General features: G+C 38.3%; 1 long non-coding RNA gene across 2 annotated transcripts; it reads right to left on the bottom strand.

Moving 5' to 3' along the window:
* Positions 1 to 33,044: 33,044 nt before the first annotated feature.
* LOC120885522 (uncharacterized) lies at positions 33,045 to 60,256 on the bottom strand. Of its 2 annotated transcripts, XR_013425276.1 has the most exons (4): positions 60,174 to 60,256; positions 37,620 to 37,710; positions 34,558 to 34,622; positions 33,045 to 33,367 (listed from the first exon to the last, which is right to left on the bottom strand). It is a non-coding gene; the product is annotated as an uncharacterized LOC120885522 (long non-coding RNA). The 2 variants fall into 2 exon arrangements; XR_013425275.1 differs by lacking the exon at positions 60,174 to 60,256 and having other exon boundaries at positions 37,620 to 38,082.
* Between the last annotated feature and the right edge of the window lie 11,833 nt (positions 60,257 to 72,089).

Here is a 72,089-nt window from a genome sequence, read left to right as displayed (position 1 = left end):
TTGAAGTCTCTGGCCTCCAGTTCCAGTGTTCTGTGGGCTCTGACCAAGTTTTTGCAGGTGCAACCTGACAGCATCTTATTTCTCATGCTGCCACTATGTGTCTCTTGCCTCATTTCCCATCACCATGGAGCCAAGGCTTGCAATATTGCAGACCTGCTCAGTGCCCACTCTCAAAATATTTACAAAAGCAGTGTTGACCAAGGTAAGGCAAGAGTGCAAAGGTAAATTCTCCCATTTCCTCCCCTTATGGACTGGTCTGAGATTTTGATGGTTCAATCCCTGTGGCTCCATGGGATTGAACCATCAGTCCCTCTGGATATCAAACAAGGGTCAAACTTCTCCTACTGACTCTCCTTCTTTTCCATCTTCACTCCTCCTTCCCTTTATTCCCATTTGCCTGATAAAATAGTTCTACTTAAACCGGGCAGAGTGGTGCACACCTGAGATCCCAGCAGCTTAGGAAGCTGAGGCAGGAGGATGACAAGTTCAAAGTCAGCTTCAACAACTTAGCAAGGCTCTAAGCAACTTAGAAAGACCTGACTCTAAATAAAATGTATATATTTAAAAACAAAACAATCAAGTTTGGTGGTGCATGCCTGTAATACCAGCAGCTGGGGAGGCTGAGGCAGGAGGATCACAAGTTCAAAGCCAGCCTCTGCAATGGTGAGGCATTAAACAAATCCATGAGACCCTGTCCCTAATTAAATATAAAATAGGGCTGGGGATGTGGTTCAGGGGTAAAGCAACCTTGGGTTCAATCCCTGGTACCAAAAACAAAACAAAAAAAAAAAAAAGAAAAGAAAAGAAATAAAAAACTAGTAGTACATAAGCTTTTGCATCCATCTCTACTTTCTGGGGTGTAGAAGCTAAAATAATAATCATATGAATGCAAGCCAAATATTGTATGCTTTCTTGTCAGTCACATTATAATAATAACAATGATGATCACAAGCATGCATAGTGTTCATTAGAAACTAGACTAATATAAATACTGTACAGATTTGACTCATTTAATCTTCCCAACACATGTAAGAGAGAATAACTTGTATGATCATCAATTATAGCTGAGGAAACTAAGGCACCGAGAACTTAAGTAACCTGTCCAAGGTCACAGAGCAGGTAAGCAATGAGCCTGGATGTGGACCAGGAGAAGTCCCAGAGTCTATGCTGTAGTCATTTGTTTAGCTACATTTCCACTGACAAATGTTTTAAACAAAGCATGAGAATTTCTATTTGTTTCTCTGAAATTTAATCTTGTGGAGTTCAGTTCACTTAAGCCACCCAGTGATTTGGGGTGCTTATTTATCACAATCTCTTTTAAATATCCTTCTCGTTTCTTAGCCCATTGGAACTTAACTGACCTTCCCTTAATATAATTTGCTAAGTCATTAATAAAATGATGAATCAGGGAAGCAGGAATGATAGCAGAATCCTACAGCAAATTACCAAAGACTTATTTCCAAGATCATCATTCTTGATCAACCAGTAGCAAATTCCACATGATTATAACACAGTCTCTATTTATTTATCTCATCTATAAGGAGAGCAAGAAAGACATCTTTAATCACCTTTAACATCCTGACATACTCTGTCAAAGCTCTCTCTGAATCTATTGCTCTAATGACTCTACCAAGAAAAGAATTTGTTTTAGTGGAATATAGTTCACTTTTGGTGAATCCATATCAACTCTAAATGATTATCTTATTTCTTGAATCATCTGTTGCTATTTTATTACAGAATTTTGCTTTCCTGGCATTTCAAACTCACCCAAAGAAGTTAATCTGTTTCTTTCTTTCCAGTCTTTTCATGTCTTCCAGCCCAGAGGTTTCCTTAAAGGTACAGAAAATGCTCTTTGGCAACTCTCTGTATGCCCTGCAGGGTCATTACTCCTGACCAGGAGACTTGAATTTATTTAGGGTGAAAAAATGTTTCATAAGTCATTCCTGTCTACATGTTCAACTTTCTTTTACTGAATGAGTCCTGGCCTTTGAGTCATTCTTCAGAAAGAGGGATCAAGTAGAACTTGTAATTTTGTTTCATCTTCAGACCAATGATGTCATGTTTTAACTAATTTTAATCTTCTAATTTTGATTCTCTTAATGTTTTTACATCTCATTAAGAAACGTGACTATTAGTAAGATTCTTATTCAACTGCAACCACCCACAGGATTGCAGTCTGAGAAATACCGTCTTCTTCCTTCCTTTTGGGGATTAGAGGCTATCCATTTCTATTCTACTTGTAGAAATTTTTTCTTTCATATTTTAATACTTTGAACTGTCTTCTGCTTTATTTATAATTTGTCAATAATTCAAATTCTATTTAAAAAATATCTTTTTTATGCTTAATACCCAAGTATAGATTTTCAAATAGATTCTCAGCCTAAACTGTCATCCAAATGGAAATCTCCTTTTACCTTCAGGCAGCAGACTCAAAATCAGTGCCAATGTGAGGCAGACAGAATAAGAATTATTACCCCGAGGGTGTTAGGATTCTGTGATTCACTCCCACTTCCATTCCTAGGGACAGCAAGAGCCAGAGGTCAGACACATATTCTAATGCAGTCACTCTTGCCTCCCATTGATTTCCTATTGAATTTGTTCATGTTGCATTTTCTATGCAAAGGAATGATTGCTTTTGGGGGTTGTTGTTGTTATTGTTGTTGGGAGAATGAGCAAATGATGTACAGGTTATGCCCTGAAAAGATCCCTTTTGGAAACCTTCACCACTATACCAGAGAGCACAGCAAACTATGTGCAGGAAAATTAAAGACCAGGCTAATTCTAGAAGGGCAAGACCAAGGTCATTTCTTTCTATTGGTTCAGACTGCTTCAAACTGCATCCATGTGCCCCTTGGAGGCATTGACAGTGAAAATGAGAGATTAAAAAAAAAAAAAAAAACAACCTTGACCATTAAAAAATATTCCTCCCTCTTGTGGAAAGCTGTTTTAGCAATGACTAAGTACTCAATAAATATTAGAAATTATTTTTATTATCCTCATTTCCTACTGACAGGAATTTTTTCTTTTTTTAAACATTTGGTGCCAATATTAGATAAGGTCATCAATTGTTTATTTTTAATATCTGTTAGCACTTACTTTTTTTTCACATTTTCACCCCACTTCTAGCCCCCTTCTTATGGAGGTGATCCATAAGTCTCAAATTCCCAATTATATGCAAGCTAGAAAGACATTTGGGTTCTGCAGTAATGAATTCAGGAAAATATTTGGCCTTGGCTCATGTTAGCCTATCTAGGATTTGCGAGAAGGAAGGTGTTGAGGGTCTCTACTTTTGATCACCTTTCTGCCTTCGTGAGAGGCAAGACAAAACCTACCCAGTCATCAGAGTACCTAACATTGAGAGAAGAGGGTCCTCTGTTTCAGTGAAATGTGCTCCATGATTTATCTTGACCAGCAACATTCTTGGGCCCAACTTTCAATCTCTGAGATTTCCTAGGGGAAAAAAATCTAGAAATCTGATTTTTTAAATTATTGCATTTTAATTTTACACAATAGTGGGATTCATTATGCCATAATCATATATGGACATAATATAATTTGATCAATCTCATGCCTCAGTACTTTCCTTTCCCCTTTTCTCCTCCTTCCTTCAATCTTCTAGCTCTACTCTACTGATCTCTCTTCTGTTATTGTTGTTGTTATCTTATTATCGTTTTAATTGGTGCATATATATAGTAATATATATGCAGGATTCCTTGTGGTATATAGTTTTATATAGACACAGCATAATCTTCACTTTAAGTGATTTTATCAGGCAAGTTGGTAAAATCTGTATTAAAGGACACTGTTTTTACTTTTGGTAGTCATTCTACAGAAAATAGGTGCCACACAGGTAGGGTATCAGAACTAGTAAATGGAGGGCTGGAATCTGAGCCAAAAGTCATGCTGCCTCTGTGCTGAGAGGTGGCCTTAGTCTACTATTCCCTGACTTTTCCATCTCCCTTGGTTGTCTGCCTTTAGGAAAACAAAAGCATAAGCATTGAAATAGAAGTTCCCTTCCCATATGAAATTTTGTTCTTTCTGAAGGTGGGATACTACTCAGTATGGTGTAACTCAGTGACACAGCTCTGACTCAGAGTCACAGTGGAGAAAACGAGGAAGAACACCCAGGAAACTCACTTACAAGCAATGGCAAGTTTAGCTGACATTTTAAAGTCATCAATCCCAGATGATATATTTTGGGTAGATAATACATTTACCCAGAACAAACCAATCCATTTCATCTCCTCTGTGATGTGAGAGGCGGTAGAGGAGAGCAGACGGAACACAAGAGGCTCCACAGTCAGTAGACCTGGATTCAAGTCTTGGCTTCACGACTTATTATATTTCTACTCCCATCCTCAGTTTCCTTATCTATAAAATAAAGGTCATAGCACATAGCTATTTTATCGAGTTACTGTGTGCTCAGCACGCAGTACATATTCAGCTGCTTCCTCTGTACCAGTTTAGAGAAGAGATGGGGAAGAAATGTACCGTGGAGCCTGGTGACACACAGGGTCATGGAAAGTTGAGACCACTCAGGTAGAAAGCATCATAACAATGAAGCCATCATATTCCTGCTGTAGATCCTCATTGTGAAAGCATTTTGGGGTGTCTGACTGTTGCCTGAGCAGGGAGCTACCTGGCCAGAACACACAGCTCTTCAGTACCATTTTCCTGTTTCTTGCTTGCAGAGACAGATAATTAAGGAGCTAATGACAGTGTCTGAGAACTGGCTCACAGACCTCAGGCCAAGAGCTCTAAGGATAAAGCCCCTAGATTTGACAACAGGGCTATGAACCCCAAGCTTAAGATTATTCTCCCCCACCACACACACACCATTGCCCATTAGGGGGCAATACAGAAGCAGATTCCTCACTTACGTAGAGTTACCTGACAAACAGCTCACATTTAATCTGATGGTTAGGATATTGGAATTGGGACAAGCTAGGAGAAGGAAACTAACATTTACTGGTGAATGGTACGCTACAGTACTGTTACTATTATTTTTTCTTTTCAAATCACTTTTTGCTTTGAAATAACTACATGCCTGTGGGGGTCGCAAAAATAATAGAAAGAGTCCTATGTACCTACCCTTCACCCAACTTCCCTCCATGCAGAAGGCCAGAGAATGGCAAAAGTAGATGCAAATAGTCGTTACTGTCCTAGTTCTCCATGTGGATGATGGGCTCATAGGTATCCATTGTATCATCATTTCAGTTATCTACTGATGTATAACAAATCACCATAAAACACAATGACTTATGACATGTTATTATTTCTGTTAAAATATTTAGTGGAGAGGCAATTAGATTGGGATAGCTCTAATGTCCATGTACCTACCTAAGCAAACCAAAGCTCAACTCATTGTAAAGAGTCTTAGCCAATCAGACACTAATATACCCAATTAAGGCTACTCCTGCACTTTGACCATCCAAATATTTTCTCTGTCTTGCTTTCAAGTTCAACTTATAAAAGACTTTCCCTCCCACCCATTTTGGCAGAGCCCTGAACTGGCAAGTGTTATAGAGCAATGTGATTCTTCTATTGCTCAAATAAATTCTTTGAAATGTTACTATTCCAATGATTGTTTTATAATATTTCTCACAATTCTGTGGGTTTAGTGGGGCTCATCTGGACAGTTCTTCTGATGGTCACCCTTGGATATAAGGTGCAGGTGGAACTGGAATATGCACAATGGGATCATGATAGGAACGGACAGAAGGACGGGTTCGGCTGCAATGCTGGAGTGCTGGGCCTTTCTCTCCACCAGTCTCAAGGTCTCTGGTCCTTCTCCACTGACTTCTCCACATGGTCTTTCCAGTAGAGTCAGTGGACTTCTCACATTTACCTTCAGTAAATGGTAGCTGCTATATAAGCGCTCTCTCTTTCTCTCTCTCTCTCTCTCTCTCTCTCTCTCTCTCTCTCTCTCTCTCTCTCTCTCTTTCCATAGAGGATTTTTTTTCTCACCAAAAACAAAAGTTATGGGTCCTTCTTAATACTGACACAGCAAACCTTTTATTAGTGCATAGTGGCCAGATGTGGATGCCAGTAGTTCACTGACAGGCTATCACAGTTGAAACACAATGAAGTATAGCCTGCAAGGACCAAGTTGACAAAAAATGTACTATATCACATATATGTAATTACATACAAATAAAATCTGGAAGGATAGATACCATGCTGTTAACACTGGTTATTTCTGCAGTTGTAACTGAAGAACACTTGTACTAAGTTACAGATTTTTCTGATGTTGTACTTTTAAAGTGATAAATTTATTTTTAAAGTTGCCTTTAGTTGGGTGTCCATCTTCAGAGAACCCAGACTTCATGCCCTTCAGCCTGGCATGGCAGTTACTGGTTGCTGAGGCTTGGAGGCCTACACTGAGCATGTACCATTGGAATGTATAAGGTATCATTAAAAGAGGAGTTGTAGAAGGCAAAAATTCACTGTTTGTGAACCCATAAAACTTCATTTAGTTATTCAATGACTAATGTGGTATAGAGGCAGGGAGTTAGTATTGAGGGCTACTCAGTTCTGGATGAAAAGATAAAAGAGGAAATATTCTGGTTGTTTTCTGAGAAAAAAATCCTCTAAGGAAAAAAAAGAGAGAGAAATATATACCTTAAATAATAATAGCAGCTGTCATTTACTGGTTAATTATGGCCAGATAGGACACTAACTATTGCACTTGAATCATGTCACCTAATTTGTTATGGTTAGAATGTGTTCCCCCAAAGATCAGGTATTGGAGACTTAATCTCCAAATTCATATGTTAATGGTATTTAGAGCCTGGGCCATTAGGATGTGATTAGGATTAGATGAGGTCATGCTGGTAGGACACCTATAATGGCATTAGTGACTTTAGAAGAACAGTAAGAAAAACCCAAGCTGGCACACTTTCTCTTTGTCCTGTGATGCTGTCCACCATGTTCTGATGCAGCAAGAAGGCCCTCACCAGGGCCAAGCTAGTGCTCCTGGACTTCTCAACCTTCAGAACTGTGAGCCAAGAAGACTAACATTCTTTATAATCACCAACTCTGGTATTCAGTTAGGACAACAGAAAACAGATGGAGATATCATTCTCATGTTAACCCCGTGAGGGTCATATCAACTTTCCACTTTATAGCTGGGGGAAACAGGGCCTATTAAGGGTAAATAATTTGGCGAAGGTCATACAACTTGTGAGGTCCTGCCAACTTCCAGCTCTGCAACCTCTCAAACATGCAACTCCTCTGCAGTATATGACCCAGATAAGAAAAAGAACTCAAGAGACCTGGGGGACTAGTCTAAGGTGGCACCCCTACTCTTAATATTGACTGTCTAGAAACATACATCACTCCTTAGGGATGCCCACTTTGCCGTCCTCCAATGCTGGGACCCCCACACACGGTATCACTGATACCCTCCAGCTGCAGCAATATGTGAATTACTAGAATTCGTGTGCAGATTTCCTGAGGTAAGAAACCTGTGTTTGGGCAGATATTGTAATTAAATACTGTGTAAGCTGTTCTTCCTTAAAGGTTTAAGAATAAAGATACTGAGTAGCATCATTTTCTGGGAAATTAAAAATTCTAATTTAGTTTTATCAACAGGACCTCATTGCAGATCATGCATACAAACTACTCTTGCCCCACAACCTCTCACAATGTCCCCAAATCTTACCACTATGATATTCCCAATGGCTTCCTCTCTAGGCTAAGAAAATCTCTTATCAGTGACAAGTGGGAATATCAAGGATGAAGAGTTCAATCGTCTCATTCAAAGCCCCAGCCTTAGAAAGAGGGAATAGAGCTAATAAGACAGGTGGGCATCAAGTTACTGTTCAAGTGCAGTAGGCCCCTGGCCCCCGACTGCCTGAAGCAGGAATAAAGTCCTCTTGGCACAGTCCTTGGAAAGGCCAAGTCTGACCTCTCTAGTTCCTAGGGCAGATTGCTCCAGCAGAGAATCAACTCCGGTTTGAGCCGAGCCCTGAGAAGTGATTTATACTACTTTCCATCCTCTGTTTACCAGAATCTCAGTCTTGTCACTGATGGGTAGAGTTAGCCTCTGAATAGAGGGAGACATCAAGCTGGTTTCACAGTAGAACTTTTCTGCATGCAAAAGCAAACTTCATAACCACCCACAGACCACATCACCCAACGTCTGAGATTGCCTATTATATGTTTAATTTTAGGTGCTTTATAAATATCCACTCACTTTCACTCCCACTGGCTTTATAATATAATGAATTTATGACAATATGCAAGTACTATTTTTACTTCCATTTTCAAATGAGGATACCAGGCAAGATGATACAGTGAGAGAAGGAACTTCACCAGACCCAGTTGTTTTGTTTTTCCATATTTTTTTTATTGGTGCATTATAGTTGTACATAATGGTGGGATTTGTTGTTACATGTTCGTACATGCACACAATATAACAATATAATTTGGCCAATATTATACTCCAGTAGTTCCATTTTCCCTCTCCTCCTCCTTCCCCCTTTCCTCTACTCTACTGATCTCCCTTCAATTTTCATGAGATTTGCTTCCCCACACTTTCTTTTCCTTTTTCATTTTTAGCTTTCACACATGAGAGAAAACATATTACCCTTGACTTCCTAAGTTTGGCATATTTCACTTAACATAATGTTCTTAAGATCCATTCATATTCCTAAAAATGGCATAATTTTATTCTTCATGGCTGAGTAAAACTCCATTGTGTATATATATCACATTTTCTTTATCCATTTATCCATTGATGGACAACTAGACTAGTTCCATAGTTTACCTATTGTGAATTGTGCAGCTAAAAACATGGGTATGCATGTATCACTATAGTATACCTGGGCCATGTGGTGGTTCTATGCCACATCCATTCTAGCATTTATTATCATTTGTATTCTTGATGGCTATTGTTTTAATTGGAGTGAGAAAAAATCTTAGTGTGTTTTGATTTGCATTTCCCTAATGACTAATGATGTTGAACATTTGTATTTCTTCTTTTGAGAAGCGTCTGTTTAATTCATTTGCCCATTTATTAAATGTTATCTGGAAGTTTTGGGTATTAAGTGTTTTAAGTTCTTTGTATATGTTGGGTATTAATATCTGTCAGAAATGTAACTAGAAAATATTCTCTCCAATTCTGTAGGTTCTTTCTTCATACTCTTAATTGTTCCCTTTTCTGTGCAGAAGTTTTTAAATTCTATGTCATTCCTTTTAGTAACTCTTGACATTTTGTCCTGCTGTAGGGGTCCTACTGAGAAAGTCGTTCAGGTCCAGATCTTCCGTTTCCAGTTTACTGCTCTTTTTAATAAGATTGTGCTGATTCTTTCCCCTTGAACACCATGACATCTTATTGTTTACCTGCCATATGGGTAAAGATCAAAAAATTGAGCAGAGGAGGAAAAGGGAGGGAGAAACAGACCTTCTCAGATATTGCTGGGAAGGATTCAGCATGTTATAAGATTTTGAAAGAGTAATTTAGAAAAGATATATCAAAGTTAACAACATATAGAACATTCAATGGAACTATTGCACTTCAGGATGTTCTAGAACAATGATCTTCAACTTTGTGATTCCTGGACCAGTACCATCAGCATCATTGGATACTTTTCAAGGAAATCACTTCTTGGGTTGCACCTCAAACCTATTAAACCAAAAACTTGAGGGACAGGATCCAGTTATCTGTGTTTTTATAAGCCATCCAGGTGATTCTACACATAGTAAAGTTTGAGAACCACTATTCTAGACACACACACACACACACACACACACACACACACATTTTTCAGTGTTGTTTATAATTGAAAAATAAAAGGAAAATGGAAACAGCCTAAATGCCCATCAAAAAGGGTGGATTAAAGTGATTAAGGTACTTCTCTACTGTGGAATACTTAAAAAGAACAAAGCAGCTTTGCGTGTTCTGATGTTAAGAGATCTCTAGAATATACAGTTAAATGAAAAAAAAATAAAATTGCTGAACAATGTTATAATGCCCTACTATTTGTGTTAAAATTTTTATAATTGTGCAGATATGTGTGTGCATAGAAAATCCCTGGAAATATGAGTAAGGTACAAGTATAAACAAAAATAAATCAAGTATGGTCCCTGGGGAGGGAAACTATTGTAGGGACTGAAACAGAATGAATCACTTTAATTTTGTACCATTTGTGTTGTTTAATATCTATATTTTACACTAGGGATTAAGAACTATTGATTGGATTCCTCTAACAAGTTCTGGAGGTCAAGTAAGGTAGGTTCTGAGATCCACACAGGAAGCGGGAAGAAAATGAGATGACCATCATTCAAACGTTTTCATATTGGTTTTTAAATTGTTAATGCTGTGTGTCTGGCACTTCTCCTTGGCTCCCTGCAGCAAAACAGGAAGGCAAGAAGATGCAGCAATATTTTTAGAAGCTCAGATGAGAAGAACCAGAGACCTTCAATTTCAATAAGAGACAAGGTTAATATGTTTGTGACACACACACATTCACACACATCCCTATAAATCCTCCTTCTGTGCATGTATGAAAATGGCACAATGAATACTATGTTATATAAAATGCACCAGTAAAAATAAATTTTAAAAATATTAAGAATTTTTAAATAAATAAAAGAAAAGAAAATCTCCTATCATCTTCTACTCCTCTAATTACAGAATTGGAAATGTTTAGTTGGAGAAAAGGAGACTTAAGGGAACATGACAGTTGGCTTTAAGAATCTGAAAAGAAAATGGATTAGGTAGATCTACATTTAGATTCAGAGATCAGAACAGACAGGAATCGTAGGTTTTTTAAAGTTAGAAGAATGCAAATTTCTCATTTAAAAAGCATTTTTAACTATGAGAAATGAATTTTAAATAATAAACCTGGGTATGAAACCAACCTAAGTATTCATCAACAGATAAATGGATAAAGAAAATGTAGCACATATATACAAAGGAACAATATTCAGTCTTAAAAATTTTTTAAAAAAAGGAAATTCTGTCATTTGTGAAAACATGGATGAGCCCACAGGACATTATGATAAGTGAAATAAGCCAGACACAAAAAATGCATGATCTCACTTATGTGTGCAATTTAAAAATGTCAAACTCAGAGAAGCAAAGAGTACAATGGTGATTACCAAACTCTGCAGTGGTTGGGGTCAGCGGTAGAGAAAGACTGGGGAGATTTTGGTCAAGGAGATAAAAATAAAATGTACACAGGAGGAATAAGTTCTATTATAAGATCTATTATTCAACATGGCAACCATAGTTAATAAAAATGTAATAATGTCCATTTTGTCCCACCATCTTTCCTGCCCCCATGCAACCTCCTTCCCCTCCCTCCCCTGAGTTGGACATCATTACTCCAGGTACATGTATGACTGCACATATGGTGGGACGCTATATCATGTACAACTATAGAAATGTAAAGTTGTGCTGCAATTGTGTACAATGAGTCAAATGCATTCTGCTGTCATATATACCTAATTAAAATAAATAAATAAATAAATATTTTTTAAAAGTACTATCTGTGTACAGATTTTACATTTTCTCATCACTAAAAAATAAGTATGTAAGGTAATGCATGCTAATTAGCTTTGCTTAGCCATTCCATGGTGTATACATGTTTCAAAATATTATTATGTGCACATAAATATACACAATTTTTAACTGTCAATTTAAAAACAAAGAACAACAAAAATAAAAAGTATATATATATATATATCTGGGTACTCCCATCAAGTACTCAATTATCTATTACCAGACATATTCAAGTAAAATCTGCTGAGGTTGTTCCAAAAAGAATTTTTAAAGTATTTGGATGATAATTAGATTACAAAAGCTTTGAGTTTCTATCATTTCTAAGATACTCAAGGTCATGCCTGTGGCCACAAAATCACTTGTGTAAGTAGTCAAATATAAAACATTGCTAACCAGAATGAAAACATTTTGTTTGTACTTATTTTGGACAAATTCTTGCTTTCTTCTATTCTGATGGCATCAGAAGTGCATCATCAATGATTCATAAACCTTGTGGCCACACAATTACTTTGATGCTTATCTTCCTGAAGCACTTGGGAAATGTGGATCTCCACTAAGCCATGACCCTGAGAAATTAATATTCAGTTTATAAATTAGAATTGCTTCTATGATGAGCGTGAAAGCTCCATGGAAGCAAGATTTTGTTCTTTTGTTATTTATGATGAGGAATAATAAGAAGACCATATGAAAATGTCAGCTTTGAGATTATGGGAGACATAAACAAGGTCTTAAGAATATTTAAAGGACCATCATTTATAAGTGAACTCCTGTGTCTCCTGGGCCATGCTGAGGCCCAAAGTGAATGTGATGAGAAGATAAATGACCCACACCAATGCCCCATGATGGACAGCTCCCAAAATTCATTTTATAAATACAATTACTACTCTTTTCCTATTCAGAAAGCAGTTAAGGTTAACTAAACTTTATTATGGTAATAGCATTTATTTTTAATTGAAGATATTCAAATGCAGTTGTGTTGATTTTCTATTAATATATAACAAATCACTACCAAGTTAGTAGCTTAAAATAACCATTTATACTTACTTGGGTCAGAAGTCTGGACACAATGTGGGTGTGTTCTCCTGGTGTGTGAGTATTAATGAGAGTCGAAAATCTGATAAATTGTGCATTTCAACACTCAGGGTATCACAGGGCAAACACTGAGGTGTCTTGGCCAGGTTGCTTATCTTATTTAGAGCTCAGTTCCTCTTCCAAGCTCACTTACAGTTGTAAGACTGAGGCCCCTGTTTTCTTGATCATTCTTGGCTCAGAACTATTCTCAGATCCTAAAGACTCCTGCATTACTTGATATATGGTCCCCTTCAACAATGAGAATTTAACAATGAATTTCACCATTATGTATAAATGTAATGCACCAATAAAAATATGGTAAAAATCTAGTATTAAGATAAATAAATAAATACATATTTTTTTAAAAAGAGAATTGTTCTAGCCAGATAGATATTCCTCTTGCTTTAAATATCTGACTTCCCTTGCCTCAACCTCTAGATCCAGATTTTAAAGGCTCATGTGAATTGGTTAGGCCCACCAAAGAAATCTGCCTTTCTTAAAGTCAGCTGTGCCACAGAATATAACCTAATCATGAAAGTAAAATCCATCAAATTCATAGTCCCAGGGACTATAAAAGATGTTCATACTAGGGGGCGGGGATTTGGGCCCATCTTAGAATTGTGTCTACTATCCACATTTTTATTTTAAATTTAAAATACTATAGAAATAACTAAAGATCTATTCAACCACTAGCCATAATTACCAGAGATATGTGCTTTATAAATTTGGCATGAAACTTGAATATTTTACTATGGAGATACCCACACACACGTGTGTGTGTGTGTGTGTGTGTGTGTGTGTGTCCATTCATATGTGTAAAACATGAGATATACTTTTTCAACAACATTATCATATTGTTTTATAGTTATTATAGTTTTATAGCTTTCCAATTTCACTTGACAATATATCTTAAGGATATTTTTGTATCCATACAAAGAGGTCTACTTCAACTTGATTGAATGGAAAGAAGACTAGTAAACACCGAGGATGAAGAGACTTCTAGGTGGAATGTTTCCAGTTTGCATGTGGGACTGTAAACTCAAGGGGGAAAGCCCCCCCAAATGTGTTCAGTACTGTACAAATAGGCTGGTGGCCCAGATGGAACAAAAAGCAGAAGAAGGAGGAAGTCACATGGTGTAAGCTTGATTCTTCAGGAACAGGTGCATCGATTGGTAATACCATTGCCCATAGACATTTCCTTCCCTCTTCCAGCATGGACTCTCACTGGAAATTCTCCAGGGAGTTTTAGGACCTTTGGCCTCAGACTGGTGCTACATATTGGTTCTTCTTGTACTGAGGCTCCACCTTCCTGGACTGAGCAGCTACTCGTTTTTTCAGCTCTCCAAACAGCCATTTTGAGACTATTCAGTTTGTGATCATGTAAATCAACTTAATAAATTCCCTTTTATAATCACACATACCCACATCCTGTTGGTTCTGTTCCTCTAAAGAACTCTAATAACTGAAACCAGTCCTCTACGGATGGACATTTCAATTGATTGCCATTCTTGACTACTATGAACAATGTTGCAGATGGCATCTTAGTAGGTACTTCACAGTGTCTGAGTATGAACAAAAAATAAAATATATGCATCCTGAATTATGTACATTTTAAATTACAGTAGTTACTGCATAATTGAGAGGCTGTATTTCAAAATAAAAGTCCTGCGTAAAAGGATAAACTTGTCTTTTTTATTAAAACAACTCATAAAGGCTCTTTTGATTCTTATCTAATATCTATTCTACTAGAAACTGGGAAAACATGAAGTATGCAAGTCATAGGGATTGCTGTCTGCTTAAATTGCAAAAGATTCTGCAAGTGCTACCAAGAAGCATAAAGCATAACCAAATGCCTGGACAGTAACATCACACTTCACTTATGATTTTATTGAAATGTGTGTGAACTTGATATAGGAAGTCACAGACATCCTCTAAGAAATGGGAGGCTCACTTTCCCTCTAGAGTTGGGTGGAGCATAAGGTACCACAACCTTTGCATATGGCTCCTCCCAGCTGGGAATGTCTCTGGGTGCCAGATACCAACTCTTGGAAGAGGTAGCTTTGGGCAATGGCTCTCACAACCAACACATGTTTAGTTGTGGAGTGAATAACAGGTTAATCATGTTCTAACCATGGCCTGGCCAATCACTTGCCAGAATTCAATTCAAAATTACTATACAACAAATTGCATAAAATTTGCTTTGCGATGATAAGCCTCTTTTCACCTTAAAATTGAACAATAAAGTAAGCTTGCTAAGTGTCATGCAGAAGTTGCTCAGTATTATTCATCATACTTTCCCCCAAATAAGCAGAAATAGGCTTATAACGTGCAGAGATTTAGGTAAGATACAAAAGAGTTCTCTGAAGAGGAATGACAAGACCATTGAGCCAGTTACAGGTAGAAAATGTAATATTCCCAGGGGCATTAAGAAGCCAACAAACACCCATTATTGTATGAGGCAAAGCCGAGGAAGGGGAAGTAATTAAAAGCCTTTAGAATGACCTCATTAGACCACACCCAATTTCATACTCAGCCAAAGCTGCACAATATACAATTTGAATAATATACAATGTACAGAACTATATACAACAATATACAGAACCTTCAGATTAAATACGGTCACAAATATCAACACAGAGCTCAACTTGAAATGCGAAGAAATTGATGCCTATGTCCTTTTAGATGATTCACTTCTCCTTCTCAACACCAGTCTCTGTGTCCATGCATGTATCAAAGCTCCAATGACTTTGAAATTCCCTTGGTACAGGTATAAATTCCTTTAGACATTAAAAATATACCTATTTGCATGGTGAATTTTATATTCCAATAGCAGTGCTGAAACTTCAGCACTTTTAATTATTCATAATCTGTCATTTTAATATTTTCATGAAGAGAATATAGTGAAGTGAAGCCAAAAGAGTCTCAGCTTCAAAACTTATTAGGGACAATGTTCAAAGGCTGTGGGCATCTGCTCATTATAAACATTTCCAGAAGAAATGTAATGTATTACTTAAAAAATAAAGTCAGAAAAACTAATAACTTGCTCATGTGCTGTCAAAAAAAATTCCTGTCTTATATGTAAATTTTGAGAGAATTTAAGAAGTTGTATGTTCTTCCCCCTTTCCTACAGAGACTTCAGTAGTAAGAGGAAACAAATGACAAATTATGTCAGTAAACCAGAAATGTATTCTCCTTTGGTGAAACACTCAAATAAGAAGTGGTTGAATTTTTCTAAATTACTCTGGCTTTGTCAAGAGATAAACATTAACATTTTTTTAATCATTGGAAAATTTGGCTTTATTACCAATATGCAGAATTTCTTTGTGACAGGTATTCACCTTTCGGTTGCAGGGACAGTCACATGTTTGTGGGAATTACATGTAAAAAGCAGAAATGCTGGGCTGGGGATATAGCTCAGTTGGTAGAGTGCTTGCCTCACATGCACAACACCCTGGGTTCAAGCCCCAGCACCACACACACTCAAACACACACACATGCCACACACAAAGCAGAAATGTAAAATAAGACATTGAAATTTTCCCAATAATTCACATACTATTTTAGATTCAATCAAATGAATACTTTAAAACAACAACATCTCTGAACACCCTCAAATTCTCCTTATATGTTCCTGTATTCTCTGTTGTAATAATCCAACTGTCTTTTTTGATGTTTTAGGGATCACCCATTTTAACATATCTTTTAATTTCCCCAACATTTTGGGATATTGTTCTCTGTAAGATTGATGGTGATAATTTGCAAGGGTAGCAGCTGACAATGTTTGATCTTGGTCAGAAATTAGATGGATGTCAGTAAAACAATGCCACCCAACATTTATAACAAGACTTACAGTTACTGGGCTGTATTCTGGCTGAGGGTATTATAAACAGAGCCTGTTATCAAGACTAAAGATGGGCATTCTCCAAGCTCTCATTCTGTTTTGGAGCCCACTTCATTCTGAAAAAAAAAAATGTCAAAAGAAAGGGCAAGTGGGGAACAGTAGAGAGAGGTAGGTAAATCAGTAGCTAAGAGTCAGGGTGTCTGAAGCAGGGCAAATGCCGTCACAAATGACAACATTCTGTTCCTTTTATGACAAAATAGTATTCCATGTGTATATGTACCACATGTTCTTTATCCATTTGTCCGTTGATGGATACATGGGTTGTTCTATTTCTTGGTTGTTGTGACTACTGCTGCAATGAACAGGAAGACCCAATGTCTATTTCATATACTGATTTCATTTCCTTTGGACATATAACTAATAGTGGGATTGCTGGTTCATATGGGAGTTCTATTTTCAATTTTTTGAGGAATTTCTACATTGATTTCCATAGTGGCTAGACTACATTCCCACTACCAGGGCACAGGGGTTCCCTTGTCTCTGCATGCTTGCCAGCTCTTGTTAACTTTATTTTTTAGATGATAGTCATTCTAATTGGTGTGAAGTGACATCTTATTGTGGTTTTGATTTGCATCTCCCTGATGCTTAGTGATGTTGAGCATTTTTTTAATGTACCTGTTGGCTACTTTCATATCTCCTCTTGAGAAATGTCTATTTAGATATATTGCCCATTTTTTAATCAAGTCCATGTTTCTTGAGAGGCACTGTTTCAGTACTAGAGGATAATCCAAACCCAGGTTTGTCTCAGATACACTGTTGGTGTGTTGTTCAGAAAGAACCAGGAGAGTGAGAACTAGAAAGAGTAGTGTGTCCCCATAAGCCTCTCCCTGGGGCTGGGACAGGCCCAGGTGCCTCATCCACAGTTATGAGTTTGTGTTCAGGCACTGTGCAACTCTCCCTGCATCCGAACCAAGTCACTGTGGATAAACCAGGCCCAGGATCTTATGTTGTGTCTGTGGTCGCCATCTCAGCAAGCTGTGGTTCATTCCAAACCCACAGTCTGCCAAGACCAGCAGGACCCTGGGGTAGGATCAAAGTCCACACTACCATGGGCTGCCTATTGCTGAGGTAGACTCATGGCTCAAGACTGCTGCAAAGTCAAGGTGATGCTGGTCCATCAAATTGGGTCTGCATGTCTTTCCCTGACACTCAAGCTGTTCCAGAGGTTCACATCCATAAGAAGCCCTGGGAGCCATTATGATCTACCCAGTGTTCATTTTTACCTGCCTGGTACCAGATTCCAAGGCAAAGTCTTATGACTACTACCCTTAGTGAATGGCACCTTGTACCACACTGTGCTGTCCAATATTGGGATAGTATTGGTGAAAGCAAGCCCTTGGTCACTTAGGCTGATGCTCAGCTGGGTGCCACCTGAGTCTTACAGCCACAAGAACCTGCAGTCTCAAGGGTGCAAAGAGGCCTGTGCCCCATCTGGCAGTGATGCAGGCAGAAACATACATCTGTCCCACTGGACCCAGGTCTCTGCTTGGTGCCTGGGCAGTTCTAGGGCCCCATCTGTGAGCACTGGCCTGGTGACAGCTGTGGTGCCCAAGGTGGGGGACTCCTTTGGCTACAAAGGCTGAGGTTAAACTTGTTGCACGTGAGTTTCACCACCACAGGTGCCTGCACAGTCTTGGGAGAAGGGTGAGTGTGCCCTGGGTCCACTCCAAGACTGGCAGTGGTGCAAGCAGAAACTCAAATCTGCCCCACTAGTGCACACAGGTCTCCACTTGATGCTAGGCTAGTCTAGAGGTCCATCTGTGAGTTGTGGCCTGATAAGGACCTTTCGGGCCCTTATCAGTCACCACACAGTCATGCCACTGGGCTCTGAGACAAAGCTCTGTGCTAGTTCTCATGTCCTGCTTCTTGGCAGGTGAAGTCCTGCTCCCCACTCTGCTGACCAAGGTTGGAGAGGGATTATGGAGGCTGTCAGGTATCTGGTCTAATGTGATTCTAGCATCTTGATTCATTGGTTTGACCTGGCAGCCAATACTCATGAGCCCAACCCTGTGTTGCACTGTAGCAGTCCTGGTACTGGATTTCAAGTTTAGAGACTGGACTTAATTCTTTCTCCTTTTCCCCAAGGGAGGTCTTTTTCTCTGCCCCAGGCTGCGTGAGGTCTGGGAGAGGTGTTGCAGCCAACTCTTTACTTCCTGCCTTAATAGTCTTTTGTTTTATTGTACTAAAAGCAGGCACTATGGTTTCACCTGATTTTCTTAGCTCTTCTTAGGGTAGTTTTGTGTCTGAATAGGTGTTCAACTTCATGTGTCTTAGGGGAGCTGATCACCAGATGATCTTAGCCATCATCTTGCTCCCTACCTGTTGCCTTTAAATAGCTTTCCACAAGGTTAGGACATAGCCAGCCCTCAGATTTGCTATGGCTTGACTGAGACACAGAGAACTTAGTCCCAGCCTTGTGCCCAAGGCTGTATGCTCTTGGTATGATCTTACTCTCTCTGGATCTCATTTTTTCCCATCTTTTAAAAAAATTATGTATTTATTCTAATTCATTATACATGATGGCAGAATGCAATTCTTTCATATTACACATATAGAGCACAATTATTCAAGTCACTGATTGTACACAAAGTATTTTCACACCATTCATGTCTTCATACATGTTCTTAGGGTAATGATGTCTAAGTCATTCCACCATCATTCCCACCCCTTTGCCCCCTCCTTTCCCCTCCCTCCCCTTTGACCTATCTAAAGTTCCTCCATTCCTCCCATGCTCCCCTCCCCCCCCATTGCCATTATGAGTCAGCATCCTCATATCAAGTAAAACATTTGGCCTTTGATTTTTTTGCTTCAATTAGCATTATATTCTCCAACTTTATCCATTTACCTGCAAATGCCATCATTTTATTCTCTTTTAATGCTGAGTAATGTTCCATTGTGTATATATACCAAAGTTTCCCTATCCATTCATCTACTGAAGAGCATCTAGGTTGGTTCCACAGTTTAGCTATTGTGAATTGTGCTGCTATAAACATTGATATGGCTGTGTCCCTGTAGTGTGCTGTTTTTAAGTCCTTTGGATATAAACCGAGGAGGGGGATAGCTGGGTAGAATGGTGATTCCATTCTAAGTTTTCCAAGGAATCTCCATCAGTGCTGGGGAGGATGTGGGGGAAAGGCACACTCATACATTGCTGGTGGGACTGGAAATTGGTGCAGCCAATCTGGAAAGCAGTATTGTGATTCATGTTTCCCACCTTTAAAATAAGAAAAGTTACCATCTTGCCCTTTATGATCCCTTCGAACGTGACTTTTCATCAAGCTAACACAGTCAATAATCAAGATTCTAAGGAAATGGATTTGGGAGCTTTAAAAAGCAATGCATTAAGTTGTTTAATGAACACATTTTCAGTGGCAGAAGGAAGTAATGAAAAAGAGATCATTAGCAGAGTAGTGAAGATTGATTCATCTGCACTTTTATTTTTAAAAAATTCAGTTTAACTCTGTGATGAAAACTTCAGAGGAACACTGCCTCAGCCAGTGAAGTGGTTGGGACCAAAGTACAGGGAGTCTGTCTCATCATAATGGCCAACACTTGTCAAACCCCTAATGCACAACAGACACTGGACATCATCCCATCTAATCTTCCAGGGTTTCTACTGCCATTGCCCCATTTTATAGATAAGGAAGCTGAGGTTGGGACCGACTTATTTTCTTGATGAAGATTACAGCTGACGTTTGGTGGAGCAGGGTTTAAGCACAGGCCATTTGGCCATGGAGGCCATTTGCTTGTCTGTCACACTCTCTTGGCTTTGCTGGGCAGGAGTTCTACACATGTATGAAGACACGAATTGGGTGTCAAAATACTTTATATACAAACAGAGATATGAAAAATTGTGGTATATATGTGTAATAAAAATTGTAATTCAAAAAAAAAAATGGATGGATTGAATGAGCCTACCCACCCTTCCCATTCTAGGAAATCTAAGATTCTCGGCCCTGCCCTGCCACTAAACTGATGTGTTGACTTTGATGAGTCTTTTCCCTTGGCCTCGTTGTCATTTTCTGTAGAACTTAGAAACAAAGGAATCTTCAACATTTGTTAGCCACTGAATTCTTCAAATAAAACTTTGCTGAAACTCAATATATGCCTTAGATGATAGCAGGACTGCTCTGGTGGAAGAAGAGGTGGGTGCCTCACTGCTCATATCATCACCTACTCTGCTTCCCTTCCTTGGTTGTCCCTGAGACCCCTTCCTCTCCAGCTCCAGATTCTATGACAATATTTGAAATCCACTCGGATGGATTGTTTCTAGAATCTCATTCAACTGTATGCTCATCATTCTTTGGATATTATCAAAGTCACAAAAATTCATCAAATAAAATTGTTCTCTCTGAATAGTCAGATTAAGTCACTCCCTCCTTTCTTTCAAGAACCTTGGAAAAACCTAGTGTCCCACTTGTTAGGAGAAATACATAGAAACAATGTTTTGCTTCGGAAAAAGTGTCTTGCTTGGAAGAGCAGTTAGTTATCAGGAACCCGTGACAAAGAAGCAGTAACATTCATGGAACACGTAACTACAGAGTTACATTCATTTCTCTGATGATAGCACATAGAGCTGGGGGTTAGAGAATAATATCCCAGTAGCTTCTTTTTTAAGAACATATTTATTGAGACATAATTTACATACCATACAATTCACCTCTTTAAAGGATGCAATTTGATGTTTCCTAGTGCATCCAAAGAGTTGTGTAATCATCATCACAATCAGCTGTAGAATATTTCATCACTCCCCAATTCCCTCATCCCCTCAGCTCTAAGCAAACACCAGTTGACTTTCAGTCTCCATAGATTTGCCTACTCTGAATATTACATTTAATTGTATGTACTCATACGTATAATATAAGATCTCAGCATAGTGATTTTAATTTTCATCCATGTTGCAGCAGGCATTAGCACTTCACTCCTTGGAGCAGATGAGTATTTCATTTGCATGGGACGTACCACATGTCATTCACCAGTGGGTAGGCGATGGGTTGTTTCCACCTTTGGAAAATGGAGCAAGCCTCCATGGCTCCATGTGACCACACTCCTCCCCATTTGCTGTCATTGTGATCTTGAGAGATTAGATTAGGGGAAAGGGAGTCACCACACATCAACAGACTCTGTGCTTTTTATCCAGAGGAAATTAATGGAAAAAATAACTTTTAAGATCCTTTCCTTTCTGGCTGTTGTTTTAAAAAATCTAAGCTTACTTACGAGTGTTTTGCCAAGTATCCCAGGGGGCAAGTATCCCAGGTGTCTCTGAGAGAAGCATGACAGAGAGGAAGGTAATTTTATTCTCCCTGTTCCTAAGACAAGGAGGGCAAACCAGGGAGAGAATGTTGGGCTGGAAGCTGTGTCGCCCCACCCTGACAGTGCCCTGGGGCTTTCAACAAGGAATGGTTATCATTCCCCCACACGTGACCAGCAGTTAATAGAGAAGGACCCTGGTCAGTGGGCAATTCCTTGAGGAAGGATTCCCAACAGGGATTGAACTTTAATTTCTTCCCTGACTGCAAGCTGAAAGGCTCAGAGTTACTGTTAATGTTGGTTTAAAATTACATCCAAATTTTGGACTGAGGTATATACTTCCAAGAGACAGGAATGAGTACAAGAGAATAATTAAATAAATAGGTATGTGATTAGGAACAGAAGAGCAGTATCCCATGCTTTCCCTGCTGGAGGTAAGCAAAGGCAGAAGAAAAGCAAGCAACTCAGAGAAATCCAGAATAGCAACCACTCTGGTACATAGGATGAGATTCAGGGGAATATGGGGATAGCGTTTCCACTTATCCAATATATTCTCAAAGATGGAACACCAAGGTAAACTGAGCATGTTCTTCACATTAATTTCTCTTTGTAATTTGTAATTTATCCTGAGCTCCACTAAGGCTCTTTTTTAGAAATTCTTTCTTTCTTTCTTTATTATTTCTAATTAGTTATACGTAACAGCAGAAAGTTCTTCGATTCATTGTACACAAATGGAGCAGAATTTTTCCCTTCTGTGGTTGTGCATGAAGTAGAGTCACACCATTTGTGCAATCATACATGTACCTAAGGTAATAATGTCCATCTCATTCTATCATCTTTCCTATCTCTTTGACCCCTCCCCACTCCTCTTTGCCCCATCCAAGTTCCTCCATTTTTCCCATGCCCCCCACTTCCCATTATAGCATCCACTTATCAGAGAAAACATTCAGCCCCAGGTTTGGGGGATTGGCTTACTTTGCTTAGCATGATATTCTCTACCTCTGTCCATTTACCTGCAAATGCTATAATTTTATTCTCTTTTAATGCTGAGTAATATTCCATTGTGTATATGTTCCACAGTTTCTTTATCCATTTATCTATTGAAGGGCATCTATGTTGGTTCCATAGTTTAGCAATTGTGACCTTAACTTAAGGCTCTTTAAGTAAAAATAAAAACAAATGTGTGTGTGTGTGTGTGTGTGTGTGTGCGTGCGTGCGCGCGCGCGTCCTTGTACCATTAGCAATTTCTTTGCTTTGTCAAAGTGGTGGACTTTCATAATCATAGATATTTCACTCCTGCCAACTTATAGGCACTAAAACCCAAAAGCAAGTGAAAAATGTGAATTTGGAAGTAAATTTCAATAATGTCCTAAGATGTGCTTTCAACAGAAAATTTCCTTCCCAGAGGAGGCAAAGCCATTACTTTTGTCCTTTCTATCAAAGGAGGGCTCGTTTATTTGTATTTTACTCTAGTCAGAAGTCATCTTCACTTTGCAGCTGTACCATCCAAGAATCCCACCTTAATTTCTCATTGATGTTCCAGTTCTCTGTGACTTTGTACAGAATGTTCCATTTGTTCCATCCATTCACACAATCCCTCCCTTCTTGTTCTCCCAGAGTACTCTATGGATAACTTCTGTCTCTGACCAGATTTTTCTGATAAAAGCCAAATTCTTATTTTAAAAAATCAACTCAAATGAACATTTAAATACAGGCTTGATTTTAGGACAAATTGGAAAAAAAATTAGGAAAAAAAATATAGAGCAAAAACAAGCCAATTCTAAAAACACAGCTGAGAGATTGTGAGATCTTGAGGGAAGAGGATCCCTCTGTCTTGTTCAATATCATTTCTTCAATGCCTGCAACAGCATCTCTATACAGAGATGTTCAGTACATTGGTTGAATGGATAAAGACCCGAGCTTGACTCCATCCTGTTGTGTTTTCTCTACCTTATCCACGCTTTGGGGTTATGAAAAGACAGTGTTTGTGTTTCTCTCTTCCTAAGTCATCACCAGGTCTGCTTTGCTTGGCTCACCCTCCCACTTCCTACCCTGTCCTTGAATCAGAAATTTTAGAATTTTACAAATATGTGGCAGGTGACACTTGGAATCTGATTATAGAAACACAAAGTTTAGCATCATGACCTGGTATCTGAGAGGGCAGGAAAAGCTATTGGAAAGTGTCCCACTGATACACCTTTGATGACCCTTTACAACTTAAAGACATATCACCCAACTAATGCACTTTAGGAACACGTAACAAACCAACAAGAAGAATATTTTAACTTGTCACACTCCTCAAAGGAAGAGAAATAATTTGCAGTCTTTACCCAGAAGCAATAGCAAAAGGCAGTTTTGGCAGAAATTAAGCTGACTCAACATTCATTTAAACAAAACCTTGATGTTCCTTTCTCCCTGGCTAGCAAATTCATCCTGACAATTTGTCTGTGTAGCATTTCACTTTCCAAACAGCAAATAGCAGCACAACTTGAGAACTTTCCTACAGATCATTCCTGAAGGTAGAAATTAGGCTCCAGGATTAGGCTTGAGGATATGCAAAGAGAGGGGGCCCTAAAGGGGCAAGAGGCCTCCAGACATGAGTTTGGGAAGGGTTGCACAGTCAGGTTTCTGCTTTTTTTTTTTTTTGACAGTTTTAGTTTCCCAAACCTTACCACAATTTTGAAAGGATGTCCCCAAACCATATTTTCTCATGCTCTTCTAATGTTTTGTCACAAACCCACTTACCATTCCCTACTCCAATGAAATGGTTGAGGAGTGAGTTCCTTGGATGTCAGAATGAGAGACGCCATTCTTATTTCCCCTGATCCTCCTTCCTCTAACCCTGAGTGACTTGACTGTCAGCAATTAGATGAAAACGGGAAAAACCTCCTGAGCTAAACTCTAAACTCAGGGTCAAGGAGAAAAGGGAGAGTAGAAGTCCTAGGGTGAAATTCACAAGACCTGTGCTCCAAAGTCAGAACGTGTCATGTGGTGCAGAGTTAGTCCACTGTCCAAGATGCCTCAGTCAAGTCATTTGATTTCTCTGAGCCTCCTCTGTCCCTCATCTATAAAATAGTCTTTCTCTTTTGCTATGAGGATGAGAATGGAAAATGAAGTTTAGTAACTGATCACTGTTATTAGCTAAGTTTGCTGCTAAGAATACCTTCTGCCAATTGGTGGTCGTCAAAAGTTGATGCTTACTCTGCTTTCCATACTTCATTTTTCAAAATAAACTATAATTTACATACCATAAAACTCACCATGTTATTGTGTACTATTCAATGTGGCTTTTAATGCATAGTATTCACAAAGTTGTGTGCCATCTCTACTGTTTAATTCTAGTAAAACCAAAAAGAAATCTCATACCCATAGAAGTCAGTTCACATTCCTGCATCTCCTCATCCCTGGGCAGTTTCAGTCTCTATAGATTTGTCTATTCTGGGCATTTTATATAAGGGAATCATATAATAATTTTTTTGTATCTGGTTTCTTTCACTTATCATAATGTTTTCAAAGTTCACCCAAGTTGTGGTACATATCAGAGCTTTCCTTCCTTTTTATGGATTAATAATATTCCATTATATGGACATACATTTTTGTTTACCCACTTATCTGTTGATGGATATTTAAATTATTTCTACTTTTCAGCTTATACAAATAATGTTACTGCAGCTACAGTTTGGATAAGTGTCTCCAAAAGTTCAGGCCTAATACGAGAGTGATTCTACTGGTAGATGGTAGAACCTTTAGGAGGTGGGATGTAGCAGGAATCTTTAGGTCACTGGGATCATGTGGTGAAAGGAGGCTGTGATATCCTGGATTCTACCTCTTTGACCCCTAATTTGTACTATAAGTTGGTTGTGTTCTGGTATGCATTCCCATCATGAAGGGATGCCTTGTCTGAGGCCCAAAGCAATGGAATCCCCAATCTTGGATAGAACCTCAAAAACTATGAGTCTGACAAACATTTTTTTCTTTATAAGTTAATTACCTTGTGTATTGTGTTATAGTAATGGGAAGCTAATTAATACAACCCCCATACCTTTTCCTTTGTCACCCTCTCTCATATTCTTGCTTTCTTTCATGGGAAGACATGGCAAGGAGGCTCTCTTGAAGCATCAGCACTTTGGTATTGGACTTACCAGCATATAGAACTGTGAGAGATTAGTCTCTTTTTTTTTATAAGTTATCCAGTCCAGTCTCTGTTAAAGTCTTCTGTTAAAGCAACATAAAACCCATGAAGAAATCACCTTAGCCCTGAATATAGGACACAGAATCTACAATTTGAGACCAAATATAATTGAAAGAAAAAAAAAATCTCCATCAAGCAACATGTACTCCTTCCCCATACTCTGCAACAAATGGGTTGATTTGTTCTCCTTCTTGAAAAGAAGGTATATTTGGACTTACTTACAGTTGAACAACAGCTAACTTCATCTCTATAAGAAGAGGGATGATAAGCTATTTAGATGCCGTGTCATTTTCACAAGATCATGAAAATGTAATGCTTTGAAAAAGGAGGATACACTCTACTAAGTTTTCCTCAAACTAAGAATAGTTTTTTTAAAAATTTCTGTAATTATGTTCATCAACTTAGAATAGATCTTTTAATTTTGTTTGGAATTTGATTTCATCTATTACTTATTTTTTTCCAAAACATTCTAACACTCCCAACTTTCTCTTTCTTTTTTAACTCAAATCCATAAAGATGCAGTCATTTTAAAAATTACATAGCGTCATTCATCACTTTCTTGGTTCACTTTTCTTTGCCTAAGCAAGAAACCAGCTGCCTGGATCTTAACCTTGAGAGACAACATTAATCAAACCTTCAAGATGAAACATTTATAAATGTCATGACAAATTATTAATAACATCCTCTTCATGAAGCAGAGTAGGACATTAACATGAAAAAAAAATCAAGGAATAAAATACAGGAGAAAGAGTCTGGTGGTACTGAAATGAAATGCAAGCTTAACTTTGTTAGAAAATGAATAATTTTCCTCCCAATTTTACTTTTTCCAACATTTATATTATTTTCACCTTTAATTGATAAGTTCTAGAATCTGTAGTCCCGTGTTTTTATTTAGTTTTTAAGTTTTAAGGTTTCCTTTTGAATTTTCACTGGTATTTTTCCAGAAGTTCTTGACACAATATCTTCTTCATGTTTATCCAAGAAAGGGCAGAGATTACAATTAGAATTTATTACACTGGATGACAGGTACTCACTGGATATAGTATATGAAGAGTTGAGTTGAGAAAATTCCCATTAGAAATATATCCCTAATTCTTTCATTATATAATTCCATGCAGAATAATATTTATAATATCCTCACAGAAATAGAGAACTAACTAGAATTCCTTCAATTCTGATTGACAGAAGCCAACTGAAATAGGTAAAACACTAAACAAAACAAAACAAAAAAAACTAGAGAGATGGAGGACGAATTTATTGACCCATGGAATTAAGGGGGAAAGTTTTGAAGAAGATTAGAAATTTCATCTTTTTTCTTTGCCTCTTTCTTCTCTGTGTTTATTCACTCCATCCTTCTTCTTTTCTTCCTTCCTTCCTCTATTTTACTATAAAATCTCTTTTCAAGTATTATGGACTCACTGGTTTTGCCCAACCACCAAGTTCATGTTGAAAATGAGGTCTTTAGGAAGTAATTGGGTTTAAATGAGGGTGAGGATTACATGATGATATTAATGTCCTTGTAAAGAAGAGGGAAGACCAGAACTACCCAGCCCACTTTCCCACCCTGTGAGGGCACAGTGGGACAGTGGCCACCTTGAAGCCATGAACAAGACCCTTCCAGACACTGATGGTGCGGTCACCTTGATCTTGGACTTGCCAGCCTCCTGAACTATGAGAAATAAATTTCTGTGATTTATAAATCATCTAGTTTATAGTGTTTTTGTTCTAGCAGCCTGAATGGATTAAAACAACTTACAAATCCCATTGCATTAAAAAATGGATGTTGCTGTATTTTTCTTTTTTTTTTCTTTCAAAACAAAAATGACTGTTTTATTTCTACAAGGGAAAACAGAAAAAAAAGGAAAGTTATCTGTGGCTTACTGTCACCAAGGGCAAGAGTCCACTTATTATTATATGGCAATGTAGGTGAGCTCCATTTAACTATGTTTCCAATGCTCATGAAAAGGTCTGTAATCCCATCAGTACACAATTTAGCAGATTCAGAAATAGAAGATGCTGAAACCATCTAGGACACTCCAAAACATTGATATTATTCTTGCATTAACACACATGCTGCTGACTGGATTAGTAAATAGTCTGCAGATTATATAAGCACTCAATGAAGCAATTACAGCATCTTAGTAGGACATGCAGAATGTAAAACTATTTGTAGATGCAAAAGGAGTAAGAATAAACCCAAGACATAATATGAAGACAGTGTAAGAACAAATTGACCTCAAATTAACAGCAACACAGAATCATGAAAATGGGACCTCATTTTGACTTGAGGTTCTGTGAGATACAAGGCTAGCTGTTTCGAGTCAGCTCATGGAAAGCATTTATATCCTCAAATACGATGTTTCTAATGGGGAACCCACATTTCTATTCATAAACAATTGTTTTTGTCCTTAATCTCCTTTCCCCAGGGAGAATATCACAGATTCAGGTATTTATGGGAAGAAAAAAAAAGTCTTATATAGAGTTTCAACTCTTTTTACACTATTGGTTATTATCAATAACTCATCCTGAAGTTTAAAATTATTACTAGGATCATGCACTAACCCCTAACATGGCACTATAATATGCTACCAAGCACTAATGCTTACAAAACTATACACATCTCAAAATGGAAGACATTGGTGATTTTGTTGTTCTTAAACAACTTGTAACATTTGTCCACAAGTATTAAAATATACATATATATATATTTCTATTGCACATATCCCGTTTTTGTTTGACTTTTCAAAGGATAAACTGCCAGCTAACATGGATGAGCAAAGCAAAGGAAGCACAAATGCAGATTGAAGCACTTCTAAAATTAAGTTTTTGCCATCAAGAAAGGGACCAACATAGACCAGAGAAAAATGCAAATATATTAAGTAAATACTGGGCAACTACAACTAGAATATGCCCATGTTGTTAAACGTCATCTAATGTCAATCATGTAAGATGTGGAAACATTTCCTTTGAAAGATATCATTAACACTGGTTCTCAGCTATAAGTTGAAAAAATGCTGAAGGAGGCAGGTCTGACACCTGTTCAAACAAGTGGATCAGAGTTGTTCCACTGGTGCTTATATCCCTTGCCCCATGACTAATACACGGTATGATGAGTGTTTGGGTTACCAGCTGTACAATTCACTAATATGTTTTCTAAAAGATTCTTATCACAGAAGCTAACATTTTAAGGGCCTAACCATTACTACTTATTGTGGGTAAGGTAAAGAAAAAAAAAAACTAATAAGGAGAGGTGGTTTCTGCCCTAGAATACCATTTTTTAAGCTCTAAATACACATATTCAATAATTATCACAAATTCAGGAACTTTCTATACCAGACTTTAAAGCAATCTATTTGGTAACTGGTAGGCCCCTGAAATCAAAGGAGATTCATGACATTTGGTGGGTTTGGAGCTTTCTTTCTAGATATCACCCATGGTAAGTTTAAATTCACATTTAAGGTTGGGTAAGAACTCTTTATTTAAAGCCAACAGAGGTAGAACTTGGCTTGATAGTAAACATTGGGGAATAAAATCACCTGCTAGTGGGCAATTTTATCCCATACCACCATTGGCTGGTTAAAAAGCTACGTGGGAAATGTTCATGCAGTTTGCTTCACAGAATATTTTAATTTCTTTTGGAAGCCAATTACAAGGGAAAAAATAGCACAGGCTTTGTCAAAAGCAAGATGTAGGACTAAATCTCAGTTCTTCCATGTAGTGGGTATGTGATACTAATCAAGTCATTTTACCTGTCAGATTACAGTGAAAGGTAATCATGGTCACTTCATAATGTGGTTGTGAGGACCGAATGCATATGAGAACATGCTCAGTACCATCGACAGCACATCTGAAAAGCACAGTCAGTGCTAACTTCTTTGCACTCTTTAAAACTGAGAAACAGGCCAAGAAAAAAATAAAAATAATGTACTCAACTGTTCAAGGAGGAGCATCTGCTCTGATGTTTTCATTCTATTAGAAAAATCCTCCCTTGATCCAATGTCTCACTCCAGCTATTGCCCATTTCTCGGGTCCCCTTAGATTAAAACTCCAAAGAATGAACACTTCTTGCTGTAGCCAATTTCTTTCCTCACATTCTTCCCAAACAATCAGGACCCCCTGCAGGAGGTCACAAATGACCTCCTGCGGAGATCACCAATGATCTCTTGTGGAGTCTTCTCTAGTTAGAGTTACTTCCTTGATGATTATAACCAATCTATGGGCTTAGAAATGATCAGGTCTCTGCCAACAATCTCCCAATTTTTTTTAATCTCCAGCCTGGCCTCTCCTTTTAACTTTAGATTCTTCGATTCCATGGCCTACTCAGTCTCCCTACCGGGATATACGCCAGACTTCTCAATATGTTCAAAACTGAACTTCAATACTTCCTTTGAAACCTACTTCCCCCATAATCTTTCCATCTTGGTCAGTGAAAGTGTCATCCTTTCAGCTGCTGAGGACAAAGCCCTTGGAGCCATCTGTTATGGTTCAGATTTGAGGTGTCCTCCCAAAGCTCATGTGTGAGATAATGCAAGAAAGTTTATGATTGGGTTATAGGTTTAACTAATCAGTGAATTCATTCCCTGATAGGGCTTAACTGGTCAATGCATTAATCTCCTGAGAAAGATTAACTTGGTGGTAACTATAGGCAGGTAGGGTTTGGCTTGAGAAGGTGGGTCCTGGGGACATGACTTTGGGGTTTATATTTGTCCTTGATGAGCAGAGCTCTCTCTCTCTCTCTCTCTCTCTCTCTCTCTCTCTCTCTCTCTCTCTCTCTCTCTCTCTCTCCTTCCTGGAAACATGTCCTTAGATGCTTTCCTCTGTCACACCTTTCTGCCATGACCTTCTGCCTTTTTCTCAGGGCCTGAGGAATGGAGTTGGCCATCGATGCACTGAGACCTCTGAAATGATTAACCCCCAAATAAATTTTTCCTCCTTAAAATTGTTCTTATCAGGTCTTTAATTTGAAGCATGGAAAAAAATCTACTAAAACATCTATATCCATAAACTTTCACTGAGTTATGTTATAGTAACAACAACGACAAAAACAACAAAGACTTGGAGGCTTGCAGTCATGGTTTTTGTTTGTGCTCTACCAGTAGAAGGTGAGCTGTTATTCTGTTTCATATTTTCTTCCCTCAAGGATCCAGGCTAAAGGAGCAGACCCATCTGGGACATTGCCTTTCTCTTGGGAGAGGACAGAAGCGGTCCCATGTGGTGATGCCTAAAGGTTCTGCTGGCAAGGGACATATCACTTCCCACCTCACTAGAGAGAGGGCAAGTCACATGACTTCCAGACGGATTGAGCCCAGTAGGAAGGGTTAACAAATACTCTGGCAATGATACAAGTTACCACAGAATCTTTGTCTCCTCTTTCTTTGAGACCCCATATGCAATCCGTCAGGAAATGCTATCAGGTCAATCTTTAAAATATATCCAGAATGCAATAATGTCTTGTCATCTTCACTACCACCTCCCTGCTTCAACACACCATATCTGGGACCTGGAATATTGCAGGTGGCTCCTGTTATGCCAGATTCATGGGACCCCAATAGACCTCCAGGAGCCGAATCCTATGCAATCACACAAGAGTCTTTATTGCAAGCTCCAGCCTGGACTCACAGCCGTTCCTGATGCAGCGGTCCCAGGGAGTGAGTCCCGGTCCTTTGTTCAGTGAGATTTTATAGGTTTTGGGGGGATACTCTATGCGTCACAACATCACACAGCAAATCATTCCATACGGCGGGAAAATCAATCACCAAATCTTAACATTGATTAGTACATTCAATGGCGGGAACAAGTTGGGTAGGGGTGATTGGTGAGTACAGGGGGGGATTCCTTTGAACTGATTGGTTTAGGCCACAAGGGGTGTACATACTAAACTACATGGTTTCCCAACATGTTATCAACCACCGTAAACTACTTGGGGGTCATCTGGCATCCCAGGTATTTTCCCTGTCTCATGCTGATTGGAAGTTGCTAGGGGGGTTGCTATGGGTCCTCCCCTAGCCTGACTGAGTCGGGGACACCTGGAGCTGCAGACTTCTCCTGTTATTTACAAACAACTCAGCAGGGTTGGGTATGTGCTTAGGAGTGCTCTGTGGGTTTTTCCAAGGACAAGGGTCACGCCCCCTTCCTTAGGACAGGCCTTGGGGTAGAAGCTGCTGTTATTTATTTATTTTTAAAAATGGAGTCACATCAGTTTCTCACTCCCAACTGTGCTTCCGCCTTTGTTTCCCTACTGAATGCTTTGAAGACATTGGCCTGGATGATCCCAAGGAGATGTAAGTCAGATCCTGTCATCCCCCTGCTTAAAACCCTCTGATAGATCCCCCTTTCTCCCAACAGTCACTCTTTACAGTGGGCAATAGTCTATAGGACTTTACATTATCTTTCCAACATCCCCCATTTCCTTTCTGACTTTATCCCCTGTCATCTACTTCCAGCGGCTCCAATTCAACCGTATTTACCTTCTTGCTGTTCTTCAAATCATAGGGGCACCTCAGCCTCAGGGACTTCGCACTGATGTCTTTTGCTTAGAAATCTCTCAGATCTGTGCCTTGTACATTCCCTCCTGTCCTTTAGTACCATAATGTACCTTCTCAAGGCACCTTCACCACTTCATTTAAAATTCCTTACCCCATCTTTATTCTGAGAGGATACATGTAAAATAATAAAAAAAATCATTAATAGCATCCTTTTCATAGAGTAGGATGTTTATTCCAGTTTAACCTACTATGTAATTTACTTATTATCTTTATTGTCACAGTCTGCCAAAATATAAGTCTTGCAAAGACAGGAATCTTTGTTTCATCCCCTAGTAGATCCCAAGATAGAAGAATGTAGACCCTAAATATATCTACCTAGATTCTAGATAGGGAAGAGGGGTGGGATGGAAAGGGAGGGGGAAGGGGGTTAGCAAGGTTGGTGGAATGTGATGGTCATCATTATATAAAATACACGTATGAAGATTTGAAATTGGTGCCAACATACCTTATATACAGAAATATGAAAAATTGTGGTATATATGTGTATTAAGAATTGTAATGCAAAAAAAGAGTACATGTATAATGGCATAAATTGGTGTGAACATACTTTATATACAGAGATACAAAAAATTGTGCTCTATATGTGTAATAAGGATTGTAATGTATTCCACTGTTGTAAATAAATTATATATATACATATATATATACATATATATAATGTATATATGTATCCCAGATAGAATAGTGTTGACCATATAGTAGGTGATTCAACATTTATTGACTGAACAAACAGACTGAATGAATCAATCTCACCCAATTTCCTTATTCTGCATCAATTTCCCTTCCTAACATTGTGAAATTTACCTTGTCTGTCACTTGAGACATGTTCCAATAAAGTATCTGTAGTCGACATGAGAATTTGTTATTCTTCACTAAACTTGATTATACTCTTTAATTTCCTAAAGGAGAAATAAAAAAAAGATTGGGTCAACTAAAATTGAGATTCATTTTGGCTGAGCAAAAACTTAGCTCTTTCTTTAACATAATTATAGCAATATTATTAACATTTAAAACACTTGTGGATTTTTTGTTGTTGTTGTTCAGATTTGGAAGAGGAATTGGGTGGCAGAGATGGGGGCAAGTAGTTTTAAATTATTCATCTACAAAGAATGACATCTTAATTATAATCATTTTAAAAGCCATGGAAGATATATACAAAATAACTAGTTCAGGGAAAAGAAACAATGACAAATGAAAATATTTTCAGATAATACTAAGTCATTTAAAAAATATTTTTAATAAGACCCTATAGTTAAACTGAGATATTTTTTGCAGCTCTGCAGTCTCCTTGGAAGAAAAACAATTTCTTTGGTTGTTGGCTCTTTTTTAGTCTTTTCAAAATCAATGGAGCCATTCTCTCCCTGCTTATTTCACATGCCGTCATTGATAAAGTTTCAGCCAATTTCTCTATGTAGCAATAGAAGTCCAAATAATTAACCAGGGTATTATAAGCATTAAACCAAAAAGTGGCAGGTAGTTAGTCCAAGAAAAACAAAATTGTAATAGTAGCACATTAGTTCTGCACATAAGGAGTAAGTCACATATATAGAGATTACTGGAATTGACTGGCAAAGAATAAATACATATATTCTTTTATAATCATAAATAACTAAAATGAAAATAGTTCACTCAAAGTGGAGGATTATTGAAAAAAATGTATTAAATCAACCAAATGTTCAGAGATCATGCCACTAAAAGTCTATAATACAAAGACCAACCATTCACCCCAAATTCTTGGTCCTTCGAGAATATGCTATTGTTAGAGGAAGTGTCTGCTCAGCCAAACTTCTGCATCCAGATGGGCTACATAACAAGTTTACTGGAATGTCAACAGAAAAGGTACCTCTTTTTGGCATCCAACAGAATGGGTGCCAATTCTGGGCAACATGAAGAAGCAAGTACTTTCCACACACATTCTCTTTCTGTTGTTTGGATGCCTATTCAACATCCCTAGAGTAGGGGTACCTACAGAGGGAAGGGGCTTGATTTCATGAATCACTACAAAAGGAATGCTCAAAGTTCCAAGAACTCAACCAGGTTATTATCTTATTCTAAAATCCAAATTTGGGCCAGGAATAGTGGTACATACCTGTAACCTCAATCACTTGGGAGCCTAAGGCAGGAGGACTGCAAGTTTGAGGCCAACCAGGACATCTTAGTGAGAAAATAAAAAAATAAAAAGTGTTTGGGATAAAGCTTAGTGGTAGAATGCCCCTGAGATCAATCCTAGTACCACAAACACAACCCAGAAGTCCAGTTTAGAAAAGTCACAAACAAGTTTGTTTACAACATTATGTACAAAAACAAAAATAAAAATAAAAATAATACTTAATAGTAAAAGAATTATTAAGTAAATTATGGCATATTCATTTAAAGAATCATTAAATAAATTAAATTAAATTAAATCATTACATTAAATTAAATCAGCAAAAATTATATAAAATATACTTTAAATCTGGTGAGGATACATAAGTCAATCTGAAATTAAGGAGAAGAATTGTAAAATCTGAGCCTGTATGCACAGATATGGACACACACACTCTCATACATGCACACAGGCAGATGGAGAGGGGGAAGCGTATGCATCGCGGGGCAGTGCTTAATGTCTGGGGAGGTTTGAGCTAGTGTGTGGAAGGCTTCTTCCCTCACCAATTTGGGGTAACTGGTAATTTTTTGGCTGAGCAGACACTTCCTCTAATAACTGCATCATTTCTTGAAAGTCTGACTCTACAAATCAAGACCAGAGGAGCTCAAGTTTCCACCTTCTAAACTTTAGTAGCTCAGAAATGACCGTTGCCTGGACTTGCAACTTACCCCATTAGTCTCTCTTTCAGTAATAGTGTCATTCTTTTTCTTTCCAGAAAATCAAGCTCAAGGGGAACAGCAGCTTTTCTGCCTCTGCACCCACATCAATACTACATATAGTAGGCTCTCCATGGACTCATTTGGCCATTCATTTATTCCACAAGTGTTTAACTTGCCTACTATGTGCTTATACTTATTCTTGGCCGTGGACTCTGCCCTTCTGCATGTTCAGTGGAAGCACCTATGGGCTGGTGCTTCCTGCTTTTCTTTCTCCCTGACACAGAATGCATCTAGGCTTAAGGAATGTAAGAAGCCTTCACAACTACCCCCTCACTAGGATGGCTATAATGTGTTGCCAAGTGTTGAGGAGGATGTGGAAAAACTGAAACCTTCATACACTGTTGTTGGAAATATACAACAGTAGAGTCACTCTGAGAAATAGACTGCCAGTGTCTCACAAGCTTCTCACAGTTCTATTCCTAAGTATATACCTTGGAGGAATGAAAATATATGTCTATACAAAAACCTTCACATGAATATTCATAGCACTATTAATCAAATCAGACAACCCAAATGTCTGTCAATAGGTGATGTATATACAAAGTGTGGTACATCTGTGCAATGGGATATTTTATACAGCCATCAGAACAAATACTGATACATGCTACAACATGAAGGAACTTTGCTAAGAAACAAGCTAGTCACAAAGGACCACCCAATGTATACTTGCATTTATATGAAGTGACCAGAATAGACAATTCCATAGAGACAGAAAGCAGACTACTGGAGTGAGGTTGGGGGTGAATGTGAATCAAAAGAGGGTGGTGATGGTCAAGGGGAATGGACTTTCTTTTTAGAGTAATAAAAATGTTCTAAAATTGACTGTGGTGATGTTTATACAACTCTTTAGGTAAATTGTATAACATGTGAATTCTATCTCAATAAAGCTGTTTTAATAGTTTTTTTTTTTTTCCACTGTGGCACTAGGGTGCTCTACTACTGACCTACATCCTCAACCCTTTTAAAAATTTTAATTTGAAATAGGATCTATCTAAGTTGCCCAGGCTGGCCTCAAACTTGTGATCCTCCTGCTTCAGCCTCTGAGTTGCTGGGATTGCAGTTATGTGCCACTGAACCTTTATATTAAAAAAAAAAACATTTAATGCATAAAATATCAGTATCTGATAGCAGGTATTTAGAGCTATCATAAAATGGTCTACATAAAGTCCAGCAGTTATTTTCATGATCTAAATCTCCCTTAAAAATAATCAAATTGTGGTAGCCAAGAGTGATTCATCATCAATTTTTAACCTTTTCAAAAAACTGAAAAATTGGCATCGCACGGCAACAGACTTTTTTTTTTTTTAAATGACAGGAGCATTTGCAAAAGTCACCAAGTCTTTTTTTTCCCCCTCAGTGGAAATAGGACAGCTAACGTTGCACAGCTGGAACACATCAATAGACTGAAGAAGGCTTCTGCTTCCCTGACAACTATTACCAACAATGAGTCAGACAGAAAACAGAGAGATCTGTCTTTCTGTCCAGCTGGAACACACTCACTGAGTCATAGGTGGGAACAGCAGCAATGTTAGACTTCTTTCAACATATGCCTTAATAAACTTAAATAATTAAAAATTCCTTGCTGGATAATGCAGCACGTATATTTCAAAATAGGGTTTAGGAAGCAAAAGCATCTCTTACAAAAATGCAAATGAAACGTGGGTTTTGCCATTTGTAGGATTCTAAACTTCATCTATTTGCTGAATTATTATGCTGAAGGACCGCCCAGAAGGGAACTGGCTGTTTGTGTCCTGTCCACCAGCAATCTGCCCTTCCCAGATGACAAGGGAGGAAGGAGCAGCGACCCATGGCCTCAGCGGGGCTCAGCTCAGTGCCCTGAGTGACTCAGCCTTCCAGCCAGCTTGATGGGTGATGTTTCATGCCTCAGGCTGGGGCGTGCTGAGCCAAAGAGCACTGTCTCCTGTCACCACACACAGGATCCCACTGCAGCAAACCTTGCAACATTTACTTTTTAGTTTTGTTTATATGAGCTCAAAACCAAAACCAGGCTCTGTTCTGCAAGGGCTTGTTTCTGTTCATTGAGGTTTCCACACCATGCAGTGACCATGAAAATCTTTTATCCAAAAAATCAAGGCTTCCAGTATATCAGGTGGACTGTTTTAAACAGCACTCTGGTTTTCAATTTAAACAAGGAAGTCCTCTTAAGTGCTCGTGCTACTCATGTAGCACTATTTCTAAGGAATAAAATTTCATCCTTACCACATGCCTATGTAAATTATGGCTGAGAAACTCAATGGCAGTAGAAAGAGCAGAGAATGAACAAACCTGTCCAAGAAGTCTGAAATGCAGCTCCTAGGTCTCCCTGAGCATCCATTTTGCTGTGTACTCACAGGCAAGGTTCTCACCACCTCTGGTTCTATAACATGAAGGATTAAATTAGGTGCTTTCTGAGGTCCTTTCCATCTCTTTTCCATCATTCCTTTTTTTCTTTTAATTCAGCTAAAATTGGTGTCTGCGGAACCCAATCAATTCTGCTTCTCCTTAGTATGCAAAACTACTATTATATGAGAAATTGGCTCTTGGTTACTCATTGAAGAGAAATAATCAGAATTCATAGCAAACAGCGTTTATTTCTTTGCATTTAGGATTCCAGCTTTAATTTGAGAGTCACTTCCCGAAATGCAAAATGAAAGAATTTAAAACAAGAAGCTGCCAAAAGATTCCTGGCCAAGAAACTGCTTTGGCAGCATCTTGATTTCTCAAGTCATTTTTTAGACTTTTTCTTTTTTTTTTTTTCCTGCAGTTGTGTCCTGGCAAATCTGATCAAATCAATATGTCTTTTATGGCCAGACTGTTCTTTGGCTTCATCTATCATCTGTTGTAGAAAAAGCCATTAAATTAGGAGAAAGAAGTTGTGGGAGATTTTACTGTAGAAAATGAGGTTCTTTTTTTTTTTTTTCAATAAAAAACACTGACCCAATCTGGAAAAGTGTGAATATAGCAGTTTCAGGAATCAAAGTCAAGGTCAGTCTTAATCATGAGAAGAATAAAATGTGAGTATTGATGTTTCCAAGACCATGCCAATAAAATTCTCCCCTCTCCCTGTCCCTCACCTTCAGATGACAATAGAAAGTAGCTTCCTTAGGCAGAAAGGATTCTATTTTAAAATGCAAACTTTCTGGTAAGGTGTCAAAAGGAGAAATGAGGACATGTTAGGAACTGAGGGCATCACAGAAATGGTGAGATTGCAGTGCTGGGCCTCTGGAAAAATCCCCAGGGGTGCCAAGGAGTAGGAAAGAAAACAGTTCCTGAGACACCTTCCCATACGTGAGGTTTCATTTCTTTCTTCCCAATCTTGATGTTGGTTTTTATTTCAAGCCATCTTATATACTTCAGGAAGTATGGATAGTGTAAAACAGAACTATTAACTTGGTGTTGATGTCAATCAGAGTAGAAAGTTCATTGCTTTATTTTTTTAATTGAAAGGAAAAGCCCTCATCCTTCCTTAACTGACATATAGCTGCATATGCCATTGGGCCAAGCTTTGAAGACACCATTTCTTCTTCTCTTCTAGCAGAACTATCTCTAAAAAGGCAACGCAGCAGCTCTTATTAAGTGGAGGCACCATCTCTCCACACCTGGCCTCTGGAAGACCAAGATCATAAGCAGCATAAGAAGTGCCATTCTTGCATTGTATTATGTTCTGTGGGCACTGCACAGCTTGAGACCCTGTTCTGGCACAGAGGAGCTCAAGATGTTTTGGAGATGTTTTTAGAGATCCTATTAGTTTGCTACCCAATTTCTGTAGCCATCTCAGAACTTCTTAATTCACATATATTTTCTCTTTCTTGCTCTCTCTTTCTATTGCTTATTTGCTTCCTGGGTAAGTACAGATGATTGGGGTGATATAATGAAACACATTAAAGAACATTTCCATATGGTATATAATTAAGTGCTAAATTATGTGGCATGAATTGCCGGGATTTAGGGGGTAATGGATACCAACATGTAGACATATCTAGTTTGTGAATCAGTGGTCTTATCCCACAAATACTTATTGAGGGATTGTGAGCCAGGTTCAGTGGCAGACACTAGAAAACAACAATGAGCGAAACTAGCATGATCCTCATGACGTTTGCAGGCTCTCTTTACAGATGTGTGTACACACATGGGTGGGTGCTCCGTGTTTAGGAGCAGGTCTTGGATCTGAAGCTACCACCCTGAACAAACAAAGATCAAGGACCCAGTGCCCAGTTCCTCAAAGAGCATCTCTCACACAGAGATGCTTTGCTTTTATGTTTAACATTCTCAGGTGTAAATGGAATCATAGGCCGTACACACTCTGTTGTGTCTGGCTTCATGAGCACAGCCTACTCATTTGAGATTCATCTATATCGTGTAGGTCATCATTGTTTGTTCCTGTGGATCACTGAGTAGTATTCCACCATATGAATGTTCTACAATTCCTTTCTTCATTCTGTTGTTTATAGACATCCAGGCTGTTCCCAGTTTGGTGTCTTGTCCCCTTCTTGCCTGCCACTTTGCCTTCTGCCTACTTACATGGGCCATCCTCTCAGGTATAGAAAAATGGTCAGATTGTCCAGAGGCAGAGCTATTTATATTTGCTGATTGATATTGAGGAAGTTGTTAAGTTTCTTCAGGGATAATAGTGATAATACCTAGATAATATCTTATAATGGAAAACAGGTCTAAGAGCAGGACCTGGACTATATAGTCAGTGCTTAACAATAGCTTTATTTTTCTTTTATCTACTGTATTGCTTTCTTAGGACTATAGTAACAAAGTATCACAAACTTGGAGGTATAAAATAATGTAAATATATTCTCTCACAGTCCTTTGGGGTAGAAATCTGAAATCAAGGTATCAGCACGATCATATTCTCTAGGTTCTGGAGGAAAGCTTGTTCCATTCCTTTCTCATATGGCACTGCCAGCAAATCCTGGGAATGTTTGGCTTATCAAAATATCATTGCAATTTGTCTCTGCCTTCATATGTCCTTCTTCCTGTGTCTTTTTCTCTGTGATGCTTCTCCTTTTCTCATAAGACCCTGTCACATTGGATTAAGGGCCCACCCTACTCTAGTATGACTTCATCTTAACTAATTACAGCTTACAATGACCCTATTTCCAAATAAGTGTAGGATTTGAAATTGAGCAGGACACTATCCAACCAAGTATAATTATCAATCCAAAAAAATGATAAAATGGTGTATTTAAAAGTTGTGCCTTATGCAGTATTGCTGTGCATCCTTCTTGCCCACTTAGTGGTCAACAGATGTTTGAGAAAACAGAAATGGATGATGGATTTAACCTGTTCTTTAGAGGATAGGCAAGAAGAAAAGATCCAGGGGCGGATGAAGTGTAGAATTTTAGCCTCAGTTTGTGTAGCCTTCACTGCCCTCTTTTGGAAGCTTTGGAGTCAAGAAACTAAAATGCTTGCACAAGCAGATAGCCAGTCAGATAGATACATGTTTTTCCACCTAGGAGTTTTCATAAAAGGTGACCTTACAGTGGGTAGTGGTAGTGCATGCTTGTAATCCCAAAGATTGTAGAGGCTGAGGCAGAAGGATCTCAAGTTCAACGCTAGCCTCAGCAACTTAGAGAAACTCTGTCTCAAAATTTATAAAAAAGAAAAAAAAAAGAGGGAGAGTGGCTGGGAATGTAGCTCAGTGGTAGTAGCACCTTTCTTTAGTATTTGTTCTCAGATAAAACCGAGCTGTAACATTTTCCTAGACCTGAAAAATTCCACCTGAGAAGCAGAGAGTAACTACTGAAATACACAAATACAGAGTCATTCACTTCTCATCTCAGTTCTTTAACTAAGCAGGGAAAAACACATCAAGTTCAAATTCCTTGTTTGTACAAGGAAAGATATTAACAGGTACCACATCTATTTTAACTTCCTTTGTACCTTTTCTGTTGTGTATGCAACTTTGCCCTGATGGCCAAATTCCATAGAAGTAGAGCATGTCAAATATCAGAATCAGAACGAGCTACAAGTTACACACAGTTCCAGTCTTCCAACCTATTATATTCAGTGGGTATGATATATGAAGGCTGCCTGATTTCTTTTGATGACATTTCAACCATTTTTTTCTTTTTAGGATGAAAAGATACAAAGTTTTCCCAGAGTTTCTCAAAGATGCTTAAATATTAAGATTTCAGTGCCTTAAAACAGGATGACAATGATGATTTTTCTCACTGGCAGTTTTCTATGTGGTTCTGCAAGTAACCTAGTTATAGGAAGACATGTCTGTCCAAAAGTCTAAAAAAAAAGATGCTTTCCTTTGGAATGCAAATGAGATACAACTAAAAGAGATTTTTAGTTTTTTCTGAACTTGCTACAGTTTGGAAGCAGTTTCTCTTTCCCTGCTAAAATGATTGCTTAGAAGGTTGCCTAACTATCCAAACCAGTTCTCATACCACATGAGACATAGAGACAGCAGAAAGACCAACTGTATAGCTGAGCAGAAAACCCCAGATGTTTACATAGAGAGGTTTGGAACCCCAAAAAAGGGGGACTCCTCACAACCCCAAGCGTTACCCATGCATGTCCTTCACTTTTTCTGAATTCCCTCCATTATTATCTTGTTTCATATAAACTCCCAAATATTTGGATTGAAAATACAAACCCTTAGTTGGGGTTGTGGCTCAGCGGTAGAGTGCTGGCCAAGCACGTGCAAGGTGCTGGATTTAATCCTCGGCCACACATAAAAGTAAATAAATAAAATAAAGGTGTTGTGTCCAACTACAACTAAAAAAATGTTTTAAAAAAATACACTTGATGAAAATTTTTTTTAAATTTAATTCCACAAGCCAACTATTAAAAATCAGGTTGCATTAACTTAAATTTAAATAATTATATTTCAAAGCAAAGCTAATAAATACAATTTATCATTTACTTTTATTTTATCACATTTCACTATTATCAACCATACTCAGGTCCTTTAGGACTCTTGTATCCTTGTGGTAGAAATTTTACATAATGGTGTGTCACTTCACATCTCTCCCAACTTTTCTTCAATGACATCAATCACATTTGTAGCTTGAAATTGGTTATGTTGGTGGTATTTACACCACAGAAATCTATAAGTGCGAGGGAAAGGGGAGATATCAGGAAATGAAATTGATCAAATTATGTTATGTACATGTACAAATACACCACAATGGATCCATTATGTATAATCATAATGCACCAATAAAAAAAATTTTAAAAAGGAACTCAATAAGAACTACAAGTGAGGACATGATTTATCAACTGTCTAGTCTTAAGAATATAATAGAGAAAATGTTAATAATGCATATTAAGCCTAAAAGTGTATCATGTCTATAGAGTCATTGTGTCATGAATAATGCAAAACATTGAGAAAACATTCTTTCAGTAGTCAAAAATTATTATCTGACTTAACAAAGTCATTCATGTCATTGACAAATGGAATAAGTGAGATTCTAATGCATGATGCTATATTTAACTTAATGATTTTGTATAGGTGTCAGTAGAAGGTTAGCAATAGGCTAAATAACATATTTTATTATATTTAATAGCAATAAATTTTTTATTCATCAGGAAAATGTAGAGGATTGGATGCAACTCCGTTTGTCAAATTATGGTTGAATTGGAACATCTGACTGTGGATGCAAGAATCATGGATATAATTAATAAGTTCTGAATCATTGGCTAAGTGGGATTCACAATAAATCAAATTTTCTCATGCTGATCAAGTTACCCTACCACTGAGCTACATCTCCAACACTTTTTAAATTTTATTTTGAGATGGGGTCTCACTAAATTGCCCAGGCTGGCCTCAAATTTGCAATCCTCCAATCTCACAAGTAGCTAAGGTTACAGGTATGTGTCACCATGTCTGGTAAAAACTCTTATTTTTATCATCTTTAAATTGTGCCCACACACACTTTTTAACAGTAAAATTAGATAAATTATGTAGTGTTTTTTTTTAATTTTCTCTCTTTTCTTTTTGAAACTAGATATTGAACCCAGGGGTGCTTTTCCACTGAGCTACCTCACAAGCCCTATCTATCTATTCATTTATTTAGAGACAGGTCTCACTAAGTTGCTTAGGGTAAGTTGCTGAAGCTAGCCTCAAATTTGGGATCCTCCTGCCTCAGCCTCCCAAACCTCTGGGATTACAGGCATGTGCCACCATGCCCAGCTTATATAGATTTTTTTAAAGCAAGATAATGATCAGACATTGGACAGTATAGCATTACCCTTAAGACTTAAATAACTGAATCTTTAAGAAAAAAAAAGAAGAAGAATATCACAGATTGCTTAGGGTTAATGTGAAGTTCTCAGTGTAGTTCCAGGTAAAGAGTAAGATCAATTATTATTTATGGCTGACAAAACTGAAGATCATAGAAATTAAGTCATCAGCCTAAGGTTGCTTAGTAAAATGATCCACTCTCCTGGGAGTTGCTTGAAGGCATGGACTTCATTTTACTTCCTCTCAGTCAACTATGAGATATTCCCAGCACCATAAGTAAAAAAAAAAAAAAATGACATATTCAATCTTCCTGCAGAAAATAATTTTCAGGATGCTATCTAGAAGAAAGAGCTCTAGATTGGTTGTTGGAAAGACTGGGTATAGGTGTCATCTCTGCCACTAACAGAGAAAACTTTCAGAAGCCATTTACTGAACATCTTGAATGCTTCACAGTTATGTGCAATTTTGATTACCCTGTAAAATTCTTTTTAAGACTGAGTATATACTGTTACAGCACCATCAATCAGATTAAATGTTGAGCTTAACAGGCCATGTAATGCTTTGTTACATGCATAACCCATTGAAAGTCAAGGTTAAGAGATATAGAGTTAAGCTAATGCCACAGGAAAAAAATAAGTATTTATTAGAACATGCAAGAGCTTTACGTTTGACTATGTGCAAGTCTCTCTGTATACACTTTCCCCTTGGGCAAGTAAATGAGAGTGGAAGAATGGAGTCATATCATAGGTGTATGTTTAACTTTTTGACTGCTAAACTGCTTTCCAAAGTGATTATAAGATTTTATATTCCTACCATAAGTGTGAGAGACTTCAGTTACTTCACATCCTCAAGCACAATTATATGGTCATTGTGGATTTCATTTGCATTTCCATAAAGATTAAACTTAGTAAGCCTCTTTACATGTGTTTATTTGCTTTTATTTTCATTGGTGAAGAGTCTATTTAAATCTTGAACATTTGTAATTGAGGTATTCTTCTATTATTGAGATGTAAGAGATTTTTACATATTCTATGCATGTTCTTTGTTGGATATATGTTTTACAAATATTTTCTCCCAACCCATGACTTGTCTTTTCATTTCCTTGACAGTGTTAAAATTAGAGTTCGTGCTTTTTTTTTCATCATATCTAAATATTTGCCAACCCAAGGTCACTAAGATTTTCTCCTACATTTTCTTGTATAAGTTTTACAGTTTTCATTTTTAACATTTCCATTTGAGTCCATAATCCATTTGAGTCACTTTTTATAAATGGTATGAGGTATGGATCAAAGCAATGGTTTTTTGTTTTGTTCATAAAGTATCTCACTATTTGGCACCATTTCTTTTTTTTTTAATTTTTTTTAAAGAGAGAGTGAGAGAGGAGAGAGAGAGAGAGAGAGAGAATTTTTTTAATATTTATTTTTTAGTTCTCGGCGGACACAACATCTTTGTTGGTATGTGGTGCTGAGGATCGAACTCGGGCCGCACGCATGCCAGGCGAGCGCGCTACCGCTTGAGCCACATCCCCAGCCCCTGGCACCATTTCTTGAAAAGATCTTTCTTTCTCAATTTACTAGTTATAAGACCATGCTTAAAAAATCTGTTTCTGTGTATTCATCACTTCTGGATTCTTTATTTTGGTTCCATTGATCTATTTATTTGTCTTGACACACATACCACACTGTCTTGATTAATGTAGCTGTATAGGATGTTTTAAAATTAGGTAGTATTAGTCATTCAGTTTTGCTCTTTATTTAAAACTTTGTCTTGACTATTTGAGGCCCCTTGCATTTAAAATCAGTCTGTCGGTATCTTTAAAAAAAAATGTTTTCTAAGCTTTCAATTTGAAGATGTTGGAACTATAGATAACTTTGAAGAGAATTGACATATTAATAATATGTTTCTTTTGACACATGAATGTGATATGCTTTCCTCAATTAGGGTCTTCTTTAAATTCTCTCAGCAACATTTTATAGTTTTGAATGTGCAGGTCTTGCACATCTTTTATCAAACTTATTCCTAAGTATTTCTTTTTTTTTTTATTGATTGTTCAAAACATTACAGAGCTCAAGACATATCATCTTTCATACATTCGACTCAATTGGGTTTTGAACTCCCCAAATACATAATACAGACTCACTTCTGTTACATACTCACATTTTTACATAATGGCATATTAGTGACTGTTGTATTCTGCTATCTTTCCTATCCCCTACTATCCCCCCTCCCCTCCCCTCCCCTCCCAACATCCCTCTCTACCTTCTCTGCTGTTGTTCAATTCTCTCCCCTTTTTTCCCCCCCACCCCCTTGCCCCTCATAACCTCTTATAATTTTGTGTATCACTGAAGGTCTCCTACCATTTCCATATGTTTTCCCTTCTCTCTTCCTTTCTCTCCCCCCATTCGTCTTAGTTTGCTGGTAGTCTTTTCCTCATGCTCTTCCTTCCTGTTCTATTCTTAGTGGCTCTCTTTATATCAAAGAAGACATTTGACATTTGTTTTTTAGGGCTTGGCTAGCTTCACTTAGCATAATCTGCTCTAATGCCATCCATTTCCCTGCAAATTCTATGATTTTGTCGTTTCTTAGTGCTGCATAATACTCCATTGTGTATAGCTGCCACAATTTTTTTATCCACTCATCTATTGAAGGGCATCTAGGTTGGTACCACAGTCTAGCTATTGTGAATTGTGCTGCTATAATCATTGATGTGGCCGTATCCGTATAGTGTGCTCTTTTAAGGTCCTCAGGGAATAGTCCAAGAAGGGCAATAGCTGGGTCAAATGGTGGATCCATTCCCAGCTTTCCCAGGAATCTCCATACTGCTTTCCAAATTGGCCTCACCATTTTGCAGTCCCACCAGCAGTGAACAAGTGTGCCCTTTTCCCCACATCCTCGCCAACACTTATTGTTGTTTGACTTCATAATGGCTGCCAATCTTACAGGAGTGAAATGGTATCTTAGGGTGGTTTTGATTTGCATTTCTCTGATTGCTAGAGATGGTGAGCATTTTCTCATATGCTTGTGGATTGATTGTATGTCCTCCTCTGAGAAGTGTCTGTTCAGGTCCTTGGCCCATTTGTTGATTGGATTATTTGTTATCTTATTGTTTATTTTTTTGAGTTCTTTGTACATTCTGGATATTAGGGCTCTATCTGAGGTGTGAGGGGTAAAAATTTGTTCCCAGGATGTAGGCTCTCTATTTACCTCTTTTACTGTTTCTCTTGCTGAGAAAAAACTTTTTAGTTTAAGTAGGTCCCATTTGTTTATTCTTGTTATTAACTCTTGGGCTACGGGCGTTCTATTAAGGAATTTGGAGCCCGACCCCACAATATGTAGATCATAGCCAACTTTTCCTTCTATCAGACGCAGTGTCTCTGTTTTTATATTAGCTCCTTGATCCATTTTGAGTTAACTTTTGTGGCTGGCGAGAGAAAGGGATTCAATTTCATTTTGTTGCATATGGATTTCCAATTTTCCCAACACCATTTGTTGAAGATGCTATCCTTCCTCCATTGCATGTTTTTAGCCCCTTTATCAAATATAAGATAGTTGTAACTTTGTGGATTAGTCTCTGTGTCCTCTATTCTGTACCATTGGTCCACCTGCCTGTTTTGGTACCAGTACCATGCTGTTTTTGTTACTATTGCTTTGTAGTACAGTTTGAGCTCTGGTATCGCTATACCTCCAGATTCACACTTCCTGCTTAGAATTGCTTTTGCTATTCTGGGTCTTTTGTTTTTCCATATGAATTTCATGATTGCTTTATCTATTTCTACAAGAAATGTCTTTGGGATTCTGATTGGCATCACATTAAACCTGTAGAGAACTTTGGGTAATATCGCCATTTTGATGATGTTAGTTCTGCCTATCCATGAACAGGGTACATTTTTCCATCTTCTGAGATCTTCTTCTATCTCTCTCTTTAGGGTTCTGTAGTTTTCATTGTATAAATCTTTCACCTCTTTTGTTAGGTTGATTCCCAAGTATCTTATTTTCTTTGAGGATATTGTGAATGGAGTGGTTTTCCTTATTTCCATTTCAGAGGTTTTGTTGCTGATATACAGGAATGCCTTTGATTTGTGCGTGTTGATTTTATATCCTGCCACTTTGCTGAATTCATTTATTAACTCTAGCAGCTTCTTTGTAGATCCTTTTGGGTCTGTTAAGTAAATTATCATGTCATCTGCAAATAGCGATAATTTAATTTCTTCTTTTCCTATTTTTATGCCTTTAATTTCTTTTGTCTGTCTAATTGCTCTGGCTAGTACTTCGAGAACTAAATTGAATAGAAGTGGTGATAGAGGACATCCCTGTCTTGTTCCAGATTTTAGAGGGAATGCCTTCAGTTTTTCTCCGTTTAGGATGATGCTAGCCTGAGGTTTAGCATATATAGCTTTTACAATGTTGAGGTAAGTTCCTGATATCCCTAGTTTTTCTAATGTTTTGAACATAAAGGGATGTTGTATTTTGTCAAATGCTTTTTCTGCATCTATCGAGATGATCATATGGTTCTGGTCTTTAAGCTTATTGATGTGGTGAATAGCATGTATTGATTTCCGTATATTGAACCAGCCTTGCATCCCAGGGATGAATCCTACTTGATCATGGTGCACAAGTTTTCTGATATGTTTTTGTATTCGATTCGCCAGAATTTTATTGAGAATTTTTGCATCCAAGTTCATTAGAGATATTGGTCTGTAGTTTTCTTTCTTTGAAGTGTCTTTGTCTGGTTTTCGGATCAGGGTGATGTTGGCCTCATAGAATGAATTTGGAAGAGCTCCTTCTTTTTCTATTTCTTGAAATAGTTTGAAAAGTATTGGTATTAGTTCTTCTTTGAAGGTTTTGTAGAACTCCGCTGTATACCCATCAGGTCCAGGGCTTTTCTTGGTTGGTAGTCTTTTGATGGCTTCTTCTATTTCTTCCTTTGTTATTGGTCTGTTTAAATTGTGTGTGTCTTCCTCTCTCAATCTGGGCAAATCATATGCCTTAAGAAATTTATCGATATCTTCGCTATCTTCTATTTTATTAGAATATAGGGTTTCAAAATAGTTTCTAATTATCTTCTGTATTTCTGTAGTGTCTGTTATGATATTGCCTTTTTCATCCCGTATATTAGTAATTTGAGTTCTCTCTCTTCTTCTTTTTGTTAGCATAGCTAAGGGCTTGTCTATCTTATTTATTTTTTCAAAGAACCAACTTTTAGTTTTATCAATTTTTTCAATGTTTTTTTTTGTTTCAATTTCGTTTATTTCTGCTCTAATTTTAATTATTTCTTGTCTTCTACTACAATTGCTGTTGTTTTGTTCTTCCTTTTCTAGGTTTTTGAGGTGTAGTGTGAGTTCATTTATTTGTTGGTTTTTTCTTTTTTTGATGAAAGAACTCCAGGATATGAATTTCCCTCTTAAAACTGCTTTCATTGTGTCCCATAGATTCCGGTATGTTGTGTCTGTATTATCATTTGACTCTAAGAATTTTTTTATCTCTTCCTTTATGTCTTCTGTAACCCATTGATCATTCAATAACATATTGTTCATTTTCCATGTGGTGTAGGATTTTTCCTTCCTTTTTTTATCATTGATTTCCAATTTCATTCCATTATGGTCAGATATGGTGCATGGTATTATCTCCACACTTTTATATTTACTAAGATTTGCCTTATGGCATAATATATGGTCTATTTTTGAGTAGGATCCATGTGCTGCTGAGAAGAACGTGTATCCACTTGATGATGGTTGGTATATTCTATATATGTCAGTTAGGTCTAGGTTATTGATTGTGCTGTTGAGTTCTATAGTTTCTTTATTCAGTTTTTGTCTAGAGGATCTGTCTAATGGCGAGAGCGGTGTGTTGAAGTCACCCGTAATTATTGTGTTATGGTCTATTTGACTCTTGAACTTGAGGAGAGTTTGTTTTATGTAGATTGCAGCTCCATTGTTTGGTGCATACAAATTGATAATTGTTATGTCTTGTTGGTGGATGGTCCCTTTTAACAGTATATAGTGTCCTTCTTTATCCTTCTTAATTAACTTAGGTTTGAAGTTGATTTTATTTGATATGAGTATGGCCACTCCTGCTTGCTTCCGAGGGCCATGTGAGTGGTATGATTTTTCCCAACCTTTTACCTTCAGCCTGTGTATGTCTTTTCCTATCATATGAGTCTCCTGAAGGCAGCATATTGTTGGATTTGTTTTTTTGATCCAGGTTGCTAGCCTATGTCTCTTGATTGGTGAGTTTAGGCCATTAACATTTAAAGTTACAATTGAGATATGATTTGTACTTCCAGTCATGCTTCTTTATTTATTTATTTTAGTTTGGCTAGTTTTACTTTTTTGGTTATTTACCTCCTCCTTTACTGAGATACCTCTTGTTGTTAGTTTTGGGCACTATTTTTCAATTCCTCTTCTTGTAGTATATTGCTCAGAATGCTTTGCAGTGCTGGTTTTCTTGCTGCAAATTCTTTTAGCTTTTGTTTATCGTGAAAGATTTTAATTTCGTTGTCAAATCTGAAGCTCAATTTTGCTGGATACAGTATTCTTGGTTGAAATCCATTATTTTTCAGCGTTTGAAATACATTGTTCCAGGATCTTCTCGCTTTCAAAGTCTGTGCTGAGAAATCAGTCGTTAACCTAATTGGTTTACCCCTGAATGTAATCTGTCTCTTTTCTCTGGTAGCTTTTAATATTCTCTCCTTGTCCTGTATGTTGGCTATCTTCATAATTATGTGTCTTGGAGTTGGTCTATTATAGTTTTGAATGTTTGGGGTCCTGTAGGCTTCCAGGATTTGGCAATCCATTCCATCTTTCATCTCTGGGAAGTTTTCTACAATTATTTCATTTAATATGCTGTCCATTCCTTTGGTTTGAATCTCTGTGCCTTCTTCTATCCCGATGACTCTCAAATTTGGTTTTTTAATGACATCCCATATCTCTTGAATAGATTGCTCATGGGATTTAAGCATCTTTTCTGTGTTGACTATACTCTTTTCAAGTTGATAAACCTTGTCTTCATTATCTGATGTTCTGACTTCTACTTGATCAAGTCTATTTGTAATATTCTCGTTTGAGTTTTTAATTTGGTTTATAGTTTCCTGCAATTCTAGGATTATAGTTTGATTCTTTTTTAAGATCTCTATCTCCTGGTAGAGCTCGTTCTTTGCCATTTGAATTTGTTTGTTTAATTCATTTTCAAAATATATTTTTATTGCTTGGACTTGCTGTCTCATGTCTTCTCTAATATTCCTTTCCATTTGAGTTAGGTATGCCTTGAGTTCTTTCCCTATCCCTGCTTCTGATGTTTCTATGTCCTCTTGTAGAATTAAGTTGTCTTGCATTGTTTGTACTCCTTTTTTCCCTTGTTTTCTCATGTTGTCCCCGTTGCTTTCCAGCTCTATTTAATTGTCGTGTTTCTGTTCTCTTCTATAGATTTGTTTCGGTTCTGTATTACTCTGATGCCTCTCCTTAGTGTTGTTAAACTATGCCTGCTGACGTGGATTCCACTGTGAAGGAAGATCCGACGTCCGAGCTCTAGTGACGACACTACTTTGCTATGACCGGCCCCAGTTCCTTGCCGGGGTGTCCTGATGAGGTGGTGTGACTGGACTGTCTCTGTTTGATTTCAGCTCCCAGTCGCGGTAGGCAGGCGGTCTCCAGCCGCCCAGTATCACAGGCCGCAGGCGGGTGATCGGTCACCTGCGGCCGGGTGTTCTCCTACCGCCCAGCTATGCGGGCAGTGGGTGAACTGTCGCCGGCGGGCCTGCAATTTCCAGCTGCCCAGTCTCGAGGGCCTTGCCTCTAGCCTCCTGGTTTCTCCTGCTAGCCTTCTGTAGCCGCAGGGCAGGCCGCACGAATCAGTGGGCCTGGATCTCCGGGGTCCCACAGTTGGCAATTGGGATCCCAGGCACTCTGTCCTTTGGATTTTTCCTGCTTGCCCCTCCCCCAGCTCTAGCTAGACAGGTTTCCTTTTGGCTGCAGATGGGTAGGGGGGGTTGCAGGTCAGGTGCCTCTAGTTCCCCCCTAGTCTTTATGCAGGCTCACTCTGATTCTCCCTCCCCCAGCAAGCCTAGGAGAGATTTTATGCAAGTTCCCGATGTATGGGGGATGGGCTGAGTGCCACACACCTGTTTTGTTGTTGAGATCTGTCGGAGAATGGCGGTGGATATTTCAGCTGTTCAAGATGCTGACTGCTAATTGCCTTGGCGGAGTGTCCGCTGTGGGGGATGGGACTGTACCGCTTCCTTCCCCGTCTAAACTCCCGTACTCAGCCCGGGGGTCAGTGTGGGCTTGGCTGGCGGGATTCCACCTGATCGCAGCCGAGCCTCTCCCTGCTTGCTAATTAATGGCTTCCCTGGGGCGCCACGCCTTCTGTAGCCGCAGGGCAGGCCGCACGAATCAGTGGGCCTGGATCTCCGGGGTCCCACAGTTGGCGATTCCTCCTAAGTATTTCTTGTTTTGTTATTACTATAAGTGACATTTCAATTTTCAATTGCTCCTTGCCAGTATATAAAAATATGATTAAATTTTGTATTTTCACCTTATATCCTTTTAAAGTAATGTTAACACATTTTCTTAATTATTATAAAAATATATTTAGATTGGATTGATATTTATTTTATTATTTATTTTTCTGTGGTGCTGAGGATCAAACCAGTGCTTCACAAGTGCTAGGCAAGCACTCTACCACTGAGCCACAACCCCGGCCCAGATGAACTCATTTTTATATAGCAGGTTTTTTGTAGGTCTCATAAAATTTTCTACAAAGATAGTCGTGTTGTTTTCAAGTATAAGACCATTTTTTTTCTTTCCAATGTGCTTGCTTTAACTTTTTTTTACTTTTCAAGTGGCTTTGCTCTTGTTGTTTGAATTTGTGGAAATACTTGTGGTTACATGGGTCAAATACATATCACTCAGAGTAGCTAGGTTTGAATCATCTTGCTAAAAGCCACCCAAGGATCTCAACTCTAAAGGGAATTACTGTAGGAATAAGCATATGAGATGGATGGCTTGGAGCAGGAGCTGGGAACAGATCTCCTCTGCCAAGGAACCAGCACTGGTCAGACTTCTACCCACAAGATCCAGGAATAATACTTGCCACCCCGTGGGCTTCAGTGGTCAGGCAGTCAGCATGGATCAGAAAGGCATTAATAACCAACAGAGAGAACAACATAACCAGTCAAATAAGAGACTTTTGTCCTCTATCGTCCTCTTCTCTGTTCCAAGACAATGAAGGTTTTGAGCTCAGAAGAAGAGGGTATGAGCTCACCAAATGAGCTCATTCTGTTCCCCAATGTGAGGGAGGGGGATATAGAATAAAAGATCAAGTCATGTGCTCTCTGGCTACCACCTTCTCTCTCTCTCTCTCTCTCTCTCTCTCTCTCTCTCTCTCTCTCAAATTCCTAGAGCTGCAAGCTTATCCTATGACTGAAAAAATTTTTTGAATCTGATATGCTATTGTAATTGTAAACAAATCAGACTTATAATAAGCAGAGTGACCAGGAAATTATGAATTTTTCCTAAGATGTCAGTAAGGAATCCACTATCCTGCAGAGAAGGGAGATTCAATGTAGGTTAATGGCAGATAGTGGTAGGGCAGGCTGTGACAATAGAAAAATAACAGTTCAGGTTTGTACCCCATCCAGTTTAGACAGGATGATAAACCAGATGTATCTGATTTGAATCAGGGCAGTCCAGAGGTCCACAGTGGCAGATGACTGGATGAGTTACATATAGGGCAGGGATCACGCTAAGACAAGAATAAACATGAGAGCAAAGCACTACATTTTTTTGTAAACAATTAGCACAAAAGCAATTAGTATTTCAGCCAGTCTCCAAAAACCATGAAGATAGTAATTCATAATTGTATCAGTGAAAAATAGATTGAGTTTATCTATATAGGAGGTTAGGAAGATTTGTAGGTCTATGAGATCAGGCTCAAATTGACTCAGGAAAAACCTGTGACTCTAGAGTCCTTTGTGATCATTATTAGGCACTCCCAAACAAGAACTCTTCCCTTATAGTTTTCCAATTTTACTTACTTCTGGTAGGGCTGACACAAATATACATCTTAAGTTACATTTTAAAAAATCATTGTCTTTCGTTTTAAATGTCCAGTGCTTTTATCATACTGGGATCAGTATGATAAAATTAATTTTATTAATTGGGATCACTATTAGAGATGTCACTCTATTAAATTTGTTGACTGAATATACATAATGAATTTATATAGAAAAAACTGTTAGAAAAGCCTTCTTATTTTTATACCAGAATAACCTCTCCTCAAAGTGGCATATCTCATGACCAGGACACTGTGTGCAGGGCTAAAGGGAACTCCCATAAGCTCTCAAAGCAAGAGATTTTGACTTAAAGAGAAAGATAATAGATTGAATTCTATCTGAAGTGTTTGGAATTTCTCTTCAAGAGAATCATCTATCTGTTCCTCAAGTAAGCTGTGTGCATGCCCATGGACTTTGGAATAAGTCGCATTCCTTCGTTGGGAATGCCTCTTTCCCACTCAGCACCAGGGGAACACCACCTTATCTTTTATGGTAAGATTCTGTGAATGCCCATCTCCTCCCTAGGAGAGAAGGATTGCATGCCCCACTCTAATTCCCACCATGCTCAATTTATTCCTCCATAGCAGAGAGTTCTTTTTAAAAGGCAGTGTGTTTTGTCTGCTGTCTTCTCTTTAACCCATCTCTCGTTTGAGGAGAAAAACTCACCTTCTGGGCAGTTCATAAGTAATGAACTTCACCATATGAAATTTGGGTAATGGAAGAACAATAAAAGTAAAATCCATCAAAGAAATGGAATTGATCTATATAATAAAGAGATGAGCCTAAGAATAGACTAGACAGCACCAAGGAAGCCTCCAGAAGCCAAGTCTTTGAGAATTTGGAGGGATTGGCAATGAAAAAGAAGAAGCATTTTCAACAAATGGTGCTGGAATGATTATATATCCAGATGCAAAAATGGTCCCTGCACCATTGCAGCTATTGCAGGTGATATGAAATGCATAGGGATGGAGGAACTGATGTTTTGTTACGCTGTACAAATGGGATTGCCCTTGGCATTCTTAAAGAAACTTCCATAGAACTGAAATTGTTTTTCTGTCATTGTACATTCAAGTTATTGTGTCTTTGAACACAACTGTGTCAGTGGTTAGTTTCACCTGGCATGTCAGGTTTAGCAACTTGGAATTTCCTTTCATGAGTTTTCACTGCCTCTCCCCTGTCTCCAGACTCTCTTTATTTATGCATTGTTTATTTGTTTCCTTGCTACTAGACCAGAATCTGACCATAGCACCTAATAAATTATTCCTGTAGAAGATGAGAACTCCTCTAGAATCCTACCTGGAGTCCCCAGGAGAGTTCTGGAAGAACTGCATGAGGGTTAACCAAATGGATACACAGGGAAGGTTTAGGAGCTGTGGAGTCAGACAAATGAGTATTCTAATCCACGCTCTACCATTTAGTAGTTGTGGGATCTCTAATTCCTGAAGTCTCAGTTCCTTCGACTATAAAAGGGAAGCAATACCTTTACCAGCTATGTAGAGTTATTATAAGGATTAAGTGAAATAGCACATATTAAATACTAAACATGGAGCCTGACACATGCAAATATGTGTATTATGGAGATGTATAGATGGATAGATGATAGATAGATAGATAGATAGAGATGTTGCATCTAAATATATTAAAACATACAACATGCCGATTCAGCTTCCATTTTAGACCTTTTCTTAGAAATGCCCTAAACTCTTGGTTATATATATATCATAAATCCAGCATTATTTCTGAAAAGGAAGAAGCACATCAACAATAACAATACCACAATTATTTATAGATATGTTTAATTGACAGCATTAGGCACAAGAAACCCAGATATACATATCATTTAAAACTATGAATCTACCTCATTCTGCATCACACACATAACCTGTCAGGCAAAGGTTAATAGAGAGTTTATGAAATTCCGAATGCAATTAAGTCTCAGAGGAATCTCAGCTGGAGGCCATGCCAGTTTCTATGGCAACCAAAGGGCTCAGGCAAAAAGTATGTGTGTGGGGGTGGGGGGGATTAATTTAAAGGCAAGATAAGCACATAAATATAGCTCTTGTCTACCTTTCCTACCAAGCTCCAATAAGCACTCCTTGCTTATTGCATTTAAACTATTATGCAAAGGAGAGTATAAATCAGATTGTTTTTTTTCATTTCCCAGAATTAAATACATTTCACCAAATGTCTAAATGTGATTCCTGTTTTTTAAAATGCATCACTTCTCTGAGTATCCAATTTATAAGTGTGTCAGGTGTGATTCTCAAATTTCTCAGGGGAGAGGGGAAAAGGAGGGAGATTAAAAGAACAGAACAAGATGTTGAGGGTAATTAGACTGCACTGTAACCAACCTTCTCAACACCAGTTAATGAGGTTTTACTTATGATCTCGGAAGTTGCAATCAGGCCAATGGAAGAAAATGTGGCCACAAGCAGAATTGGTCTTCCTGTCATGAATTTCACAACATCATTAAATTAAAAGAGACTTCAATGATCACCTAGTCGAAAACTTTAATTTTATCACTCAGAATGAAAATCACATAACTTAAGAAGTTGTTTAAGCACAACCAAGGCTGGAATCCAGGAATCTGGGACGCCTGATTGCAGCTTGCACTGAATTCTATACACCATTTTCTTCTCCTTCCCTTCTTTCCTATGTGCAGAATTTAGGAACATTCTTAACCATTCTCCATCCCAAGTAGTTTCCAAATGTTGAATTTCCTGATCTTCAGATTATTGCAGATGGTTGAATTTATTTTTTTAAAATCAGATGAATTTTATTTTGATATACTCATCCAAAGCTCTTAACATGGTTCACATTTGCCAAGCAATTTCAGATTTGCCATGAATGCTAGTTTATGGAAGTTCTGTAATTACTCATCTTTTTCATGCCACCAGCCTAGTAGCTCTGTGTTCATTGGTAGCAATGGGCACATGTATGGTCTGCACTCAGTCTACGTCCTTAGCATGAAAGAGAGAAGGGGCCAGAGATATTCACACAGAGAACCAGGTATAGTGGCATACACCTGCAATCCCACAGCTCAGGAGGCTGAGGCAGGAAGATGATAAGTTCAAAGCCAGCCTCAGCAACTTCACAAGGCTCTAAGCCACTCAGTGAAATCCTGTATCTGAATAAAATTTTTTAAAAAGGGTTGGGAGGGTGGCTCAGTGGTTAAGCACTTTGGGGTTCAGTCACTGGTTAAAAAAAATCACTTGGAAGTCACAGTGTATCAATAAAAAATAGAAAATAGACATCATGACCATCCCAAATTCAAGTCCCTAAGGAGAAAATTTGCCAATGAAAATTTCCCCCCATCCTTTAAAAATTATAAATTGCCTTTTGGTTATATTTGCTATGGAGTTTCCAGGACCTCAAAATTTGATTAACAGTTAAGGAGATCAATATGCTAAATGAAGAGCCATCTGTGATGACAACAGTCAGGAAAAAAATATCTATTTGTCAATCACACCAGTAGGGAGACAAAGCTTAGGTAAAATTCAGTCTTTCATCCTCTGTCCTCCTCTCTGTCTTGCTTGTTATTTTCCACGGCATCTTCTCACAGAGCATTGCAAGTATCTGTTCTCTTTGCTGCAGAGGGCAGCTTCCACCTTATGGCTGCATGGTGCCTGGACAGAGCAGGTATCCAGTCAGTGGAGTGAAAATCCTGGGCTCATTGGGCTACATTCCTTCTCAGTTCTCTCTCCTCACTGTCCAGCAATTAATTAGCTCTTGAGAGATTGGGATGATGTGAAAAGTTTCTGCTTTCTGCATGAACAGAATACTTTCCTAACACTGACATCGTGGATGGTTTGGGATCATTATGAGAATCTGAATGGAATGAATGAAACCTTGCCTAGTTGAAAGTAAAGAACATAGAACAACTAAAGACTCTTGAGAAATTCATGAAAATTCTATTGTATAGTCTTGATTTTTCATTTTGTGACCTGAAGTTATTCCTTTGTAAAGGAAAGATAAATTTGGGTAAGGAAAAATAGAATGGTGTCATAATTCAGCCAGCATTGTGAAAAACAGTGAACTCCTAATATGCCATAATGAAACCCATTATTCTGCAAAATTAAAACCCACAAATCAAAAAGAAAAAACAACAGCAACAATCAGCGAGCTCCTGATACTTTCCCAAGTTTTTCATTAAACAAAATCTGTAGTTTTTTATTCAAATAAATACAATAATTAAATTGCATAATGAATAGCCCATAGTATCCTCTCTGGGTCTCTACCCCTATGGAAAAAGTGTGATTGGTACAAGTAGATATGCAGCTGGATTATATTCCAATTCTTCAAGTCTAATATTCTAAGATTGGGAAAGGATATCAAAAGTATGATTCACATGTTGTGTTTTTCCTACAAACCACATCCTCCTTGAACTTCTTTTTTCCTGTTAAAAGAATAGAGATTATCTCTGTCAACGCTGTGTTCCAATGTTATTCTGTAGACAAAAATGAGATCATGATTGGAGACATTAATTTAATATGAAACTCACCCTGTCTCCCCAAACCCCATGTATCCTTCTAAGGGATACTTTCCCATGCACAGAATTTACTACTATTAAGTATGCAGCCATGTTTGTTTATGTGACAATAACAATTTTCACACATCCACAAGTCCACAGAAATATATTGGCTGAAACAAAAAGCCACTTTTCCAACATCTGAGCAAAGACCTGAGAATGTTCAGGGTCAATCAGACTAAACTTCCCAGAAAAATGAGCTATGGTACATGGAAAAAATTGACATGTAAGCTGTGAGACTTTTAACTCAAAGACCCCAATGCAATGAGCAAACTCAAGTTAGAAGGGGCAGAAAGGATGAGGAAGGAGGAGTCAGTCGGATCAGGAAATAGAGGACACTTAGGAGGATAGCTGAACTCCACTGAGAGCAAACAAAAGAGTGGAGGCTCAGAAGTTGCTCTCACCAGGGCTCCCAAAAGTTTGCTGGAGGCAAGATTCACCCTATCTCATTTATCACATCCTAAATAGATCTTTCCTTCTCCTCCATTGCCACCTTGGTCCATTATTATGAAGTTAGTTTATAGTTAGTTGATTAATATCCCCCCAAAAGTCAACATAAAATTTTAAGCCAACTTTACAGGAACCAATTAGAGCAACTGTCAGCAATCAGAACTGGAAAAAAAAAAATGTTTGCTTGGCTAACCCTTACTCCTGACTTAGGGAAAAATGACTTTGTTCAAGTTCATAATACTTGACCTGAGTGTCTGCACCTGATAAGCTTGTGAATAAGCAAATAGGCAGCAAAATTGTGAGTTAAGCCTGAGCAGCAATCATGTTCTTTCTTACAAGCATCACACACACACACACACACACACACACACACACACACACACACACACATTCCCCTCTGTACCATTGCCTGGAGTTTCCAGTATTAGCATGACTTATCCTGGATAACACATTTTAGTTTTCCATTTGAGATGTTTAACACATTATTTAGATAATTAATTAGAAGGTATTTGCTTTTATGATTAGATAGTTTACTGTCTGTTAAAAGTAAAACAGTACACAGAATAGCAACTGAGTAAAGGAAGAATGTCTCAGTGAGGTTAACAAGACTTAGAATCCAGGAGAATTGAATTGCTAATAGTCAAAGAAAGGTTCCAAGACAATCAGGAGCGTGGTTTTCACCTGTGGATTGAATATTCCCACAATCCACAGAAAAGGAAAGTGTCAAAGAATATCTCAGAAAAGACTTCTGAGGTCATCTATTCCTCCTGTCTTAGTACATGTTGTGTTGCTATAAAAGAATACCTGAAGCTGAATGATTTATAAAGAACAAAAGTGTATTGGCTCACAGTTCTGGAGGCTGGGAAGTCTAAAGTCAAGGCACAGATGGGTTTAACATCTGGTGAAACCATTCTCTTCCAAGATGGTGCTTGCATACCTTATCCTTTACAGGGGAAAGGCACTGGATCTTCACATGGCAGAAGGTAGAAGAGTCAGGAGTGCAAGAGTGAACCCACTCCCACAAGACCTTTCATAATGGCATTAATCTATTCATGAAGGAGAGCCCTGGTGACCTAAATACCTCCCATTAGGTCCCACCTCTGAGGACACTGCACTGTAGATTAAGATTCCAGTACATGCATTCTGGGGAACACATTCAAACTATAGTTCCACCTATCCCATTGTAAGAAAATGGGCACGACAGGCAGGTCACGTAACTTGTCCCAGTAACACCACTGTAAGACTCACAAGCAGAAATCAATAACCTGCTTTCCCAGCTGAGACCCTCTCCACTGCAGCTAATGTTTATCGAAACCCAGCTCCACTTTGCTATAAATAATGTTTAATAGCAAATAACAATATTTAATAACAATGCTTAATAATTCAGCCATTAACAATATTTTAGCAAGATTTCAAATACCAGCATTTTTGAATCAAGGTTTGGTACACTGTATGTCACCTACATAAGCACAATGGTATTCCCAAAATAGAAGCTCTTTGCTTGAGAGATACTTATCAAGGCTCACAGAAGTTGTTCACAGAGGACATTTCCCAGCCTGACCTTGTACAACTAAAGACACCATCCGGGGTGATCTGCAAGGGTTGACTTACGTTTACACTTGGACAAAGGTGAGGGAAGTCACAACTGATTGTCCAGAGTTCTACTTTTCTAACTCTGAGCAGAGATATTTCTCTCATATCTTGTCTTTAGTTTGAGAGAAAAGGAGATAATGACCCTGAACTTTCTGATTATCTGATTTGAATCGCTCAGCCTCTGATGATACATTAATTATTCTGGGCTTTTTTTCCTTATTCTTCTTTCATTCTTTCTCCTTGCACTATACACAGGATGGTACTCTCTCCCACGGGTGCTTCCATTTCCCTGCCTTTGATATGTCATTCACATAACAAAGAGACACCCCCACTTTGCTCTGCATTCACAGATTTATGCAGTAATTGGGCCCCTAAAAAAAGTTTTCTCAGTGTTTCAGGATATTTTACAGATGGCTTTGTGTGAGTCATGCTGTTAACTATTTAGCAATTTTCATTGTTCCAAACATCTCTTCAAAGAGGTTTTTAAGTAGATCCTCCAAACCTACTTATAACACCATCATGATGAATAAATGGCAAAAATTCTAAGGTGAGTCTCCTGGTGAGTCCTTAATATCATTCAATAATAGTTTTCAAGAAACTGAAACGCTTCAGTTGACTTTGCAAAGTTACAAATTAACTATGCAGAAAGCATGCAAATGCTGCATGCTAATTACATGGCAGCCAATTACTGCAGGGTTAGGTATGCTTTACTAGAGTCTATTTTGGTAGGAGAGAGTACTTGATGGAATGCAAAGTCTAAGGTAACTAAAATATTCAGTCTTTCTGAGGGCCACCAAACCAAGGGCTGGGAGACTAGGTTCCAGTATCAGCTTTCGCAACTGACTAGCCTTGTGACCTGAGGCAAGATATTTAATTGTTCTGGGACTAGATTTTGTAATCTTCCAAATTGTGGGGAATTTAAAAGTTCTCTGATGTTTCTTCCAGCTCTATAATTCTACCATGATGAGATTCAGAGGGAATTTAGAATCCCATAGTGCACAAAATTATCTAAATCAAATTTAGCAAACATTTATTGAGGACATTCTAAGGCGGGATTAGAAAGGAAACTATGAGAGAACAAAGGGCTGAGTAGGACTTGATCTCTGCTCTCCAGTTATACCCAACATAGAAGAGAGGAGATATGTGCTGGGAATCATGAACCACAATACTTTGTATCCACTCCAAAGAGGACCATGGGAAAGCAGGGCCCAGACTGGGCTCAGCCTGCCAACTCCATAACTACACCCAAACCTGATCCCCTTGTCCACCCAGGGCTCTGCAGATATGAGTCTGTGTCTCCAATTGAAAATCACACAACAGAGTGACATAGGGTGAAATCTTCTTAACAGATATCCAAGGATTGTAGAAAACAGAATGACAAATGCACAAATCAATAACATTTGAGAGTGAGGGGAGCAACTGCTTTCTTCCTCCACAACTTGACTGGTTGCTAAGTTGTTCAGCAACATAAATAGCCAAGGATCTGAGAACAATACAGAGAATTATGACCAAATTGGGAGGAGGAGGAGAAAAAGACAGAAAAGGAATCAAGAGGAGTATGAGGATGAGGAGAAAAGAAAAAGGAGGAGGAAAAAGGCAGAAAACTTGGGGACAAGGAGGTCTGTTATATAAGGATAACCAATGATTTGGAGCATCAGGGGCTGATGCCTTGGATCCTCATGCCTACAAGAAGTCATAGGCCCTCAGCTGTTGTGCTAAAATCTATTGATGGTCACTGCCATCAGCTTCATCCTCCCGATGGCACTGGACAACTGATTGCAGTGAAAAGTCCTAATAAAATGAGCAAGAAATACACACAGCACCAAGCTGTGAAGCAGATCACAAAATTGCTAAAGGACAAGCTGACAACTAAATCACTGTTGGAGAAACTCCCTTGTCTTGTTTAGCCTTGTCTAAACTCCCTGGGAAATCCTAGAGCTATCTCCTATAAAGAGCAGGTCAGAGGCCATACAATCTAGTATGGCCACCAAACTGGTCTTCATTCCAAGCCAATGGATTATAAACTGTTAACATTGTTTAGTCTCTGGCATGATTAAATCATTGAAGAAAGTATCCCTTCAATATCTTAGGAAATGCACTAGTTGTGGATTTGTTTACTGTTTATCATGTCGGAAACGGATAGCTGACAATTGCAACTAAAGCATTCTTGTGAACTTGGCCTTCATTACATCTCTGTGAGAAGATCTTAGCACCTGTATCCTGGATTTCTCCCTGGTTCCAGATCCCCACCTCCCATTCTTATTTGTTTATCAGGAATAGAATTGGGTACACATTTACTTTGCTCTTGTATGAAAAATGATAAAGGGAATTTGACATTGCAGAACCCTTTGGGTGGTGATATAACCACAGTAATAATGCCTCCATGTATATTGAGAAACTGTGTTGAGCAGATGCCTTTGAACTTCTTTTAGGCAACACAGACTATATAGGACAGCCAAGACCTGGGTCACATCTTTCATGGAAACCACTGATGAACAGCTAAGCCCTTTTAGACACACATGTACCTAAGTGTACCCTCAAATAAAGATCTGAAAACAATCTGAGATAACAAAACACAGTCAGATTGGATTGAAACCTGTAAGCTATGTGAGGCTGTGTCTGGAGCAGGGAAGAAGAGTCAAAGGTGACCCCCAGAGTCCCTGAAAGCTGGGATGAGGGCTCACAGGCATCTTCTTTCCAATATAGCACAAAGTGTAGAAGGTGCAGGAAAAGAGGAAAGTCTGGGAAGATGGACTGCACTAGGCTTTGACCAATTCTTTATCCTGTGAAAGCCCTTTCTGTTCTACCCAGAGACTTGAGGTCACCTCTAGAGGAGCTCTTGCCCTTGAGTTTCATTTCTACTGACAAAGTAAATATTTAAGGATAAATTAAAACTTCAGGGAAAAAGTTAAAAAAAAAATACTACAGATGTGGCAATACAGCTATCTAAAATAAAACACACATAAAGTCTAAGGAAAAAATGAACAGATTAATAAGTTGCAAAAAAGCTTCAAGCCCACCTTACGTACATGTAGTGGAGTCCCCAAAGGAGGAAAGAGAACTTTACCAACCTGACAAAAGGCATTTGTGAAAATCCTGCAGCTAACCTTATACTTCATGGTGAAAATCTGAATGTTTTCTTTCTGGAATTTAAAATAAGGCAAGAATGTCCACTTTTACTGCTTCTGTCCAATGCAAGATTTCAACCAGCTTAATAAGGCAAGAGAAAGCAAAAATAAGGCATTGAAATTAACAATGAAAAGATGAAATCTCCTCTATTCACAGGCCATATGGTTTCCTATATGGAAAAATCTGGTGAAATCGTCAAAAACTTACTGGTACCAAAAAATGAATTCATTTAAGCAGGTTTGCAAGCTACAAGGTCAGTGTACAAATATCAATTGTATGTAATTGAACAATCCAAGCTGAAAATTTTAAGTTACCATCTGCAATAGCATCAAAAATACACAGTATTTAAGAACAAATATGTAATAGAATTTAGAGATCTTATCCTGAAAGCTACAGAGCATTGCAGAAATAAATTAAAAGCAACTTAAACAAAAATGTAAGATACACTAATTCAGAGTGACAGGAAGGAGGTCAGTGGTTGAGGAGAGAGAGAGAGAAACGAGTGGGAGGGAGAAATTACTAAGGGACGAAAGAAACTTTTGGAAATAATGCTCATATTTATTATCTTGAGTTTGTGATGGATTGCCAAGTACAAACACTTGTTAACACTTCAATTTAAATATGTGAAGCTCATTGTTTGTCCAATATAACTCAGTACAGCTGTTTAAAAATATTGAGTTAGAATATACTACTAATTCAGAACAACTGTGTAGAAATTAGTAAAGTTAAAATTGAGTCAACATACTCTTCATAACTGGAAATATAGGAGGTGAAAATCACAAAGTTCTTTTTCTTTTCTGCATATTTCTCCTCTTATTACATTTCTATGTTCAATTTGGTTTATTTATATTAAAATAAATCAATTAGTAGAAAATAGAGATAACTGAAATAAAGACAAAGAAAAAAAGGGGATTATTTAGACTGGAGAAGGAGAAATTTAGCACTGTTTTATTAAGAGTGTTGTATTTGAGTTGGGTGAGGTGGTGCACGATTGTAGTCTCAGTGACTGCGGAGGATTGAGCAGGAGGATTACAAGTTCAAGATCAGCCTCAGCAACTTAGCAAGGCCCTCTCTCAAAATAAAATAAAAAGGGCTGGGGGTGTGGCTTAGTGGTTGAAGATTCTAGGTTCAATCCCCAGAAATACATACCCATACACACACACATACACATACACACACACAAAATTGGAATGTTTTAAGGCTATTATTTAGCCAGATCGTCTGTTCTCTATTCTCTCAAAGGACAAGAAATGAATCTTCACAAAGGTAAAATATAAAGAAATATAAAGGAGAAAATTCATAAAAGTGATGATTTTTCAAACTGCAATAGCTTTCCATGAAAGCAATTAATTTATAAAGAAATATGTGATTTCCATGGGGCTGAGGGATAAGTAATGTGACGCTTATACTTCCTTCCTGTTTTATAACCATGATCTGTAGGTCTACGACTTTACCACATTTTTTTTTATATTACTCAAGAAACACAGCCTGAGAATATTGGATTTTTATTTAGATTTTGTATTTGTCAAGGTATATTGCTCAACCTCTGCATAATGCTCACCTGAACAAAAACTCAGGCTAATCCTGATTGATTAGTCAGAATTAATCCATTTGTTGATTGATCTGATCAGAGTTTCCTCACTATAAATAGTTTTCTGGGCTAGGAGATGGAGTGTACAGATAAAATGAGTTGGATTGCTGAGATTGACACTACTTCCTCACTGATCAGTAGAGTGGTGGAATGGACAATGTGGGAACTCTGAAGATTGCAACCACACTTTCTAGGGATTCTTATGGCATCCTAAAGACTAAGAAGTTTTGTCCCTCAGCATCCATAGTCACCTCACTAGCATGTCCCTCAAGAGCCTCTACTACAGAGGTCTTAGATATTTTTTTCTTAATCAATCTGTTACTACATAAAAGTTATATATTATTCATAAGTTCATTATCCAAGTCTTCATCTTGCATATGATCACATTGGCTGAAAACATCCTCACTTCTCTCAATGGTCCTCATTTCCTATTATATGAGGTCCTGCCTGGGTCATTACATTCCCTAATTCATTATTATCTCATCTTTGAAGCTGTAACTTCAAAAATGTCACCACAAAGTTCTTCCAGTCTCCTGATTTTCTTGAAGATCTACTTTATGGTGTTAGAGAAGCAATGAATTGGGAACTTACTATTGCCCTTGGTACAGCACTTTGATGTGAAATAATAATCATTATAGTCATTTATCCCTACATAAGTCAATGTATCAAACCAAGGAAAAAATTAATCAAAAAGCCTCAACTCCATTGCTTCTTATTCTTTCCTAAACTTTACCTACCCCTGTGAGCAGACAAAGTAGACTTTTGTCAAAAAAATCACATCTATATGAATAAATAAGACCTGCAATCAACAAACTATACTAAAACTTAGTAGAGCCTTCAGGAGGAACGTCATTCTCCAGCTGATCTCCAGCTTTCTCTTTGGAAGATCACCCAACCCTTTGAAGAATAGCTGATTGTCCAGAGAATTGTGGATGATAGAACAGACTCAGGAATCACAGGGCTTGACAAGACCAAAAACAATTATACTTTTGTTTGAGCGATACTTTGCTGCCTGAAACATGATACAAAATAATGCCCCCAAGGTTGGGGGCACAGGAATATGAACAGAGAACTTAGAAGGTTAAGAATATGAGGAGACTAGGTAGCAACTTATCCTGAGTATATGGGCAAGTGTTACTGTTTCTTGGTGACTTTCTTCTCTTTACTCAAAGGTCATGTTAGGCCAAAAGCAATCTTTTCATTCCCAGGTATCATGAGTTTCTAATAAGACAACAGAACAATGACTTTGTCTGATCCTCACAGCAAAGGGGGAAGTTTTTGAGGCACTATGACAGAATTTTCCTTTTCCCCCAGCACAGAGCCCCTTTAGCTTTCTCTAAACTGCAACTCAATGTCGTCGAAGGTGGGAAACCAATGTGGAACTCACTGTCTTCCTTCTTTTCTCATGAAACCTAAAGAGGAAGGGGCCAGATGACATGTATGTTTTAGTAATGAGTCCGAAGCTTAATGGTTTAATGATAATTGGTCTGTGTTTCGAGAGAACACTCAAACTTAACTTCTCCTGGGCGTGTTACTGTAGGAGTCTGGGGCATATGAAAGAGAGCTGGGGTGAGGGTGGACAGAGGATGTTGACAGAAGTGAGGTGGGAAAGTTTCTCAGGGCTGTGGCGTGGGTAGAAGTAACAGAGGAAGTTGAAGAGGTCAGTCTCTGCTCAGTCCTCTCACCACTTCCACTGATTTTTATGAAAATGACCATCACTCAATTATCAACCAAACTCCCCTAAACTGACACCAGGTAGAGAAGCAAGCCCAGGGAAAGAGAAGTAACTGGAGGTGGTATGGGACCTCCAGGGAGTACATTAAGAGATGAAGATGAAGTTAGAAGATAGGCAGAGACACTTATAATGGGACCCTCTGATACCAAGGTATTTTACTTCTAAGTTCCTGAAACTTTCAACCTTCAAGAACAATGAGTTTGAATATTATCATAAGCTCCTATTCAGCCTATTTTGACTTAACATGAAACTGCCAAAAAAATAAGTTGCTACATCCAAGACGGCCTAAGGTCCTCATAGAATTGTTCAGAGTTCAAGAAAGTAAGACCTCTTGGCCATCTGCCTGTCTCTTAAGAGAAGCCTAAACTAACTCACCAACTAGGTGAGGTTTACACAGGGATCATTGATGGGCACAAAAATCACCTGAACAGTTTGTTTTCATTTGTTTCAGACATGTTCAAAAATGTTGATTCAAGCACTTTCAAGATGTCTGCCTCAAAAAAATGCTTCCAGATTACTTCAACTGCACCATCTCAATCACAGTATCTGTTGACTTTCTTATTTGTGATTTTCCTGGTTCTTGGCATGAAGAATGATTCTTTATTGAATTCTGGACATTTAGGGCATTAGGGGCTTCAGGTCTTATTTAAATTTTAAAAATTGAAGTGGGCTGGGCTGAAGCTGGGCTGATAGCGGATGTTATGGTTTGGATGTGAGGTGTCCCCCAAAAGCTCACATGTGAGACAATGCAAGAAAGGTTCTGAGGAGAAATAATTCAGTTAAGAGAGCCTTAACCTCATTCTTACATTAATCACCTGATGGGATGAATTGAGTGGTAACTGAAGGTAGGTGAACTGTAGCTGGAGGAGGTGGGATATTGGGGTCAGGGCTTTGATGTAGATATTTTGTATCTGGTGAGTGGGAGTCTCTCTCTCTGCTTTCTAATCACCATGTGAGCTGCTTCCCTCTGCCACACTCTTCCACCATGATGTTCTGCCTCACCTCAAGTCCCAAGGAACGAGGCCTGCTCTCTGTGGACTGAGCCCCTAACTAAACTTTTCCTCCTCTACAATCCTTCTGGTCAGAGATTTTAGTCACAGCAGCAAAAAGGCTGACTAAAACAGTGGAAGAGGGTCAGCCAATCTTTACTGCTTTGCCATTGGGAGGGATTGGAAGCCCAGACTTCCCACTCAGCCTTCCTGCTGCCACGTTGGCCCCACTTAGCCCCACTTTGTTACCAGCAGGTGACAGTGGGAGTTATACTCCTGGAGTGGCCTCCACTGCACTGGTAGGGAGGTTTGCAGGAAGGGGAGCCTCCTCACCACAGAGCAGAGGCGGGAGTCTGGTTTTCCCACTTGGCTTCCTCTGACACCACTTCAGTATGGCAGGGAAGCAGTGGTCCATTGCTTCCAGGTGAGTTGGAAGTCTGGGTCTTCTATCTACACTTTTCAACAAGGTAAAGATGAAGCATGGTTTCTTCCCTGGTGTTTTGCAGAAGTAGGGTACTTATTGCCAAAAAAACTTTGTATATGTCATTTTATACATCATGTCCAAAGTTTGGGGCTATTTGTAGTAGGAAGTTTAGGGAGAAATATATTTACTCTATATGTCTGAAATTGAAGACCCTATGATCTGTTTTTGTAAATGAAGATTCCTGCCCACCACCTTCTAAGAAATTCTGCTTCCATTACATCAGAATGAAGCCCAGGAAACATAGAAGACAAACACAGAAAAAAAGAGGACACTCTTTAAGTTCCAGAAGTACAATGAAATGAACTACCGTGCTTATTAAATGTAGATAGTAGTAAAAATCTGTTTGCAAATGATTGTCACATTCCATGACCCTTGGCCTTATAGCATTTGCAGGAGAAGAATCCAAGGTAGTGATAGGACTTGTTCCAAGTCATGTGGTTCATCAATAGATTAGAAGGAATTGGAACCCAGTTCTGATTTCTGGCTCATGTTCAGCCTACCTTAGCTTTAGAATTCTTCTGTATTGACCATTAAGTCTAGCTATCCAAATCTTTTTTTTTTTTTTAATGTCAGTGGTTCTTAACCTGTCCACAATTAAAATTGTCTGGGGAGCCATGAAATTATGCTTCTCCCTGAATGTCCCCTCCTCTCCTGTCCCTGCTGTAGGATAATTTCTGAACATCAGGATTTTATTTCATCTTCCTGGCAAGAATGGGAATCACTGTTTTTGTATTTGCTTCTATCTCAAATAATTAATTGTGCCCTAAAATGATAAAATATTTTTGCTCATAGCAATAAGGAGAAAAAGCAGAAGGTAAAACATGATCCTGTAGATTCCTCTTTTTTTGCTAAGCCTTTGTTATAACTGTGTAGCTACTAAGCTGTCACTGTAAGTCACCTCATAAAAGCATTTATGAGGATGAAAAGGTTCAGAAGGTATTAAAGGAATAGCGATCATTATTAAAGCAATAATGAACTGGCCACCAAGTTTGCTAAAAGTGAGTTGGTAGCTGGCAATCAAAGGGAGTAACAATATCCGGAACTGGAGCCTGCTACCAGCTCCCAATACTGTTACTGAATGATAATTCCACTGAGATTCCCAAATGAATATTTTTAAGAGTTATAAAAACAAGAACACTGCTGAGGGCTGGGGTTGTGGCTCAGCGGGAGAGCGCTTGCCTCGCATGTGTGAGGTTCCGGGTTCCATCCTCAGTACCATATAAAAATAAGTAAATAAAATAAAGATATTGTGTCCAACTACAACTAAAAAATAAATATTAAGAGGAAAAAAAAAAAAAAAGAGGAACACTTCTGACATCAGGAGCACAATACTGACCCCAAGTGGAATGAAATCTAAATGATACTTCAATGTCCCTAGCAGAGGTGAGACCCATAGGATCTGACAGAAGAGAAATATCACATGCATGACAAAGCTGCTGAGCTTTAAAGATGCTTGAGAAAGATTAACATGATTTGATTTTTTTCATCTATAATAAGCTTTGGGTGGAAGTTTGACTTTCATTCACAACTACTCGGGATGGATGATTGATCCCCAAATCAGGAGATAAGCTGCCACTGCACAAGGACGATTCCCAGCAGAAGACTCATGCTCTTATGCCCTGTGTTCATCCATCCACTGAACAGCCAGGGTAAGGAGAAGCAAAGAGCAGAGTTCACCCAGGAACCCTGGGCAGGCAGAGGCAAAAGCTGATCATGGGACACAGGAGGACAGTTCACAAAAGCCCTTGTGTAAAGTGTTTAATTTATCAAGAAAAATACAAGATTTCAGTAACACCCCCACAAAACAAAAGAATTTTGAATTATTTAAATTAAACAATCGGTGAAAGATGAAACAGGGAAGTTAAATTAACAGAATCTCTAAGGACAAACCACTTTTATAATAAGCTTTGATGGTGAAGACAGAAGAGTTCTGCTCTCAGGTAAAATAACCTACAGGGTCATTGTGTGCATAAATGACTTTCCAGGTATTAGTCTGTGTGGACAAGGTTAATGATCTTTAGTTTAGATAGACATAATATTTCCCCTGAAAAACACAAGCAAATACTGTGGACATTCTCAATGATCTGTCCTAAATAGAAATAAAACAGTTTAGAAATGTGAAAAAAAAGTTTTGTAATTTGACTAGAAATTTAGAAACTCATTTCTGGGTTCAGGGCTGAGAGATGGGAGCAGGCACTCAGACAAACACAGAAGCTCACCTCAAGGCGCTTCTTCTCATCTTCCTGTTTTGTCACCCAAACGTGTTCACTTACCTAGTTGTGTTACGAATAGGATGGAAACAGTAGGAATCACTGTTTTTGTGATTGAATGAGTTTATAAACTCACTCAGAAAGGAAGAGAAATACTGGGGAATGATATTGGCCAAATAACATTGTGATCTGGCGTGAATATATGAATATGTAACAACAAAGCCCATCAATTTGTACAACTATGAAGCACCAATGAAAAATATGGGGAAAATCACCCAGAAAGACTCTCTCGGCATCAGATTTTAGCTTCACCTGTTCTTCAGGCACATCTCTTGGGAATAGCTCTATGGCCAATGAATTCTCCAAAATGTCTTTTGATTAAGACCCTCTCTTATTTTCTATCCTGGGTTTCTTGAATCTAGAACAAGGGGGGAGAAGAAGCCAACCAGCATCATGTGTAGAGACAGGAAGGGAGCAGAGATTGAAGCAGGTAAAATTAAAGTGATCAATGAGGAAAGGTTGCTACTGTGAACTTTCAAATGTTCTCGTCGCTCCTGATCAAAAAAAAATAATGTAGTATGAAAGGGTTGGGGAGGGAGCAAGTCTTCCTCTAAAATGCATGAAACTAAACAAAAAACTGAAATTGGAAAATATTATCTCTTCCCACACTTTGCCAAGGCCCTGCCCCAGACCAATTAAGTCTGAGTCTTTGGGGACTTAGAGCAGGGTCCTCAGTATTTTCATGTTAAGAATAGCAAAAAAAAAATTATGAATGTAATGCACTCCTCTATTATGATGTATGTAAGAAATAATAAAAATAAATAAACAAATAGATAAAAAATAATTAAAAAAAAAAAAGAATAGCCTGGGTCCTTGTTAAACTTAGAAACTCTCATGTCCCCCAGATCAGATCTCTGGGACCTGGGAATCTATTTGCCACATTTTCTAACTTATCTAGAGTAAGAGAGACTTTTATAAAATAATCATGTAAATATATAGTGTTATCACAGAGAACAAGAAAATATGTGTACATTTAACTTAGTCTGAGGAATCCAGGACTTCGCAGGAAGATCTTCACAGCAAGATCATTAAAAACACTGATTTAAAGATGAGTAAGTTAACTAAGTATGATGAGGACAAAGGTCAACATATATTTCAAGTATACAGAAAAAAACATAGGGAGCTTACGGTCTACTTGTCAGTGTCAAACACGTACCACAAACGTTGAATAACATGGTCATGGATCATACGAGTCACGGGGTAGGGAGACATGCAGAATGCAATAAAAACTCGGAGGCAGAATGGGGAGTAGAAGAGTGTGGGGCTGAGCGTGTTGAAGGGTCATAAAATTTCCATCCTCAGCATCAGACTTTCTGGGTAGGAAGGAAAGGTGAAGCAGAGACAGGGAGACCAGAGAGAATGAGGACTGTCCCTGAGCTGGCAGCAGAGGGGGTGTGCAGAAGGAGGACAAGGAGAGCAAACAGGTGTTGGGGGAGATCTCAGAGGGCTTGAAAGATGATTAGATATTCTTCACCCTGCCCTCCATCCCTCTTTTTCCTTCAGAACTAGGAATCAAGCCCAGGGCCTGGAACATGCTAGGCCACTGAGCCACTTCCACAGGTCTGTTTAGGGATATAGATAGATAGATAGATAGATAGATAGATAGATAGATAGATAGATAGATAGATAGATATTTTTTCCTCTCCTGAGTATTTTTTCTTCTTTGAGTCTTGGATCATCTAGAAATTCCATTTTCAGTCTAGCTCTTGAGATAATTTTACCTATTATCAATGTCC

Source organism: Ictidomys tridecemlineatus, chromosome 1 (genome assembly GCF_052094955.1).
Source record: "Ictidomys tridecemlineatus isolate mIctTri1 chromosome 1, mIctTri1.hap1, whole genome shotgun sequence".
Classification (NCBI taxonomy): domain Eukaryota; kingdom Metazoa; phylum Chordata; class Mammalia; order Rodentia; family Sciuridae; genus Ictidomys; species Ictidomys tridecemlineatus.
The sequence above is the reverse complement of the archived record's forward strand: the minus strand, read 5'-3'. Positions and strand labels throughout refer to the sequence as shown.